The following is a 72,089-nucleotide window of genomic DNA, read 5'->3' as shown; positions in this document are numbered from 1 at the left end:
GTTTGTTGTTCGACTCGAATTTCTTCGAGGTCTACTTTTCTCCCACTTGTCATTTTGGAAATGTCATCTCTTTCCAAAAAGATACCATCTCGAGCAACAAACACCTTGTTCTCAGATGTATTGTAGAAGTAATACCCCTTTGTTTCCTTTGGATAGCCCACAAGGATACATTTGTCAGATTTTGGTTGAAGTTTGTCTGAAATTAATCGTTTGACGTATACTTCACAACCCCAAATCTTAAGAAAAGACACTTTTGGAGGCTTTCCAAACCATAACTCATATGGAGTCTTTTCAACAGCTTTTGTCGGAGCTCTATTTATAGTGAGTGCAACTGTGTTTAGTGCATGTCCCCAAAATTCTATTAGAAGTTTGGCCTGACCCATCATTGATCTAACCATGTCTAGAAAGGTTCTATTCCTCCGTTCCGACACACCGTTCCATAGAGGTGTTCCAGAAGGAGTCAATTCTGATAGAATTCCACATTCTTTCAAATGGTCATCAAATTCATAGCTCAGATATTCACCGCCTTTATCAGACCGCAGTGCCTTAATCTTCTTGCCTAATTGATTCTCTACTTCACTCTGAAATTCCTTGAATTTGTCAAAGGATTCAGACTTATGCTTCATTAGGTAGACATAACCATATCTACTGAAGTTATCAGTGAAAGTGATAAAGTAGCTGAAACCACCTCTAGCATTTGTACTCATTGGTCCACATACATCTGTATGGATTAAACCCAATAGATTAGTTGCTCTTTCTCCAACTTTAGAGAAAGGTTGCTTTGTCAGTTTTCCAAGTAAACATGATTCGCACTTACCATAATCCTCTAAGTCAAATGGTTCTAGAATTCCTTCCTTTTGAAGTCTTTCTATGCGCTTTATGTTTATATGGCCTAATCGACAATGCCACAGATAGGTGAGATCTGAATCATTCTTTTTGGCCTTTTTGGTATTTATGTTATAAACTTGTTTGTCATGATCTAATAAATAAATTCCATTGACTAATCTAGCAGATCCATAAAACATCTCTTTAAAATAAAACGAGAAACTATTGTCTTTTATTAAAAAAAAGAAAAATCCCTTAGCATCCAAGCAAGAAACAGAAATGATGTTTTTAGTAAGACTTGGAACATGGAAACATTCTTCCAGTTCAAAAACAAGCCCAGAGGGCAACGACAAATAATAAGTTCCTACAGCTAATGCAGCAATCCGTGCTCCATTTCCCACTCGTAGGTCGACTTCACCCTTGCTTAACCTTCTATTTCTTCTTAGTCCCTGCAAATTGGAACATATGTGTGAGCCACAACCTGTATCTAATACCCAAGAAGTTGAATTAGCAAGTATACAGTCTATAACGAAAATACCTGAAGATGGAACGACTGTTCCGTTCTTCTGATCTTCCTTAAGCTTTGGACATTCTCTGTTGCAATGGCCAATTCCATCACAATAAAGACAGCTTGATGTGGACTTGTCCTGCTTTGTCTTCTCTCTTGACTCAGCATTGCCCTTGGACTTTCCACCTTTCTTGAAGGGTCTCCCTTTTGCCTTGAGTAAATCCTTGGCTTCATAGTCGAGTATTATCTCAGCCTTTTTGACTAGGTGAACAAACTCTGCAACTGTTTCTTCTCTTGGTTCACTTAGTTATAGTTGCTTAAAGCGACCAAACCCATTGTGCAGTGAATTGAGCAAGATAGAGACTACCATCCTTTCGCTTATTGGTGTTCCTAGAAGACTTAATCGATCAAACAATGAAAGCATATGGTCTACATGGAACCTTAGTGGAACGCCCACCCTTTGTTTAGTGCGAAGGACCTGAACATGTGTTTCTTGGACTTCCATCCTAAAACATCTGTTATGAGAACTAACCTTCAGGCCTGACATTGATTCAATCAACTCATGGACATTTAGGTCCCTGTCCTCCGTGTTTCCACGACAGATATCCCTCAGATTCTTGATGAGCATAAAAGGTTCGTAAGCTACAAACCTCCTAGCCCATTCATCAGGGATATTGTTCAGCATGAAACTCATAACCTTTTTGAGATCCGCATCCCAGGCGGCATGTCTTTCAGGGGTCATGTCTCTGGCATAGTAGCTTGGCATTGGATTGAACAGTACATACTCAAATCCATTGAGTCTGAGTACTTCAACTAGCTTAGCTTCCCATTCAAGAAAATTTGTTAGGTTCAGCTTGACCATAATCTCAGAACCCATGATGATGTTTTGACTGTTGTTTGCCATAGTAAAAACTACAATTGAAAAAGAATAAACAAATAAATAACCATTCAGAATTTCTCTTAATAAACTTAAATTCTTGCATACATGCATAATTTATCATTTATTAAGCATTTTATTCAAGTTATGTGTTCCGGCAGGTGTGAATAAAATGATTCCGAGATCCTTAAATCATTGAAGAATTAAGCACATTATGTATTTAGACTCAATTCTAAAATATTTTAGGTAAGCAATGCCTTTGATAATAGTCTAGAAACTACTCTTGGTTGATAGGTACGTCTAAGAACTTATTAGGTAAACCTATCTCATTTGCCACGACATAAAAGGACTCCTTACTTATATCGTTGAGTTTCACCAAAACTAACATGTACTCACAATTATTTGTGTACCTTACCCCTTTAGGATCAATAAGTAACACCTCTCTTAGGCAGAAAACTATTACTAAGATTGATGTAAAGGTTATCCAAGTAAGTGTTATTTTGGCATGACACCTTTTAACTCAATTTTTAAAGTTTGGAACTTAAGGCTCTTACTATGTTGGCTAGATTTTAAGTGAACTAAAATCCTTAATCATGCAACATAATCAAGCCACAATCTCATGCATAATTAAGACATATTTAAAGCAATAAATAACTTAAAGCATGCATAAGATATAAATGTGATCTAGTATGGCCCGACTTCATCTTGAAGCTTCAACTTCAAACTCCGCCTTGAAAATGGATTGGAAACTCCGTCTTGAATTTCACCATGGGAGGCGCCATTTTCTTCAAATAGGATAAGATATAATTTAAACTAATTACAACTATTTGATGGTACGCATACCATATTTAAATTAAAAACTTTGGTGCATTTGACCAATTTTACATTCAAATTAATGGTACGCAGACCATATTTTCTATCCTAGTTGGGTCATACTAGTCACTTTCCATAACCTGCAAAACAGTATTATTTACAATATACCAAATGAATGGCCCACATAGTTGGTTAGTAGAGCATATTATGCATCACATAAATATTTGCAGCAATTAATTAAGGGTTCCAATAATCTACCAATTATTCAATCCTTTATTAATTCTAATCAAGTTGTTTTAACCTTAAAGGAATGTAGACCTAATCAAGAGTTTATGACTAATATGCTCCCACTTAAACTAATAAATTTACAGGCTTTACTAATTTTAAACATAAAATTGTATTTCCTAGTCTAACAGGAAACATGCAAATTTAATATAAATTTAAAGCTTATATAAATTATTATTTGAATCCTTTAATTTATTTTCAATTTATTAAATTAATTAATTTAAATTTAATCAAGGTTTTAATTTTAGTAAAATAATTAGTATAAATAAAATTTATAATAATTAAATTATTCAAAATTAAATTTCGAGAAAAAATTAAATTACGAATTTTAAATTTAATTAAAAAACGTTTTCCAACTGAAAAATTAAAATTAAATTCAAAGCGCATCAATCGGGTCAAGACGAGGCCATGGGCTTGCGCCCATGCCCCGTCGAGTCACGAGGCAGCAGCGCCCCTCGACTGATCGCACAGCAAGGCACGAGCAGGCCACACACACACGCAGCCAGCCTAGCAAGCCATGCATGCGCGCAGCCTGCTTGCTCGCTGTGTTCTGGCTTGCTCGCTGCTCGCGCGCCTCGTCTCGCTTGTGCCTTGCCCCTTCGCCCCATCCGCCCATGCTCGCAGCACACAGCGCCTAGGCAGGCCCACTGCCTTACGCGCATGCCACGCTCCTTTGCTCGCTGCATTCGTGCCGCATGGGCGACGAGCTCCCTTGCTCATCGTCGCATGCCCGCACTATACAACACCCCTTACGGGTAACACGTAGCGTCCATTGCTTTGTTCGTGCAAGATTCATGAACGGATTATATAAAAATCAAAACTTTTTAATTCGAATTTATAGACAAATTAATAAATCATATTAATTTCATAAATTTAGGGCGAAAAATCAAAAGTTTATTATTCAAATTAATTTCCGATTATCATGAATTCAAGTCTAGGTCATAAAAATTTAAAATTTACCAAATTTAACAATTTTTATGGTGGTTTTTAATCATGGATACCTAATTAAATTGTCAATTAATTATGAAAAACAAATCAAATTCTAAATTATTCGAATTTCAACAAATTAATTACAATTACAAATTAGGTTGTATAATTAACAAGCTTAGGCATTTAAATTTGTTAAACATATACAGTAGGTCAATCAAAAAATTCAAGATTTACAAACATGAATCGCAAATATTTAATTTAACATCTTAAAAGTTACAAATTTTGCGTTCGAAAAACTAAAACCTCCTAAAAGTCATAGTTACGCTTCGAATTTGGGAATTCTGGGTTCGGCATCAAATCTTTGATTTTAGTCAAAATTTTAAAACGTCGTTTATATGCGAAATTCACTATAAAATTATACGATTCCGACCATTATTGACTAAACTGCCAAAAATTCTGCGAACATATAATTAAATAATCGCACGAATTTGCAATTAATTACAAAAAATCGAAATTAATCACCCCTTTAATTCATTGCAAATTTATAAAATTTAAGCATGTTAACTAATGATTATGGAATTAATTAGAGGCTCGTGATACCACTGTTAGGTTATGATACATATAAATCATATATATTTCATGTGGAAAAACCATAAAGCCAGGAATCCAAATTAATTGCCACATAACAATTAGCATAATTTAGGATGCATACTCTTTGTAGCGTGCCCTCCCTAGCTGCTCCCGAACCGAACAAGATCAAGTTTAGGACTCCAAATGTCATCCCTCCGTAGATAGTCCACAGCACGTTCGGATCCGCCTTAGATTTAATTAACTAGAATTGTACCTAAGGTATTATGTTTTATTCGAATATTTGAAGCAATATTAACGTTAGTTTTAATCCTTAAAACTATGTGAATACTTGAAATTATGTGTTAATAAATTGTGAATGCCATCACATATTGATAGGGTAGGAATAATGGAATTAGAAGTCTACTAGGTTTCAAGTAATCTAATTCTATTAGAATTAGACTTTAATTAAAACTAGTAACTTTAGGAAATTAATCTTTTAATCTAATCCTAGTTGATTAAGGATTTGATGCATGCACGAACTTCAACACACACACGCGCACGGCCCACAAGGGGCGCAAGCCATGCGCGTGCGCGGGGAAGCCCACACGCTGCTCGCAGCCCACGACTTGCTCGCAGCCCATGACTTGCTCTGGGACTGGCCTTGCGCTGGGCCTTGCGTGCCTTGGTTGCTGCCGCGTTTTGCGTTGTGCGCTGGGCTTGCTAGGCGTGGGCCTGGCTTCGTGCTGGGCCTTGCGTCTAGCAAGCTCGTCCGATGTTTATTTCATACGACGCGCTTCCGACTAATTTTACGATTCCGGAATTTATTTCGGATTCGAACAATATTTAATATTTCCGATTCCGGAATTAATTTCCGTTTCGAACAAATATTTAATATTTCCGATTCCGGAATTATTTTCCGATTCCGATAATATTTCCGATTCTTACAATATTTCCGATTCCGGCTATATTTCCATTTCCAATAATATTTTCCGATATGTACCATGTTTCCGTTTCCGACAACATCTACGAATTGGATAATATTTACATTTCCGACACGATCCATATTTCCGTTTCTTGCAATATCATCGTTTCCGGAGTATTCATAATTTGCCTTTGAGATTTCAGCTCCCACTGGAACCGAGATCTGTCGATTCTGAATATCCATAAATGGATTATTTAATTTCTTTAAATACTTGATCCGTTCACGTGCTATTTGTGTGACCCTACGGGTTTAGTCAAGAGTAAGTTGTGGATTAATATTATTAATTCCACTTGAACTGAAGCGGCCTCTAGCTAGGCATACAGTTTACTTGATCTCACTGAATTATTAAATTGTATAATTAATACTGAACCGCATTTATTAGACTTACCATTAAATGCATACTTGAACCAAGGGCATTATTTCCTTCAAAAACACCTACATTGCATTCCAATACCAATTCGTAGGCACACTTGGGGGCTAATTTTGAACAAGCTCAAAATTACCCAAAATCAACATACTTGCAAAAATCAACATGCTTAGGCACTCATACATGTTATAAACATCACATGCAAGCAAACAATTGCAACAAATTTGGGCAAAAATAAAAAAAACCCCAATTTAATTTGGGCATGAATTATCATACGAATTTTGACTCATAATTAAGCCAAAATGCAAGTTAAACTAGAAATTACTTACATATATGTAATTTAGATCAACTTGGGGGAAATTTTGGTGAAGAAATCATGCAAAACCGAGCAGAAATGATGAAGAACGAGTGAGAGAGAGTGAGTAAATCGCGAACAAGCAGCAGCAGAAATGGTGAACTGCCACAGCGCTGTTCATATTTAAAGAGAACCTACGCTGGAATTTTCCAGCGCTCAAATTCAAGCGCTGGAAAATTTCAGCACTCAAACTCAAGCGCTGGAATATTCCAGCGCACAATTGTTCCACTCCGACTAAATGTTGGGCCACCTAGCCCATTTCTTATCAAAGAAACCGCCTAATCTTGTTCCGTTTTGCTCCCCGCGGAAAAGTAACGGTAGTTCGAAAAAACTTCTATACATTATTCTGGCGGCCCACTGACAGGCCACTGTGTTCCGGGATTACCGTAACCCATTTAGGTAACAGTTGTTTTAAAAAATAATTCGAAACTTATTTTAAAAAAGTCTGCACTCTGGAAAAAAAATATGTATTCTGAAAAATAAGGCATTTAAAAAAAATTCGTATTCTGTTTCGAGGTTTGTCTATTCCTTGCTTAAAAATGTCACTATTTCGTATTCTGTTTCGAGGTTTATTCATTCCTTGCTTAAAAATGTCACTATTCCGTATTCTGTATTCCGTTTCGAGGTTTATTCATTCCTAGCCTAAAAATGTCACTATTCCATATTCCGTATTCTTTTTCGAGGTTTATTCATTCTTTGCCTAAAAATGTCACTATTCTGAATTCCGTATTCCGTTTCGAGGTTTGTTCATTACTTGCTTAAAAATGTCACTTTTCTGTATTCCAAATTCCGTATTCCGTTTCGAGGTTTATTCATTCCTGCTTAAAAATGTCACTATTTCGTATTCCGTATTCTGTATTCCGTATTCTATCATTCCGTATTCTGTATTCTGTCATTCCGTATTTCGTGTTCTGTGGTCTATATTACATTCCGTATCTATTATTCTATTCTCAAAAAAGTCAAGTTAAGTGTGTGTTTTAGAAAAACTCTGTTCTACCAGTTGAACGTCTTCAATGACTCTGTGAGAAGTCAGTTCAAGTCAATAGATACCCAATGACTCATGAGAGAGTTGTTGACATTCCCAGTGATGACCCTTCAGTCAAATGTTATCACTCGGGGGCTCGCGAGAACCTCGTTCGGACTTGGTTTTAACGAGGCTAGGTCCCAGACGCATTACGTCTACCAATACTTTGATTGTCATCTTGTTGAGACTCAATGAAAGTGGGGGTTAACTGTACACGCCTACATTTGTCCCTAGGCCTGACACGGTGTGTTCGATGATGAAACCAAACACCGCTTGACTAAGATTTCCTAAATATGCCGCAAATGATCCATGACTGACTGATATCCCGTAAACCATATTTCCATTTTTAGAAACTACTATTTATAGTAACTGCTATACCTGAACGCTGCCCAGAATAGTAACCGTATAAGATAAAATATCTGAGTGTTTAAATCGCATTACGATTTGTCATTTGATAAGGGCCAAGAGTTGCATCCCAACTCATATTCCTAAGGATAGATAACGTGAGTAAGATTCGGTAAAGAACCTATAAGACTGGAAAAGTGAACTAAAACACCAACGCTGGAAAATTCCAGCGCTTGCATTCCAAGCGTCATTATTTTCCAGCGCTTAAATCCTCAGCGCTATTATATTCCAACGCTGCAGTTTGTTCCTTACACAATCACGCAAAGATAGAATTGATCCAGTAGTCACCAGAATAATTCTGGCGCACAATTTTCAAGTGCTAGAAATAACCAGCTCTCCTGATCCAAGTGCTAGAATTTTCTAGCGCTGCACAAATCTCAGTTGGAAAATTCCCATTTCGAAAGATTTATCTTATTCTGGCCTATTTTACTATAAAAAGGGCCTCTGAAAACCGGCAAATAACACCCATTCCTAACCCTAAACCCTTAAGCTTGAGTATTGACCCAAGCTTTTCTCTGTCCCGTATTCGTGTGTCAGCCGCATTTAACACACTGTTAAGCAGACTCTGCCCGCACGACCGTCTGATACCCTGAATACTGTCGTAGTGCCGCTGAAACCTAAACATAATACCTAGGCCTAAAATACTCAAAACTCTGGAAGAATCCCGTCCCATAGTTAGTTAGTCATCGGAAAGTTCTAAAGCCAAACAGAAAGCTAGCAAAGTCAAGTGGTAGGTGTTCCTGAGAACCGCAGTAAAGCCTACGCTTTGCTGTAATCTAAATCTATATTTTATTACTTTCCTCGCCATATAAATCTACTAAATTTAATCTGTTATATTGCCCATGCCTAAGTCAGATAATACTCGGACAAACCGGTTTATTGTTAAGCACCTTAAATCAATCTAAATAAGTGTTTTGACAGTAATATATGAGCATTAAAATCAATCAAGAGTAGTAATGTATCATAACGCATGTCCCATCATCGTCACAATTGAACTAGTAAGGACCGCGCCACGTGGGCTAATGTTGGGCACTCCCCGTATTAGTAAACGTCCCCTGGACATCAATGTCTACTCCGCTGGATGTACGTTGAGCGATCTCCACATCAGGGATCACAAGGGAACCTATGGCCGTTGTGAGTCAAATATGTTTTCACTTCAGGCATATCACGATAACCGGGTTTTGTCAGTTTTCTAAAACTGAATGGCGACTCCTACAAACTAGTAAAAAGAGGTTAACGCCCACAGTTAGTTCCTATTTACTTAATATGCTTGCCACATCCAGAGGGGAAAAGTCGTGCGAGCCGTACACTCTTTCCGGAGGCGCCCCGTCGTGTTTTTCGACCCCCTCACAGTGGCGACTCCACTGGGGACAATATTGAAATAATATGTGCAAGTAGTGCCTCGGTGAGGAAGCCGTATAGCAGAAATAGAATGCTTCGCCACAATTATTTCCTTCTTAAGTTGGGACGACCTGAATATTCAATGTGACTAATGATCGCGACAGAACTGCAAAATCGAATCTCGGCTTCCTTGGCATGTTTTATCTCGGAAGTCCAGACTAAGGACACCTATCAGCCCGGGGTTTCACGCGCTTTGGATGTTATCCACTCGTTGCATTTGCAATGTAGCACATCCACCAAAATCGAGCAGCTTATCTCATAGGTCCATTTACGGTATTTGCCACTCCAGCACGTACCGGATAGGCCTCGAAAAAATTCGTCATGAACCTGGCTACTCTAACAAGGGCCTGTTAAGGGTTGATGATAGGTTTAGTACCCTTTGAAAACCAAGCCTATTGAACTTTAGAGACTAGCATAAACTAAATGCGCTTCGTACTTGAAATCATGCTCGTTGTTGGTTTGATGTAGATTTTTATCTACTATGTGAAACTAATTAACCAGACGCTCATTTTAAGGTCAACAATGCTTTCAAAATTCCAAAAACGTCTTTAAAACGTCCAAATAATAATAAAGCTACGAATCAGATTAAAATTTTTGCAACCAGGAGCCCAGGGCCAGAATAAAACAGCGCTACCCTGACCTGCGCTAGAAAATTCCGGCGCGCAAAATCTAAGCGCCAGAAAATTTTAGCGCTCGCGACGAGGAAAAGGAAAAACTCACAATGGCCAGCGCCTTAAATTCTCACGCTGTCCAGGCCAGCGCTGGAAAATTCCAGCGCTGCCCTCTTGTGTGCTGGAATTTTCCAGTGCACGCCTACCTTTCCTCGCATTTGAATCACGAACCAGAACTTGAAAATTCAGAATCTAGTCCATCATGCTGAAGGAAATAATGCCCTTAGTCCAAGTATGCATTTAATGCTAAGTCTAATAAATGCGGTTCATTATTAATTAACAAGTTAATAATTTAGTGAGATCAAGTGAACTGAATGCCCAGCTAGAGGCCGCTTCAGTTCAAGTGGAATTAATAATATTAATCCACAACTTACTCTTGACTGAACCAGTAGGGTCACACAAATAGTACGTGAACGGATCAAGTATTTAAGTGAATATATTATTCATTAAAGTACTCCATTTATGAACATTCGGAAACGACGGATCTCGGTTCCAGTGGGAGCTGAAATCGTCAAAAGGCAAAATAAAGAATATATACTCCGGAAATTATGATATTGCCGGAAACGGAAATATGATTCATAATTAACCGAAATATAAATATTATCCAAGTCGTAGATGTTGCCGGAAACGGAAACATGGCTCGTACCGGAAAATATTATCGAAAATAGAACCGGAATCGGAAATATTGTCGGAAAAGGAAATTATTTCCGGAATCAGAAATATTCACGGAAACATAAATATTTGTTCGAAGCGGAAATGAATTCTGGAATCGAAAAACGAATCGAAAGCTCGACGAGCGACAAGCCGGCAAGCGAGCCAGCCGCTCGAAAAGCAAGGCAAATGCCATGGGTCGCGCCAAGCTACAAGAAAGGCAGCAGCCTCATGGGCCGCGCCAAGCTGTAAGCAAGGCAGCAGCTCATGCGTCGCGCCAAGCCTGCGGCAAGGCAGCAGCGCATGGGCTGCGCCCAGCCAGAGAGCAGCGTGTGCAAGGCCTGCCAAGGCGTGAGCCGTAGCGCACTAGGCCGAGGCAGCACGCACACCATTGTGGCCCTTGTGGCTGCATTGGGTTGTTTCATCTTGGGATCCAAGAAATATCTGATTGCTTAATTCCCAAGTAACCTTGGATTAAGTATTCCTAGTTTTGCTAGAATTCAAATAATTAAGAGTTTAATTAATGTTGCAATTCTAATTGAATAAGAATTTCAATCCTAGTAGGTTTGGTATTTCTATTCCTAGTAAAACTCAAATTCCTTATTTCCTACACTATAAATATAAGGCTAGGGCCTCATATTTATACACATTAATTGATTTGAATACATATTCTTTATTCCCATTGTGTTCAAGGGAGAACATAATACAAGCCTATCCGAATACATAAAACCTTAAGTAAAATCCTAGTTGGTTGAACCTATGGCGCATCCGAACGTGCTGTGGAATTTCTACAGAGGGGCAACGTTTAGGGCTCTAAAGACTTGTTCTTGTTCGGTTCGGGAGAAGCTAGGGAAGGCACGCATCACATTGTATGTCACCTAAATTATGCTAATTGACTATGTGGCAATTAATTTGGATTCTGGCTTTATGGTTTTTCCGCATGAATTATATTGTTCAAAATACAAAAATGCAAACTTTCAAGATTCAAGGATGTTCAAAGTTGTTTGTAATCACTTCTTTGAACTAGAATCATTTTCGGAAGACCAAAATAACCTAACACGTGCAACCAATTCGGAATACCAAAATACGCATCTTCCCTAAGCATTACGTAGGTCTAGGATGAAAATACCCATTCCAGAACGCATATTCAAAATCGCGCCAAAGGTATTTTCACTGAATAAAAGCCGCATTAAGTCAGAATTAACAAAATTCCGCATTAGCTTTTACCAATCAAACCCAAAGTCCAGTACGTGCAAATTACTTGTCATTTGCGTCGGAATGCTGAACGTTTGAGCGCAACAACGCTCAAACGAAGGGTGTATTTTGGTAAATTTCAAGCCACGGAATAGGACTGACTAAAAGAGGTAAACTACACAAATCCGTTTTGTCAAAATCCGTTTTTGTGTTTTGAGTCAAACCCATGCCCAACCTTTGTGTCCGAGTGGTCCAAAATATCGTGCTAACATGTCCCAAATAATTATTACGTTTATTATAGATGGAATTCACCATCTAAAAGGATTATAAAAGTCAGTCCATGCCTCGAAGTTAATAAATTAACATTCTTAAGTTATAAGCGATTACTGCATTCCGTTCAAATCACTTAGATCTTAAAAGTATAGACATGAGAGCACTATTACTCTCACTTGACATATACTCAATTTGTCATTTTAATCGAATCTTAAGATGATCATGACAATCTAAGTACTTAGTTTTCCATTCAGATTGATCAAGCATTCCTTATCATCTGAAATTTCTGGTAGTGTTAAGCTGCCAACGTTAATCAAGAACTAAGTGATCATATCCAACTTTCAAAAATCAGTTTTCTTCTTTCTAGTATCAAAAGAAATTCATCTACTCTTCCCTAAGGGTCCTGGCTAATTTAAGCATAATTCAAGGAACAGTCACTGTGCAACATAAAGTCCAATCTTTCAAGAAAGTCTTTATCAAATCTGCTCTCTTCCACTTCCAGTCCAAATAGGGAAAAGGCCATTCCCTCCAAAAATTGTTGAAACCTAATTAAGGAACTCAGTACATGATCTAATTGAGGACAGGATTTTGACCCCCCCGTGCAAAGATATGAAGTAATGAGCACTACACTCCAATTTAGATTAAACATATACTTTTAATGTTTAAAACTTAATTAACTTCTCAAAACATTCCTTTCGTACAGAGCAGCATTTGGGACAACCATGGAACACCTGCCCTATGTTGCATTGAACGTTCCACACTAGAATGTTCAAAGTTCGTAAAATTATGACCCTCAGTCTTAGCTAAACATTCCACCACCAGAATGTTTCGAATAACGGACTCATGAACGAACCTCTCCCGGATTGGAAACATAAAGCTACAAACTAGACTATTGGTTGCACTGAAGATTAAAGATTATTCAATGCTCAAAGATGCAGACTCAAAGTTCAATGAAGCTCAGGCTTAGAATCTAGAACTACAGACTAATTCTATGTCATTATCGCTTCCATTTCGTTCCTAAAATAGAATAAAAGGCTAACACTACAAAAAATTGTACCATTAACGACGGGAAATTCCGTTGCTAAAGGCCAGTAATCATTGATTAATGACGGGGTTTCTTGTCGCGAAACCGTCATAAAAGGGGACCGTCGTTAATGGAAAATCCCGTCGTTAATCCGTCGTAAAAGACATTTGCGACGGTTGTTCCCGTCTTTGTTTGGTTGTTAACCCCGTCGCAAAAGGCTTTTGCGACGGAATTTTTGACCCGTCGTAATTAGGTTGTCGTTAAAGATACAAATTCTTGTAGTGTAAATTGTTGTCAAAGCCTTCTTATCATGTACTTTCATCCAAAATCAATAAAATTTCTTTTAAAGTACATCATCGATTGTCTTACCATAACAGTTTTAAAAGCAATGAACAAACAAAAGGCAAAATTATTCGATGCACGAGACAAATGGCAAGACTTATTCTGCACTTTACATAAAAGAGTTAGCAAATAATCACTCACCTGGGCCCAACATAGCCCATTAACTTTAAAAAAAAGGGACCCATCTCAGGACCAACAACTGGGGGCTCATTCAGTCCACCTTAACGATTTCTGAAAGATATGATTCACCAACACAAGAGGCAACTTGCAACCTTTAAAATGTCCTTAATTTCCCTTAGTCAAGAAGAAATGCACCACTTTATTGTTAGCCATTTTCAACCTCGTCTGAAGGAGCCTTTTTTATTCAACCGGCACTAATCCGAACCTAGGGATGGTGTAGGCGGGTATTTTTCGTATGCGTTGATTTCCCTTCCTACGGGGCGGTGTTAGGACCTTTGTATTTTTGTACATTGAAGGAGTCGCCACCAAACATTGTTTAGGGTCTCATTTGGAAAGACCAAAAAGATGACTCTATTAGGATAAGGCTTTGAATTTTCGAAACGGATGGGTGAGATCTGGGCAAGGGAACGAGATGCTTATTCCGCGAGCTTTAGAAATAATTCAAGTGCGTGACACAACATTTTCGAAAATACCCTAGTTTAGACTATGTGGGTTTGAATTTAGAACAAATAGAATTTCTACTTTGTATTGTGGCCACTTTGCTTTAAAGTTAATTTAAGGGAACCTAAGATCGGTTTGTCCAAGAAATTATCTTTGTTAAGCGTGGTGTAGCCTTGTATTTTGTTGAATTTAGTATGTGAGGTGATGAAAGCGATATGCAAGTAAAGCAACATCACAATTGAAAATAAGTGCAGAATTAGTAAAGTACAAGACCCCCTAGAAATGGACTAGGAAGTAGAACCACATTGCCTAGAAGGACTAGGAAAGTAAAGTTGCATAATCGAAAGTGCGGAATTGAAATGCGGAATTGAAATTGCGGAATTGAAAGGTGCGGAATTGAAAGGTGCGGAATTGAAAAGTGCATAATTGAAATTGCGGAATTGAAATTGCAATATTAAAATTGAACTTAAGCACATGAGATCCGAACGCCAAACGGCTATTTAAAAATAAGTGCGTCCGGCACGGATTCAAAGCTAAAAAATTTCAACTTAAGGATGGATTGTTCACCCAAAGTATCCTAGATTTTGCACATAGAACTTCAACTTGAAAGGTTTGAAACTTGAAATATTGAACTTGAAATATTGAACTTGAACTTGAAACTTTGAATTTGAACTTGAAACGTTGAACTTAAGAGTTTTGAATCTTAAAGATCGGACCTTTTAATGTTGAAAAGTCTTAATCTTTGATGTGCTCTTACTTTGAAAGGATCCTAGTTTAGGGAAGTAGTCATGAGCAACCCTAAACATTGTTGGATCTTGAAATTTGAAAACTTGAACTTGTATATTGAAAAATGGAGTCTTGAATCTCAAAGACTAAACCTTTAAAAGTTAGAAAGGCATCATCTTTGATTACTCCACATTTTGAAAATGATTCTAGTTCAAAGAAGTGATTACAAACAACTTTGAACATCCTTGAATCTTGAAAGTTTGCATTTTTGTATTTTGAAAATTTTGTATTTTTTTTTGCCTCCCCATAATGTTCAGAATTAGGGGTTTTTATAGAAGGATTTGCTGCTAAACGCCAGCCAATGCCAGCATCCAGCACAGCACCAACGCCAGGCGCTGCTGATGCGGCGCAGATGCTGCCAAAACAAGGACACGGGCTCCGTCCTTGCTTTGTCGTGTATTGATGTACCTTCGTACTATTTGTACGAAGTTGGAACATAGTGATTGCTTGGGGATTAAGGCTTGGTTTGCGTCTAAAAACAAGCCGTTTCGGGTTTTTGAATTTTGGTTTTACGGGACGAGGCCCGGCTTGCTCGGTTTTGTGGGTCGGCGCCCGAATTTGGATTGCTTAATGTCATTTTGAATGGAAAAGGCCTTGTAAAACTAATGGGATAGTCCATTGGGTGAGATTGTACTTGGATTTTGAAATTGATTTTTGGAAATTTTATTTTGTACCGAGTTTCGAAATGGGAACGACCTTGGGGATTGGATTTTGGCTCTTGGATTTGGGATATGTTCTTAGCAATTGGGATTTCCGCATGGAGTTTCTCCAACCGCCTAACAAGAATAATGGTATCGTCATCATCCCAGTGGGGAGACACAAATTAGGTGTCTACAGATGGGAATGCACCATGACAATAATATGGACAATAATAAGGAACTAATCAAGTAAAAAGGACTACACATCAAGGACCATTCCGAAAAGAAAGAATTCAAGAATGTTGCGAAGTAACCGGTCAAGTCAAATGTCAAAAAAAAAATCCAAGAATGTTGCGAAGTAACCAGTCAAGTCCAAAGTCCTTTAAATAAAATGTGAGGAATAAACACTGATGGAGTTCTACGAAGACTAAACAAGGTCAAAGCACTGAGTCTAGTTGTCAATTTAACTAAGGTACAATGGGGAATTTTTTAGCCTTAACTTTTTTCCACCCGAAACCTAACCACGTTACAACCACGGAAAAGCCCTCCTTGAGGTGAAGTAATATACATAAGTCTTTCTTAGATCGCAAAAAGAAAAGAAAAGAATTCCCCACTCGGGAATACCTGAAAACCGAGCACCAATTACTCGGTAGTAAGAAGATAATCAACTTTGCAAATTAATTAGAAAAAGTGAAAATAAGCTGAATTATGTGAAAAACACGCGTACCAACCGTCCGACGCTAGAAATTATCAGCGCTTACCATGTAAGCGCTAATAAATTATAGCGCATGCAAGCTGTGCGCTGGATCTTTTCCAACGCCTATGCTTAAGTGTTCGGAATTTTTCTTGCACTTTTACAGAAAAAAAAAATCCAAACACTTGGGGGGTACATCCATGCAAAATCCGATTATTTTTATGCAATTTCGCGCAAATCAAGCTGAATTTATAATATAAAGAATGCTCAGAATAAAAAAAAAAGAACTATGTAAGGCCTGATTCCAACCTGGATACGTATGAAACCCCCAAAGGCGCGACCAATTTAGTCCAAATTCATTATGGACATATATTCTGAACAAAACGAACTCAGCCCACTCCGGCAAAAAGTGACTAAAATATGGATCCATAACATTCAACTTAATTCATTAATTGCAAAAGTACTAAAAGTCTTGTTAATTAGGCACACGATTCTATTATCAACCCAATTACTTTTCCAAAAATTGAAGCAACTCGCCGCTTTAGGCATAACTTCCAAAAGGAGGCGTTCACTTCCTAAAAATAACTTGTTTCCTGCAATTCGAATACGTAATTAATTTCCTTAAATAAAAGACGCTTCTACGTCTTCTTAAACATTGCCAACAAACAAAGTAAGAAAATCAAGCATTCTTTATAAACAGCAAAGGGTAGAACTTACTATCTTTATCATCTCTCGACATCTCTTCATGCAAGAATATTCTTCATCTTCTTGAACTTTGAGCATCAAAACTTCATCCTGAATCGAGCAACTAATATTTTTTACAAGTAATCTGCATTCACTACAGCCAACTACCCAAGTGAAAGCTTCCGAATCCGATACAATGAAAAAGAGACTGATTGATTTCAGAATATGCTAAACCATGTGACGCACCGTCAAAGGACTTCCTTGAACATTCTCAAATGTGTTTTTAAATAAGGACCCTACCTCTTCCCTTCTGTTTTCAAAATCTCCTGTTTTCGAAAACTAGTTGGATATGTCTTCTATCTCAGTCAGTCTGTTCATTCCCTTGTTAAGCAATCGAGTATGGATGCACCTTCCCATGCCTAGTTCAAAAGAGACAAAAAAGTTACTCTGCCTTATATTGGGGGCTAGCTTAGCCAACACGTCCAGTCTCATCCTTAACAAGTGATGGAACATACAAGACTTTCCCATTGCGAATAATTTGGCATTAAATCCGCAAGTTTGATTCGAACCTTGGTCCGGGCAAACTTCGACTTATTGACCACCTTGACCATGGCTCTGTCGCCTAACATGACAACTACAAAGAAAAATGACTAGTAGAAATTTCTACTCGTTCTTTGAACATACCTTGCATTAAGCGAGTATGCTTCAAACTGTTCATGCACTATTAATAGCCAGACGATTTATGTTCATCCTGGACATTACGATCATGCAAAACATATGCCAAGCATCATAGCACAAATCCAATCCCGTAGCTACGCTTGGGGGCTTGGGGAACGCACCTCAAAACTGCCCCAAATGTCGATTTTATCGCAATTCTCGATGCTAATGCTATACATATGTCATAGGGAGAAAATTCTAGTGTACAATTGTAAAACAAGCCTTAATTTTCTAATCCCTTGTCTCAGCTCTAAGCAAGGTTAACCACTTAGAACTTGAAGTTGCTCCAAACTAACAGGGCAATAAACATCGCGAGTTCATGAGAACTCCGATCATCCAGCTGCATCGAACATGCAAGATAATCACTATGCACATATTCGTTCATACAGTTCAACCGTTGGTGCAGAAGACTTTGAAAAGCCATAAGAAAAATTTACCACAAAAGAAAAAAGCAAAGGTAAACACTCGGGGGCTGAAACCCCCGAATTCTTCTACCAAAATAGGGCACCTGCGGCAAGTCCTTTCCGCTAACCCCAAGTACCATGAGGCATACCCCTCGTGACGTTGCATATTACAGACACTCTTCGCATCTACAACATGAACAAAAGATAAAACGAACAGTTAAATTCTCGCATAAAACGAGACGACGCAAACAAGAAAATGCTTATACTTACCCGAGTATGACCCCTAGTCCCAAACATCTCCTGCAACACAACCAGCTTAGGCTGTCGCTTTAGTTGCCTCGCGGGATCCCCAACAAGTAGTGAGGAGATATTTCTGGCTCTCCCTCCCCAACCAAGAGGTGAGAAAAGGCGAACACTCAAAGGCCCGCAACTAAGGCCGGAAAGAACAATCTATAGATTAGCATTTCTAAAAGTAGAGAGGCATCATACCTCAACCCAACGATTAGCATATACAATTTCTAAGTTCCAAGTATTCAAATTCATAACAAGTTTATCTTCTTGGAGGTGTCAAACAATTTTGTTCTCTGAGTACGAACATGCTTCTAAGTTCAAGTCGGTAGAAAAACAAGTACCCGCAAAGTGATCAAAACAACTCCCAAGTGATAATTCATGCATAGACCATGTAAACCGCAAGCAACAAGCAAAGAACACCACATTGTGTCACCACCTCAATTCATAGGTACATTTGGGGGCTAATTTTGAGCAAGCCCAAAATTACCCAAAATCAATAAACTTGTGAAGATCAACATGCAAGATACTTATGCAAGCAAACAATTGCAAGAAATTGGGGCAAAATAAAGAAACCCCAAATCAATTTTAGCATAAACTTATACACGAATTTCACTCGAAATTAAACCAAAGACAAGAAGAATCTGAATTACTTACATACTAGCGATCCAGTTACTTGGGAATGAAGGACACCGGAACAATCCGAGAAAGATGGGCAGCAAGAGTTAAGAGAAAATGCGAAATCACGAAGAACAAATGACTGACGAGAACCCAAAACCTGTATTTCCATTTTTAGTAACTACCATCTATAGTAGTTGCCATGCTTAAACAACTACCAGAAATAGTAACCGTACAAGACAATTATTCAAAGTGATTACATTGCATTACAATTAATCCTTGAGGAAAGATAAAGGTTGCACTCCAACCGATATCCTTAAAAGAGATAAAACCGTGAATGAGATGCAAGAGTTGGAATAAAACCGAATGAGTCTGCAAAAGTGGAATCAAACACCAGCGCTAGATTTATCTAGCACTAGGCACACATACACAACTAATGTTCCAGCACACTAAAGCCAGCGCCAAAAGTTCTGGCACTACAGTTTGGTTCTCACCTAATCACGGCAAAGATACGGTTTTAAACAGCTCAACGTGAATAATGTCTGGAACCCATCTAGCTAGCGCCGGAAAATAATAAGCGCTCCTGATCAGAGCGTTATAATATTCTGGCGCTGCTGGTTGTCTCACAGAAAGCTCAATCTCTTCAAACGTCACTCTTATTCGGTCGGTTACACCTCAATCCTTATATATATGGAAAAAAAAAATTCATTGCTGCCTGTATATAAAAAACGCACGCGCTGGAAAATTCAAATGCAACGAATGCACGGGCCAGAAAATTCTAGCGCGTAAATATTCTCAATCAGAAAACTGTCGAGCCACCTCGCCCTTCGTATACTTCGAATAACCGTCAGCTTTACTCTATTTTCCTCCCGCAGATAGAGTAACGGTTTTTCAAATTATTATTTCCTATAATAATGAGTTATTCCGTTGGCCCACCGACAGGCAACGACACTTCGGAAAATAGCCGTGACCCATTTTAGGTAACGGTTTTCTAAAAAAATACTCCTCATTTTCTAGTTCAAGTTAAAAGTCCTGATATTCTCCAAAAATTAAAGGTCCTGATCCTCAAAAATTAAAGGACCCGATCCTCAGAAATTAGAAATCCTGATTTTCTCCACACTTAAGGATGACCAGAAGTCCCAGGCCGAGGTTACCAGACGCCTCACTTAAGGATGACTAGAAGTCCCAGATCGAGGTATTAGACACCTCATTTTCACTTAAGGATGACCAGAAGTCCTAGACTGAGGTTATCAGATGCCTCATTTTCATTTAAGGATGACCAGAAGTCCCTGACCGAGGTTACCAGACGCCTCATTTTCACTTAAGGATGACCAGAAGTCCTAGGCTGAGGTTACTAGACGCCTCATTTTCATTTAAGGATGACCAGAAGTCCTAGATCAAGGTTATCAGACACCTTATTTGTTGGAAATAATGCAAAGAAAGAATTTTACCATTTGTGAAAATGTCCCACATTGATAGAAATTAAATGTATGGTTTTCAAGGGAAGTATTTAAAGTAAAGGGGATTGTCCAACATGGGAAGAAAATGAACTCTTCCTTTTGTTTAAATATAGGGAAGGAATGTTTATACTTTGAAGTGCTTCCCCTAGTGGTTTAGGCTAGAAAGGGAATCCCCACACGCGCGCCGCCGCCGTCCGTCCGGTCGGTTCGTGTTCGTGGCACGTGCGCGGTGGGGTGGGGCCTCCTTTTTGGGCCATGTCTTAACTGACGATCCAGTTATTATGAGACCGTTCAGTTACATAGCCCATTCCGTAACGGTCGCATTAATTCCGTTCCTTGATTTTCGCTTCAGTTTTAATTCCCAAATCAATTCTGATTTTCAGTTTAATTGGAAGTTAATTGCATGATCAATTCTGATTGGCAGTTACAAGTTTTTAATTGCCCAATTTAATTCTAATTTCGGTTACAAACCCTTGCTTGCTTTATAATCAGTTTTGGGGGATCAATTTTGAGAACACCGAAAAATTCCAACTCTCTTCTCCTATTCTTCTGAGCATATTATGAGTTCCTAGTTCGTTTTATTCGAGTGCACATTAAAACGAATTGTTGTGTAAAATCTTGGGGGGCAACGCCTATTACGATTGCACCATAGTCGAGGCGAATTTTGCTTCTAAGACAGTGTTTGCATAACACGTCACAGCTTTATATACATCAAATATTCGGCCCACATTTCATTTACATTTTCGGATTTTACAATATTCTTTCCTACAATTGAGAAGCAAAATTTTCTACTGTGAAATCTGATTATGGATTCATCTCTCATCAAGACTCTTCCTGATCTCTCCAAATTGGAACCTCTCGATGGTACCAATTACAAACGTTGGTCTCCAAAATTACTGATTTTTTTTTGAGCAGTTGGAGGTTGATTACGTCCTTCTTCAAGACTGTCCTCAACAATTCGATGCTGCTACTGCCACACCAAATGTTGATGAACGGATCGCTAAGTATGAGAAGCACAACAAGTTCGTTAGAGGTCACCTTCTCAGTCATATGGGTAACTCTCTTTTTGATCTTTTCATCAATAACAAATCTGCTAAATCTGTTTGGGAGACCTTGGAAAAGAAATATGGTACAGATGATGCTGGCAAAAAGAAGTATGCTACGGGAAAGTGGCTACAGTTCAAGATCGTTGATGACAAGCCAATCATGGATCAAGTCCATGAGTACGAGAATCTGGTTGCTGACATTCTGGCAGAAGGTATGAAGATGTGTGAGGTGCTGCAAGCCAATGTTCTGATCGAGAAGCTTCCTGATTCATGGTCCAATTACCGCAATCATCTCAAGCACAAGAAGAAAGATATGTCCCTTGAAGAACTGGTCAACCACATGAAGATCGAAGAAGCCAACCGATTGAAGGATAAGGACTCTTCTCCTTATGAACTTTCTGTTAAAGCTAACATTGTGGAATCTTCTTTCCCAAAATCTGACAAGTTTAATAAACAAAACAAGAATTCTGGAAACTTCAAGAAGAAGAATCAGAATTCAAAACAACTTGGTGTTCAAAGCAAGAAAGGTGGAGACTTCAAGAAAAATGGGAAGTCAGAGGAAGGATCTGGTGGCTGTTATGTTTGTGGTAAGTCAGGCCATAAGGCTTGACAATGCTACAACCGCAAGGATGTTGCAGGCAATGGCCAGAAACCGGATCAAACCAAGAATCAAGCTCATGTTGCAGAAGATACTAATGAAATTATTGCTGCTATAATTTCTGAAATTAATTTAGTTGATAATAAAACTGAATGGATTGTTGATACAGGTGCAACTAAGCACTTCTGTTCAGATAAGGAACTGCTTGCATAATTCAAAGAAGTTACGGGAGGTGAACAGGCCTTTATGGGAAATTCAAGCAGTTCTGAGGTGCTTGGCAAAGGGAAAATTCTCCTAAAGCTGAATTCTGGAAAATCTTTATCTTTGCAAAATGTACTGTATGTCCCTTCTCTTCGCAGGAACTTAATTTCTGGTGCTCTCCTAAACAAAGCTGGTATGAAACTTGTTTTTGAGGGTGACAATCTTGTTTTATCTCGTAATGGGGAATTTGTGGGGAAGGGATATTTGTCTGGTGGTTTGTTTATTTTAGAGACTGTATCTGTTATTGATGTTATGAATAAGACTACTTCTTCTGCTTACTTGCTTGAGTCTGTTGATCTTTGGCATGGTAGATTAGGACATGTTAATTATGGCTCTTTAAAACGTTTGCAAACAATGTCTCTAATTCCTAATCTGAATAGCAATGGTCATAATAAGTGTGAAATTTGTGTTGAAGCTAAGCATTCTAGAACTCACTTTAGACCAGTTACTTCTAGACAAACTGAATTGCTTGAATTAATTCACTCATACTTAGCTGATTTTAAGAATACCGAAAGCAGAGGCGGCAAACGGTATTATATCACCTTTGTAGATGACCATTCTAGATATACCAAAGTGTACCTTTTAAGGACCAAAGATGAGGCAGAACAAAAGTTTTTAATTTATAAGGCAGAAGTTGAAAATCAATTAGACCGTAAGATTAAAAGGTTTAGGTCTGATAGAGGTGAGTATGGTACAACCTTTTTAAAGGAACTTTGTGAGCAAAATGGAATCATTCATGAATTGAGTGCTCCCTATACTCCTCAACAAAACGGCATTGCTGAAAGGAAAAATAGAACCCTTAAGGAAATGATGAATGCAATGTTGATTAGTTCTGGCTTGCCTGATAACATGTGGGGGGAGGTCGTACTTGTTTTATCTCGTAATGGGGAATTTGTGGGGAAGGGATATTTGTCTGGTGGTTTGTTTATTTTAGAGACTGTATCTGTTATTGATGTTATGAATAAGACTACTTCTTCTGCTTACTTGCTTGAGTCTGTTGATCTTTGGCATGGTAGATTAGGACATGTTAATTATGGCTCTTTAAAACGTTTGCAAACAATGTCTCTAATTCCTAATCTGAATAGCAATGGTCATAATAAGTGTGAAATTTGTGTTGAAGCTAAGCATTCTAGAACTCACTTTAGACCAGTTACTTCTAGACAAACTGAATTGCTTGAATTAATTCACTCATACTTAGCTGATTTTAAGAATACCGAAAGCAGAGGCGGCAAACGGTATTATATCACCTTTGTAGATGACCATTCTAGATATACCAAAGTGTACCTTTTAAGGACCAAAGATGAGGCAGAACAAAAGTTTTTAATTTATAAGGCAGAAGTTGAAAATCAATTAGACCGTAAGATTAAAAGGTTTAGGTCTGATAGAGGTGAGTATGGTACAACCTTTTTAAAGGAACTTTGTGAGCAAAATGGAATTATTCATGAATTGAGTGCTCCCTATACTCCTCAACAAAACGGCATTGCTGAAAGGAAAAATAGAACCCTTAAGGAAATGATGAATGCAATGTTGATTAGTTCTGGCTTGCCTGATAACATGTGGGGGGAGGCCGTACTTTCTGCTAATTATGTGTTGAACAAAGTACCCCATAAGAAGTTAGACAAAACCCCTTATGAATTGTGGAAAGGTCATGGACCCAACCTAAAATACTTGAAAGTGTGGGGGTGTTTAGCTAAAGTTGGTTTACCTTCCTTTAAACGGGAAAACATTGGTCCAAAAACTTTTGATGCAGTGTTTGTTGGTTATGCTGAAAATAGTGCAGCTTATAGGTTCATGTGTTTGAGTGATAGGTCAATGTGTGAATATAGAGATGCTGAATTTTTTGAGCATATTTTCCCTTTAAAGAATAATGTTGTTTCACATAACAATTCCCATGATGCTTCACATGATGTTTCTACTTCTGTTCCCTCTTCTTCTTCTATACCTTCATCTTCTCCTATTGTTCAAACTGATGTTGTAGAACCTAGGAAAAGTAAAAGGCGTCGAACTAAAACTAGCTATGGTCCTGATTTTTTGACTGTGTTTTTGTCTGAACTCAATAATGTGGATGAAATAGATGAGTTAGTTGTATTTCTTCACTTGTTTGACGATGAGCCTAAAACTTTTGATGAGGCCATGAGTTCAATTGATGCTAGTTTTTGGAAAGAGGCGGTTAATAGTGAAATAGAGTCCATTATGTCTAATCATACATGGGAATTAGTTGAATTACCTAAAGGTAGTAAAGCCATTGGTTGTAAATGGATTTTTAAAAGGAAAAGAAAAACTGATGGTGCAGTTGACAGGTACAAAGCAAGACTTGTAATTAAAGGTTTCACACAAAAATTTAGTGTTGATTTCTTTTATACTTACTCACCAGTAACTAAGATCGCCACTATTCGTGCTTTACTTGCTTTAGCTTCAAGTTATAAGTTAATTGTGCATCAAATGGATGTAAAAACTGCTTTCTTGAATGGCGACTTAGAAGAAGAAATTTATATGGTTCAACCTCCTGGTTTTGTAGTTCCGGGACAGGAACATAAAGTTTGTAAGTTAAAGAAGTCTTTATATGGTTTGAAACAAGCTCCAAAACAATGGTACGAAAAGTTTCATAAAACTATTTTAAGTTTTGGATTTATTGTGAACCGTGTTGATCCTTGTGTGTACTCAAAAATGTTTGGTTCTGATTGTGTTATTGTCTGCTTATATGTAGATGATATGTTGATTTTTGGTACACATATTGATGTTATTAATGAAACCAAAAGGTTTCTATCCTCTCAATTTGAAATGAAAGACATGGGTGAAACTGATGTGATCTTGGGTGTTAAAGTCACCAAAACTAGTAATGGTTTCTCTTTGTCTCAATCTCACTATGTGGAAAAAGTGTTAAAGAAATTTAACAGTTTTGATGTTGTGCCTGTTAAAACTCCTTATGATGCTAGCATACACTTGAAAAAGAATAAAGGCAATAGTGTGTCTCAATCTGAATATGCTAAAATAATTGGGAGTTTGATGTTTCTCATGAATTACACTCGGCCTGACATAGCCTATGCAGTTAGTAGACTTAGTCGGTATACCCATAACCCCGGTAGAGACCATTGGAATGCTCTTAGGAGGTTATTAAAGTACCTTAGGGGCACGATGGATTGGGGTTTGCATTATGTTGGATTTCCTGCTGTTTTAGAAGGTTATTGTGATGCAAACTGGGTATCTGATAATGATGAGGTAAGTTCCACTAGTGGATATGTTTTTACTTTATGTGGAGCAGCTATCTCTTGGAAGTCTTCTAAACAGACTTGTATTTCCCGGTCAACTATGGAGTCCGAATTTATTGCATTGGACTTGGCCGGGCAAGAGGCGGAGTGGTTGAGAAATTTATTGGCCGATATTCCATTGTGGGGGCGTCCTGATCCACCTGTATCTCTACATTGTGATTCTCAAGCTGCTATTTGTGTTGCTAAAAACAGCGCTTATAATGGCAAAAAGAGACATATTCATGTGAGGCATGAATCTGTGAGAACACTAATAGAGAGTGGTGTAATTACTATGGAATTTGTGAGATCTGAGAGGAATATAGCAGATCCTTTAACCAAGGGACTAAATAGAAGATTACTCCTTGATACGTCGAGGGGAATGGGGCTTAAGCATGTTAGTTGAGAAATTCATGGTGGACACCCGACCTTGTTCACACAAGGTTTCTTGTGGTCTAACAAAGCCATGGAAAGACTCATTTGTGTACACTTCCCATTTCTATGACTTGTACATTTTATGTGAGGTTAAGCTTCTTAGCTTTTAATGAAGTTCATATCCCAGGGTCTGGGTGGTCCTAATGAGAAGGACTTGATGAATTCACCGCATGTATATTGAGAGGTTGAGGAATAACTCTTAATGGTTTCATATCCCAGGATATGGGTGGTCTATGTGATAGACTTGATGAAATCACCTACTTGAGTGTGAAGGTTTGGCCACCTTCTATGGAAAACTTGGGCAAGTTTTTCTAGAGCACTCATGAGCATCCCAAGTATAATGGCCGTTGTTGCTTGGCTATAGCGGAACTCATAATAATCTAAGGTATGGTATGTGTTATTGGGTTTTATTTCTTGATTGGGATAGTTCCAGATTTGTTCATTTTCTCAATAAAGAAATTGCCTAATCTTCACTATGTGTTGGTTCAATCGAAAGACACCAACATTTAAGTATCAAACCTTCATAAAAAGTGCTCAGAATTATTTTTCTTCTTTTCTTTTAAATAAAATGGGTCTTTGCATTTGTGGGGGATTGTTGGAAATAATGCAAAGAAAGAATTTTACCATTTGTGAAAATGTCCCACAATGATAGAAATTAAATGTATGGTTTTCAAGGGAAGTATTTAAAGTAAAGGGGATTGCCCCACATGGGAAGAAATAAACTCTTCCTTTTGTTTAAATATAGGGAAGGAATGTTTATACTTTGAAGTGCTTCCCCTAGTGGTTTGGGCTAGAAAGGGAATCCCCACACGCGCGCGGCTGCCGTCCGTCCGGACGGTTCGTGTTCGTGGCACGTGGCACGTGTGGTGGGGCCTCCTTTTTGGGCCATGTCGTAACTGACGGTCCAGTTATTATGAGACCGTTCAGTTACGTAGCCCATTCCGTAACGGTCGCATTAATTCCGTTCCTTGATTTTCGCTTCCGTTTTAATTCCCAAAACAATTCTGATTTTCAGTTTAATTGGCAGTTAATTGCATGATCAATTCTGATTGGCAGTTACAAGTGTTTAATTGCTCAATTTAATTGTAATTTCGGTTACAAACCCTTGCTTGCTTTATAATCAGTTTTGGGGGATCAGTTTTGAGAACACCGAAAAATTCCAACTCTCTTCTCCTATTCTTCTGAGCATATTATGAGTTCCTAGTTCGTTTTATTCGAGTGCACGTTAAAACGAATTGCTGTGTAAAATCTTGGGGGGCAAAGCCTATTACGATTGCACCATAGTCGGGGCGAATTTTGCTTCTAAGACAGTGTTTGCATAACACGTCACAGCTTTATATACATCAAATATTCGGCCCATATTTCATTTACATTTTTGGATTTTACAGTATTCTTTCCTACATTATTTTCATTTAAGGATGACCAGAAGTCCTAGACCGAGGTTACCAGACGCCTCACTTTCATTTAAGGATAACTAGAGTCCTAGTTACAGGTCACCAGATTCCTCATTTCCAGTTTTTTAAAAAAAGGTTTACCCGTTACCCATCTTCATTTTGATGTTTAACTTTATATCCCATCATCCCAAGTCAAAGTTAAGTATATGTTTTGGAAAAGCTCCATTCACCATTTGAACGTCTTCAATGACTCTGTGAGAAGTCGATTCAAGCCAATGGATTCCCGATGACTCATGAGGGAGCTATTGGCATTTCCAAGTGATGACCTTTCAATCAAATGTTATCACTCAGAGGCTCGTGAGACTCTCGTTCGGACTTGGTTTTATCCAGGCTAGGTCTTAGACGCACTCCGTCTACCAATACTTTGATTGTCGTCTTGCTCAGACTCAAAAAAAGTGGGGGCTAACTGTAGACGCCTACATTTGTCCCTAGGCCCAAAGAGGTGTGTTCGATGATGAAACTATAACCCACTTGTCAGCAATGCACTCTAATTAGCTGAAGAACGACCCTCAACATACTGAAGAGACCATCCGGAGCAGAACCTGTTAAATATAGTTACTTCCATAAATAGAAAGCTTCCTGAAATAGACTGGACACATGTTTAGTCGCATTCGCATCCCGATACGGCTTAATATATGTGTCCGCATTACAGCCCACTTGTACGCGCCACAATGTTCTAGTGCTTTCCTTTAGGCTCTAGAATAACGTAGCTCGAACAATAACACTTCTCAAACTCATACTTACTGGGCACAATACATGTAAATGTTAACCCAAGTTACTTAAAATGCTTACGGATGCTTAGAATACGCTCGTTAGCCCGTTTAGCAAATGATACGTCCTTATGAAGTCAAAGTCTGTCTTATAAATTATGATTTGGATCATGTACATCACATGATTTTATAGACCTTGGAATAAGCTTTCCATAGACTTATCATAAGCCCATATCTGATTTAAAACGAATAAGTTATAAGGCTTGGGCTTCACTGAAACGGACAGACCTCCACTCTTTGGTCCATAACTCAAGATTAAAAAACCCATTGATGAGATACCAGCGGCATTGGAAAGTTGGACTCCGTAGCTTTCCAACAAGATATTATTTGTAAGAATCCGAGTTTGTATGAAGAAGTTATGAGCTGTTAAAGATCGAGTTTCTGAAATTCCGCAGATCTGCCTACGCTGGAATTTTCTAGCGCTTGCACAGCGTGCGATGGGAAATTCCAGCGCTCACAATTCAAGCACCACTTTTTTCCAGCGTTGCAATTTGATTCTGACTAAAACTCAAACTCTTAAAATCCTATTTTACGAGCGCTAGAAATTTCCAGCGCTACATTTTCAAGCGTTGGAAATTTCCAGCGCTTACAAAGTGAGCGCTACTTTTTTCTGGCGCTCGAACTCTTCAAATATCTATCTTATTTAGACTACCTACACTATAAATACAACCCTTCTGCACCCCGTTTTGAATCACAATTCAGTCTCACTCCTCTGATATTTTGAGTTCTCTCTTCCCTCTCTGGTATACTAAGTTTCCGTTGAAGTCCCGCCCCGTATTCATAATAGTTATGCCGTATTAACTCTTGTTAAGCAGAACTCTGTCCGTACAAGCATTCAAACCTTCCCAATTACTACCGAAGTTCTAGCCAGTTCATAAGCCAAAACCAAGGAATCTAAGAGGGAACTCTGTCGGAATTAAAGGGAAGATCAGGATCTGAAAAGTCAGTATAAAGGTTGTTCTAAAAGCTAAAAGGAGGCTCTGCTAAGGCGAGTGGTAAGTGTTCCTGATAACCGCAGTATAGCCTACGGTATACTGTAACCTGAAATCTACGTACATTTTTATTGCTTTCGTCACCATAAAAATCTGTTCACCTAATCTATTTATTTAATCACGCCTAATAAGATAATCTCTGGACAAATCTGATTATTGTTAAGCACCTTTAATTAACCTAAATCACTATTTTGACGACTGTTTAGTTAATATATGTGCATTAAAATCAACTCAGATTAGTAATGTAGCATAACACATGTCCCTTCCTCGTCACAATTGAACTAGTAAGGACCGCGCCGCGTGGGCTAATGCTGGACACTCCCCGTATTAGTAAACGTCCCCCAAACTCTCAATCTCTGCTCCGCTGGATGTACGTTGAGGGATCTCTACACCAGGGATCAGAAGGGAACCTATGGTCGTTGTGAGTCAAATATGTTTGCACTCCAGGCATATCACGATAACCGGGTTTTGTCAGTTTTCTTAAACTGAATGGCGACTCTTACGGACTAGTAAAAAGAGGTTAACGCCCACAGTTAGTTCCTATTTACTTAATATGCTTGCCACATCCAGATGGGAAAAGTCGTGCGGACCGTATACTCTTTTAGAGGCGCCCCGTCGTGTTTTTCGACCCTCTCACAATTCCTTATTCACAAGAAAACAAAATAGTGCCAAGTGTTGTGAGCCAAAAGTATTTAAGGAATACAAGTGTCAACTCATTAATCCATCCAAAGTTAAACTAACTAATGATATTACTATGTCTTTTATTGATAAACCAATAAAATTACAAGGGTAAAAAGGTAAGAAAAGAACTGGAAAAGAAAACGGGAAAACATTTAGAGTCGGAAGGAGTATTAGTTTTGTAATATCCGATCCTATATCCTTACCCACATAAAAAGGCCGAATACAACATAAGTTTGCGTAGTTTTTTATTTCAATTTTACCCCTGTCCTAACGCTTATTAAAATTTCTAATATCAAAATAATTATCCACAAAATCTTTTTCTTCTAATAAATCTTGAAATTTATAGAATCGTTATTCTAAAGATAGATATGATTGAGGTAGCACCGTGGAAAGCCATTTTTGCTGGCTATGGTGTTTACAAGTTACATGTATATGACCTTTGACAACGGCGTTTGTTTGAAGATGTTGAAGGTGAAGATGGCGAGAAGTTTACGGTGGCCAATCAACTGTTACAGAGTCTGAGATATGAACGGAAATGGAGGAGATTGAACACTTGATAAAAAAAAAAAGTGTAGCAGCCTATATGACATACGGATATACGACTATATCATTAGGTAGAGATGTCAATGGGATAAAATTTCCATAATGGCTTTCCACGGTGCTACCTCTATAATACAATTCCACTTGCATGGACCTGATCCACCATAAGATTACCATGGACCAGGGTAATTAGGTAATTTTAACAGTGAGTAAATTATAGAAACTGTAGGTTCCGTAAAGTAACTATATCTCCAGAATAATAACTATGAACATAATAATGATAAGAATAACTATTCTATCCAAAGAGTAACTATATCATATAGAAAAGTAATTTTAACGGTAAAACAATTAATACTATATATTCATTCTTGCAGACAAAAAGAGTAAATTATAGAAACTATAGATTCTGTAAAGTAACTATATGTTCAGAATAGTAACTATGAAATAAATAATAATAATATAGTAATTTCGATGAGAACAATTATTCTATCCAAAGATTAACTACATTATATAGAAAAATAACTTTAGCTGTAAAACAATTACTATATTATAAAAATAAACAATATGATATAGATGGTTTAGAGGTCATATAGTACTTTTTTCTATTATATATCACATAATTACTGAAATATAAAAGAGTAACAGTAATTATAACTCTTGAACAATAATAAAGAAAACATTAACTACTTGGTTAGTTGTTTTAGCTACGACATTTTCTAATTCTTTGCATCTATTAAATAAACCATGTTAAACTCAAATGTTTTTTGAACTAAAAAATACTAATCGACACGTCCACGTGGACCACGTCTCTTTTTTCCACCAACACATCATGTCCTTCCTCTACCACGTTCTTGGTTTCCATTGTTGTCGGGATTTTCTTCTTCTCCTCCTGCTTTTGTTTTCCTTGTAGAATTTATTCTTTGCACGATTTCATTTCTGGGTGCATCATCTTTGTATTTCTGAATCAATAATATTTAAACTAAGTTAATAATTTAACATTTAAATATGAAAAAATAACATAGTAACTATGTAAAACGTGTAGTTTCTATTATGCATCATATAGTAACTCTTACAATTAACGATGGTAAAATACTTGCAGAATTGCATATATAGTTATTGTTATTGTCATATAGTTACTGTCAAAATAATATAGTCACTTTTATTAATAATAACATGGAGTACAAAGAAAGATCATAAAAAGAACATAATGATAAGATAAATACTATTAAAAATATATAGTTACTATTATACATGATATAGTAACTCTTAATATTAATGATAGTCATATACGAGCAAGGTTGTAGATATAGTTATTGTTATGATCATATAGTTGTTGTGATCATAACATAGTAACTCTTATTACTAATAACATAGAAGACAACAAAGAACATGAAAAGAACATTATAATATACATAAAAAACTATATCAAACATATAGTTACTATAATACAAGATATAATACCTATAAATATTATTGATGATCATTTAGTCACAGAGTTGCAGACATAGTTGATGTGATAATAATATAGTAACTCTATCCATAATACAATAACTATATCATTAAAAATATAGAATAACATAAAAACATGCACATAACATAATAAACTAACATAGTACCTATTTCAAAAATATAGTAACTATATAAAACGTACAATAACTATTAAAGAAAATAAACATATGGTAACAAGTCATGATAAAATAAACATAATATCTATTTCAAACATATAGTAACTATATAAATAATATAGTAACTATATAAATAATATAGTAACTATTGAAAAAAATAAACATATGGTAACACATCATGATAAAATAAACATAGTACCTATTTCAAACATATAGTAACTAATATAATAATATAGTAACTATTGTACACATATAGTAACCATTATAATCACACAACAACTAGCTTAACATATAGTGACTATTATTATAATATAGTAACTATTGTACAAATATAGTAACCATTATAATCATATAGTCACTATCTAAGAAGCAGACAAAAATATACTCGAAATAACATATTACATAATGTAATCGTATAGTAACTATTATTTATAAAAAAGTCACTATAAATTGTTCTTAACATAGTAACTATCTTAAACACATAGTTATTGTTTTAAATTTATAATAACTTTCTAAAAAATATAGTAACTATTTTAAACACATAGTTACTGTTTTAAAGTTATAGTAACTTTAAAAAAAATATAGTTACTCTAAAAACTACTACTATCATAAACACAATGAATATTCCAATGACTATTAAAAACATTATTTCGCAACATAAATTAAAGGTAACTATATCATTTATATACTAACTATATGAAACACTAACCCTAATTTCACCCAAACAACAAACACTATTTCTACCTCTTGTACTTTGCTGCATCAATTCTTAAAGTTCACAGCCTTTGTCTATTTTTTCTAAATTTAAGGCATTATTTCTTCTTATACAAATGATATTGTAAAGTATTTTTGGAGATTCGTCACTAGATAGTGCAACTTTAGGACCTGGAATAACATGTGATTGATACTTCGTATTATTTTCTTATACAAATATCAAATATAAAGTAACTATATAAACCATATAGTAACTATATAAAACATATAGTGACTATTATTAAAATATAGTAACTATTGAACACATATAGTAACCATTATAATCATATAGTCACTATCTAAGAAGCGGACAAATACATACTCTAAATAACATAGTACATAATGTAATCGTATAGTAACTATTATTTATCAAAAAGTCACTATAAACTGTTCATAACATAATAACTATCTTAAACACATAGTTACTGTTTTAGACTTATAATAACTTTCTAAAAAATATAGTGACTATTTTAAACACATAGTTACTGTTTTAAAGTTATAGTAACTTTTCAAAAAAGTATAGTTACTCTAAAAACTACTACTAACATAAACACAACGAACACTCCAGTGACTATTAAAAACACTAATTCGCAACATAAATTAAAGGTGACTATATCATTTATATACTAACTATGTGAAACACTAACCCTAATTTCAACAAAACAACAAACATTTCGAATCACTCAACAAAATAATAACTATTGTACACATATAATAACCGTTGTACACATATAGTAACCATTAAAATAATATAGTAACTATTGTACACATATAGTAACCATTAAAATTACATAGTACCTCTTTAAACCATATAGTTACTGTATTACCCATATAGTTACTATTTAAAATCGTGAAGTCACTGATCGAATTCGCGAATTGAAAACGATACTTCGGTAAAACACAAACATTAATATCTTCAAAACAACAAATATTTTCAATTTTAAATAAAAATATACTTAAAATTCTTTAAAAAACAACAAACCGAGATGTGATCTCTAAAAATTCTTGCGAATATTTGTAGGCGAGCGCAAATTCTTCGATTCAATTTCGGCAACAACGAACCTCCTTCTTGATCTACTATTTCCTCCAATTTTTCCTCATCAAATAGATCCAAACATAAGAATTATAAGATAATTACGAAAAAAATCGAACAAAACCTAAAAATTTGGGCTAAATTTTGAAAAGCATAGAGAGAAAATGAAGAGAGAGAAAATGAAAGAGAATGAACATAATGTAGATCTGAAAATTTGAAAAATAAAAAAGTTTAAAACGTATATAAAGTGGGCTAGACACAAATTGCATTAAAACTCTTCAAAACACATAGTAACTCTTTAAAACACATAGTTACTGTAATACGCATATAGTTACTATTTAAAATTACAAAATAACTGTCACGTGACAGTTACATATGTTACCCACAAAAATTACTCCGTTGCCCTGGTCCACGCTAAGTTAGCATGGACCAGGTTTATATTAGTGTAAATATCAATAATATATACATACGGATAAAATTTTCATCCCCATTCCCGCCCCATCATCCATGGCGAGTGCAAAATTCATCCTCATCCCAAGCCCCAACGGGTAGAAAACTAAAATTCATCCCCGACCCACCATCCATGGCGAGTGCAAAATTCATCCTCATCCCAAGCCCCAACGGGTAGAAAACTAAAATTCATCCCCGACCCACCACCCGCCTGAGTATCCATCCTCGTCTTATTCCCGTCCAATATCCGCGTTAGTACCAACTTTTTTTTTTCTTATTCCGCGAACATTATGGAAAAAAGTACCTTCCATAACAAAAAAAAATCAAACACATAAAATTAAAATCTTGCGTTAATTCTTAATATCACATACTACAAACCAATCCAAACGCATAAAAAATTTGTTCAACTTTTTATGTTCTTTAAAATTTTCAATTCACATAGGGAATGATACCCGAAAAGGGTTGACAAGTATCAAGCAGGGCGGGTGAGGATGGAGCAGGGCGGGCGGAGATGAAACGGATCCAACACAAAATCCACACCCGCCCCATCACCCGCCAAACCTCCCTCCATCCCCGCCTACTTAGGGCGAATGTCGGGCGAATCTCCAATTAAACCCGCCCCACTAATATCTCTACCATTAGTCATGTAAGACACGTGCAACGCAGGTACCTCATAACCAATAAACACCGAAATACTCGCATGTTAGCATTGCGAATCTCGAGAAGAATTAAGAGTTAATCCGACCAACATTACTACATTTACTAATGCTAATCCTGCTAAAAATACTCACTGCAGTACACACTCCACCAAAAGCACATCGACACCATAAACCCATTTTTATTCTCATTCTTTCCCTAAAAACTCGAATTTCAGACAGAAGTTTGAAGGAAGAAAATCAGAGAAAGATGAAAGAAGGAAGAGGATCGAGCTTAGTGTACCTGCTAGTGGTGGTTCTCTGCTTAGTTGCCTTCACTTTCTCCATCGCCGCCGAACGCCGCCGCAGCCGTGTACTCTCTCTCTCTACCTCTCCTTTAACCTTCTTTATTTAATTAATTATGTATGTATATTTCATATTTGTATAAATCGAAGCATTGTTTGAACAATTAACACTTTCCGAATTCGGAAACTATAGAATGAACACAACATTTTACGCAATAATTGTCGGTGCCATTGTGCCAATATGAAGTTTACACTGTTAATTGCGGAGAATTACTTGAAATTTGGGTGTGATCTTTCTTCCTTTTAAGTTCGATTTCAGCTTTGGTTGAATTTCATGGTCCAATGTGAAATGGCAATTGGATGATTTTGGTATTTGATTGAAAATCATATGCTGTGGCATTTATCTTAGAAAATAGGGAAGGTGAAGATTTTCATCCTCTATTACTGTTATGTATAGAAGGCAGTGATTGTTTATTTAGTACAAGATAAACGCAGATTTCACTCCCACGGAGTCCTACCCCCTCAAGCTGAGAGTGGACACTTGCAGTAATTCTGAGCAAAAAGTAAAAATTAGTTTTATTGCTAGTCTGTGAACTAGGGGTGAGAGAAGGTAGCGCCTGAAACGGAATAAGTTATGACTCGATAAGCTGCTTAGTAAGATTATCAGTTTCAACTTTTGCAAGCAGAACTCATTTGGTATACTGCAAAGAGAATTTGTTATATCATTTCATACGATGAATAGATGTTGATGCTATTTGTACAGCGTAAATGCTAACATAATCGGATTCTTGAAACCGAGCTCGACAATCTAATTGCTTAAAACAAGAAAATTCTGTTAAACAATCCTAAACAGAACTTCCGCCAATAACTGTGTTTAACAACAGTTGAGTTAAAAGTCAACTAATGTTAATTATCTCAATTAACCCTTATCATGTATGAGGATAGTAGGAAGAGTTACAAATGTTGTCTCTAAATGTGGGAGAGTTTAACCAATTGCTCTGGGTCGGCCTAGGACAATAAAGTTTTGGTCTCTTCGGCTGGATGTTAGAATGAGCTTTAGACTATTCTAATATTTTGGACTGTCGAATCCGTAACGTGCTAGAGAGTCAAGCGAAGTTCAATCTTGTGTTCCCTTGCTCGATTCGAGTTCGGGAATTTGAAGCTCGACTAGCTTCGAGCTGAAGTCAATCCTTACAAATCCATGTTCAAGTTGAGCTAAGCTTAATCCATTCTCAAGCTGAGCCAAGCTTACGTATATTGGGGCTCGGCTCGAAGGTTTAGCATGTTGTTACCTGATTCCCTAGTATGAGAACGGGTACTGATTAGCAATTCGCTGCCTAATTTGCTAATTATACAAAAGATGTACCATATTCATGTTGTAATTGTTTTTTTTCAGTTTGCGTTTTGCGGGGTGATTAGGGAATCGGGTAGCACTGGTTTAGCACCCCCTACACATAGCTGACAGTAATAGTGAATTGCTAATTTTAACTTTTTAAGTGACTATTATATGAAATAAGAAAAGTTGGTAAAAGTTACTAAAAGTGGACACTAATTTAAGAATAGATTGAGTGACAAAAAAACCATTTTGTTTGTCATAATATATGTATTGAATGAATTTAGTTGAAGCTTCTCCGGTTGCAATCAAATCTCTCGTGCATAATCAATGAACTATGCAAATGCAAATCGTAGGTGACTTTTCTTATAAGTTTCCTCATAAAAGATAATTCATGATTGATTTTTACACTAGTGTAAAGTCTTAAAAGAGTTTACTAGGCAAACGGTTTTGATTTCCGTTTTACCAATTTTCCTTTAAATGAAGTATTTTAAGGCTATAATGTAGAATGTTATTTAAAGTTTTTTCTTTCTATATAGAGAATGTTTAGTTGGATGAGTCATGCTTGCGTTAAGTAGTTGACACCTTATCTAAAACTTGTTGATTTACTTTTCTATTTGAGTAATGTTAATGTCTATAACTTAGAGAGGTAGTGTTCTCTTCACCTGAATTTCATTTATCTTATCTTATCTTATCTTATCTTATTGGCCCTGAACTTATCTTATTTTTTCTTATCTTATCTTATTGACCCTTATCTTATCTTATCTTATCTGAACTTATTGACCCTTATCTTATCTTATCTGAACTTATTGACCCTTATCTTATCTTATCTTATCTTATTGACCCTTATCTTATCTTATCTTATAGACCCTTATCTTATCTTATCTTATTGAAACTTATAGTATTACCTTATGTAATATTTACCTCACCTTATCTTATCTTATCTTATCTTATCTTATCTTATTGGCCCTGAACTTATCTTATCTTATCTTATTGACCCTGAACTTATTTTATTTTATTTTATCTTATCTTATTGGCCCTGAACTTATCTTATTTTATCTTATCTTATTGACCCTTATTTTATCTTATCTTATTTTATCAGACCTGAAATAAGTGAAAATAAGGTGAAGAGAACAGAGCCAGAGTCTTATTGAATTTGTTGATTGAACATTTAGACATTGTTAAGTGTTAACGTGTAAATGGTGCAGGCATGATTGATTTGACAACTGAGAATAGGACGATAAGAAAACAATGAATATACTACTCCCTCCGTTACTAAATGTTCTTCCTGTTTCCTCTTTTGGCGTTCCTAAAAGTTCTTCCTGTTTCTATTTTTTGACATATTTTTTGTCCAAAATACCCTTATATTTCAACTTAATTACACACAATACCTAAGAATCTTTTTATATTCTACCATTAATTTCCCCACTATCCCTTATTTAATTCATTCACATTTTCCCATTCACCCACCCAACCCCACGTTTATGATTTTTTATTACTTTATTAAAAATATCTCTCTCTCCTTCATTTCTTTATTACTTTCTCTTACACCCAATAATTACAAGATTCAATTTTCTTAATATTCACCCCAAACCTCAAATAGGAGAACTTAATGGAACAAAGGGAGTAGCATATAACACTGTAGTATATCCAGTTCGGTACATATGGTTCTGTAATAATCTTGTATTATTTTGGAACTTGCTTAAATAACTGAAAATTTAGCTCTATCAATTAGTTTAACTCCTTGGTTTTCATCGAGATGAGAGTGCTTGCCTGCCTTTTGTTTAACAAAGCTGTAGATATCTATGATACTGTCAACTCGAATGAGATACGCGATCGCTCAAAAAAAAAATGTACAAGCTTCCTTCATCTGATCCTTAATTCTTTGAGGTGTCTCCTATCTACTGTGCCCAACTGCCCTCTCCTGATTAAGCATCCCAATGCTTAAGTATTAATTTCGAGAAGGCTTCCAGCCAAATGAAGGTTTCCGGTTATGATAGTTGACTTGTTTATGATTGTTGGATTGTGATCAAACAGGTAACCTTGTGTTCTCTATCATTGTTGTTTATGATTGTTGGATTATGAAATAGGCAACCTTGTGTTCTTTATACAACAACAACAACAACAACAACAACAAAGCCTTAGTCCCAAAATGATTTGGGGTCGGCTAACATGAATCGTCATAGGAGATCGTAATTGTGACCAAATCAAACCAAAAATGAGCAGGAAGTTAAAAGAATAAACAAGGAAGAGGAAGAAAGTGGAATTAATGAAAGTAAGATAAGAGAAATATATATATATATATATATATATATATATATATATATATATATATATAACATAAAATATATTATAAGGGAAAATAAAAATAAATAATGTTTAAAATAAACGTTGTGTTCTTTATCATAGTAATTTTACTTGATGATGCTTGACTGTTGAAACATATGATGTTGTTCTTTCATCATCTTAATTACGAAGACATTAGATTCTTTTCACCATTTTAGGTTATCTATTATTGAGGGTCTATAGCTGTTACACGTAAAAGCTTAGTAGTCACTGCAAATTTAGATGGTTTACCTGTTGAAAAGTGAAACTCCTTCGTGTATCTAAGTTCTTTCCATTTAGTTTTTTTACGCAGTTTTAATATATTTTGTGCATCCATATTTTGAATACGTATGATAAAAAATTGATATTTTGAAACTACAAACGAGATGAATTAAACCAGATCTCATATGAATATGGTTTGATTTATATTTTCGATGGAGTATAAACTCCATTTGCATTAGAATCCTATCAAGATTCTAAGCAGAAAGAACTTAAAAGTAAGAGGGAATATTTGTTCTAAAATGCTTTATCATTTCTTGTTTCTACTGTTTCCCTGCTGGGGAGGGAGTAACATTTATTCTAATGAACATTCATGTTTTCTATTAATGCAGAAACCGCCGAAAGCAGTGATGTTTTTTCTATGATGTTAACTTCAGCATTAGTGGATGAGTATATGTTGGCGTAGCCTTGTTTGTTTCTTTGTTAATATGTGAAACTTTTGTTATTGTAAAACTATCTTTTCCAATTTTTCAGTTTAATAATCTTATATGACTCTAGTCATGAGACTCATGACTGTAGTTGTATTAGATAAAAGCATGAAGTAATGAGGCTGTGGCCAACTACTGAATTAGAGTGAGGTGGTGAGCTTTCCCTGTGCACTATTGAGTATCAAAACATATGTCGGACATAGCAAAATGTCTCTTGCACCAAATCAAGACGTTCTGTATTAGGATGCCCATATTAGACCTTGTTATGTTGTGTATTCTCGTAGCTGATGCTTCATATCTGCATGACCATCACTGTTTAGTGTACAATAATTTGGCTCATTTATTTGTATTAACTATGATGGTGGGATGGTGGGATGCTGTAATCTTTCATATTATGAGAGTACAGGATTTTTTTCTAGCAGAACACCTTGAGTTTATTGTTGTTCACTTAAGTTTTGAATAGTTTATGATGGCAGGTTAAAAGCATAAGTGTTTCTAGTTTTATAATTAGGAAAATTTGTGTACTTTGCTCAGTCCTGGATTTCAAATCCCTTTTGACTTCTGCCTATTCTGTCCTTGACAAGAAATACTTTTTCATTAACTTTGGCAGTTTGGTAAACTCCCAATCCGTGTACAGTTACATTTGTTCTGTTCCTAGGATCCTAGCAAACATTGTGAACATTTGGTGCGGACATATAATTCTTTTTTTTAAGAGACGCTTTATGTTTAGTGGTTTTCAGTGTTTTGTTATCCTACCAGTAAGTCGTTACATGACAATTCTGTGTACTGCTTCCATTTGGAGACATGTAGATTGAACACTTTTTCTTTCTGATTCTCATGTTGATAGAACTAAGGTTCAGGCGGAGAGTTTTCTGTTACTGCTTTGAATTTGAGCAGCCTATCCTTGCTTCAGGACAATGCAAACATCAATAGTCCTTGAAAACATTAAAATTAGAGAACTCAAAAGAATGAAAAGTACATGTCAATGTCAAGGGAGGGACAACTTCCTTTATCAGGAGGGTTATGCTTCTAGTCTCTACGCCAGCTAGTTGATGTGGAATGGAAATCTCATTGAATGGATGGTTAATGCTTTCTTATGCCTTCATACTCCTAAAGACAAATAAATGAATTGTCTCCAAGCAGGAATAGCTTAGATATTTTTAATAGTTTGGATAACTAGAAGGATTGAGGTCCTTCAGCTTGAGTAGCACTTTGCTTTAAAATTTCACGTGCCTGTGAAATTAAGCTTTCCATTTTTTAGCAAAATACACGACCAAACCATTATGATGATGCAATTATTTGTTCGTGGAAACAGAGCGATGATATCACTTGATTCCATGTTTTTTTTTCCGTTTGAGATTCCATGTTGTTTAAGGAATGATTTCTATCCCTAATATATTTTCTATGGCAGGGTAATATAATCAAGGATGAAGTGACCAATTCGACGTACTGTACCTACAGTTCAGATGTTGCTACTGGATATGGAGTGGGTGGATTCTTGTTTCTTCTTTCAAGTGAATCACTGCTTATGGGTATGACAAGGTGCATGTGCTTTGGAAGACCTTTGGCACCTGGAAACGAACGAGCATGGACAATCATTTACTTCTTCTCTTCATGGTGAGAACTCTCTGATTTGAGAATTTTGGTGTTGTGCTGCAAGAAACATTATAATACCATCCGCCATTTTTGTGCACAATATTAGAATTGTAAAGTTGTAATTTGCAAAAGACAGGGGATATTTTCTGCCTTCCATCATGAGGAACCAACCCTATCTGCTCACCAGTAGAATTTCTCTGGTTTAATCCCCTGCTATATATATATCAGCTGATAGATTCCTTGGAACCCTAGCTTAATAGTCCTCATCTATGTAACTTGCTAACAATACTGGGAATGAACTTGTTACAAATAACCGCCTTTTAAGACCTCAGCTCTGAAACTGTTGAACTGCTCGCTGCCTCTCTAGGAAGGAGTCTATGTCTGTGTTTTGAAGCTCCTATAAATTCGCTTCCTTGGGTAGGAATATGGTTTGCAATATTATGTTTTATAATACAGTCAAACTAACCTTTTTATGCAACAGATACATTTTTAATCTTTCACTTCCCAATGGATGGCATTCAAACCTGTCCGAAGGATTCTGAGTGGGTTTTATAGACTGAAAACAGTGATGATTTGTTTGTGTGCAGGTTAACATTTCTGGTTGCGGAAGCATGTCTACTTGCAGGTGCAACCAAGAATGCTTACCATACCAGGTACCGCCATGTGCTTTATGCACAGAACTTCTCATGTGAGAGTCTGCGTAAAGGTGTTTTTATTGCTGGAGCTGTATTTGTGGTATTCAACATGATCTTAAATGTGTACTACTACTTGTACTTTTCTAAAGCTACAAGCTCGCAGACAACATCTCACAAAGCAAATCGCTCGAGCTCTACTGTCGGAATGACCGGGTATAAATAGGTTATTGAATATCTTTTTTAGGTTGAAAGTCACTTAGAAGAGTTGTGCATTTTCTCCATTGTTGTGAAAACTATATAGATCATTTATGTGCATCAGATGTACCCCGACGTGTCTATAATATGGTGTAAGCTACAAATATCAGTTTATCATTTAGAAAGCAAAACAAGCTATCGGTAAGTTTGAGCTTTTTTGGCCGAGAAAGAAGTAATTGATCTTTTCTTCTTCCGTCAAAATGGGAAGCGTCAACCATTCGGAGTATATTTTTGCTAAACCTCGAGTTCTCCGTAATTTTAAATTAGTATCACTTTCTTCGTAATGGTCGTTACATTTTTTGTTTTAATTTGTTTCACTAGTCCTATATACACACAATGTGTGCGAATCGTGCGATACTAAATTGAAACGTCACATTGTGTTATGCATCTAATAACCTGAAATAATAAATACAAAAAAAATGTTCATAAAGTTCCTCTAAACAAACATTTCACTATTCTAAGTATTGCAAACATTTCACTATTGTAAGTATTGCGACTGCTTTTTTTATGCTCATATAAGACGAGGCCACTAATTATATAATAAATACACGAAAACATTATGTCTAATTTTTTTGATCTCAATAAACCCCATTCCAAGCTAAATATAATCACGACAATCCACATTCACCTCAACTCATAGCCGCTAATCTCCGATAGATTCCAACATTATGTTTAATAACAAACAGTGGCGGAGCCAGGATTTGTAGGAAAATTTTGTTGATGATGAGAGTCGAACCTTGTATCTTGGGGTTCAAGTATGGTCCTTTGACCACTAGAGTAAAGGAAAATTTATATTTTATACTTACAGTTGTTAATACATATTGCTTATTTTTTTCATCTTGGGGGAGGGACCGCCCCTACCAGCCCCCTGTCTCCGCCTCTGATAACAAACTTGTTGGTCCAAAGTCAAATAGGTGTTATATGTAGACCTGGTTATCGGGCGGGGCGGGTCAGGGTCGGTGCGGGTTAAAAGAGGGTCGGGTATTGAAAGGGTCATTTTTAGCGGGTCGATAATGGGCGGGTCAAAAGCGGGTCGCGGGTCAATAGCGGGTCATTAGTGGGCGGGTCAATAAACGAGCAATGAAAAATGAAAAATAAAATAGCCATGTGCAAGTACAAGTAAATACGAATCTATACACGTAATTTTTTGTATCATTGCTATTTTAATTTTCAAAATAATTGTAGTATAAGTTTGAACCTATAATGACCCTGTCCAATAAAGGCCCTGTCCAATAAGAGCCCTGCCCAATAAAAGCCCTATTAACTTGACCCTAATCCTATATCCATTGGACTACCCTGTCCAATAACCAGGTCTAGTTATATGGTTGTATATGGGTGGAAGGTGATGCTTTGAATGTCTTTTGAAATGGAGACAACACATACGTCGTTCATCTCCTTTATACGAAGTTATATGTAAGTTAGCAAAGGCTTTTGATGTATTCGTAATTTTCATGTTAAGAAACCAAGTAATAGTGTAATACAATAGCTCATCCAATGGGGGATACACGTATCTGATAGTTTGGGTCTAATTTGTATGAGCACTTTTCCAAAGTCTCACCACTTTGACAGAATTTGATTTGAATTAAAACATTTGTAGTCTTTTTTCGAGTTAAGCTGATGTTTGAGGACTTACCTTTTAAGTTTTTCACCCTTTGGGATCTGTACTTTTTTTTTTTTTTTTTACCCTTTGGTACCTCAACTTTACTTTCAGGCAAATTAACTCACCTTTAACTCACCTTTAACCATAGCACAATTAAATTATATATAAAAAAAAGTTAAAGCTTTTAATTAAAATTGGAAAGTTTACATTGATTTCTAATGTCCAAAAAATGAAGTTTGCCTACTGCTTCCTCCGTTAAGTCCAACACACATCATTTTTTGTGTACTAGCTTCACAATCATCAACCTATTTATCCTAAACTAGCTTTGGAGCCCGTTTAAAGAACTGACAGTTGTATAATAGTTATTTAGTCTATCTTTTTAAGTTCTAATTTTATTGAGCTTATGATTTTAGAGATAATATATGATTTAAATAGAGGTAAAATTTGAAGGTTGAAAGAATACATAAATTAAATAGTATATTAATATTGAGTGTTAATCGGTAAGATTGAGTAGAAGATGGTTAATGAATAGATTGGTGAATTGATGTTGTATGAGCAAGATGAAGTGAAAGAGGCGGTTAGAGTTGTATAATATATCAAACAACAAAGAAAAAAAAACCAAAATGATGGAGGAAAAAATGGATTACACGTGTCATCTAATCAAATATGTTGACATGTGTCATCTAATCAAATGTGATTTTGCTTTTTAAATACTATGTATTGTTGTATTGTTAATTTTTATCCTAGACAGAAGGCATAATCAACATATTTTTGTATTGATCCTTGTCAAACAAGATAACTATATCACCATCAACAAAGCCCTTCAGGAGATGATATGCCATGCAATTCTATCTTCCGGACTTCCAATAATTAACGCTCTCACAGCCCCACCCCAACCCCAACAAAACAAAAACAAAAGAGCAGAGGTTGTGAAATTCAGAGATGGAAACAAACATAATGGATTAATGAATGCATATAACCTACAAAAAACAAGAACACTTGCTCATTACACACGATATATTCGTATCCATGACTCCATGAGTGCAAGAACATGTATAAAAGTCATAATTTACTTGTGCCTTGGCATAATAAAATTGCTTACACTCTAGCCTAATGTCCTTAAGAGGTACAATAGACAGTGTCAAGGAAACTTACTGTAACATCTATGACTGCATAACTAACAAATTGCAGAACTGCAATCCAAAGGCACCAACTGAAGGAAATAATGCCCTTGGTCCAAGTATGCATTCAATGATAAGTCTAATAAATACGGTTCAGTATTAATTAATTATACAAGTTCATAATTTAGTGAGATCAAGTGAACTGTATGCCTAGCTAGAGGCCGCTTCAGTTCAAGTGGAATTAATAATATTAATCCACAGCTTACTCTTGACTGAACCCGTAGGGTCACACAAATAGTACGTGAACAGATCAAGTATTTAAGTGAATTAAATACTCCATTTATGGATATTCGGAATCGACGGATCTCGGTTCCAGTGGGAGCTGAATTCGTCAAAAGGCAAATTATGAATACTTCGGAAACGATGATATTGCCGGAAACGGAAATATGGATCGTATCGGAAACGGAAACATGGTACGTATCGGAAAATATTATCGGAAATGGAAATATTGCCGGAATCGGAAATATTGCCGGAAACGGAAATATTGTCGGAATCGGAAATATTATTCGAAACGGAAATTAATTCCGGAATCGGAAATAATAAATATTGTTCGAATCGGAAATGAATTCCGGAATCGAAAAATTAATCGGAAGCGCGTCGTACGAAATAAACATCGGGCGAGCTTGCTAGACGCAAGGCCCAGCACGAAGCCAGGCTTGCGCCTAGCAAGCCCATGCGCGCAAGGCAGCAAGGCAGCCCGCCAGCAATCGCAAGGCCCAGCCAAGCAAAGCGCAAGGCCAGGCCAGGCCCAAGCGAGGCCAGCAGGCTGGCACGCCCACTCGTGGGCTGCAGCGCTGTGGGCCGAGCACTCGGCACGCGCGCGCCCAGCGCCCCTCGTGGGCTGTGCGTGCGTGCGTGTGTGCGTTGAGTTCGTGCATGCATCAAATCCTTAAGCAATTAGGATTAGATTAAAGATTAATTTCCTAAAGCTACTAGAGTTAGTTGTCAAATTAAACATTAACTTAATAGTTTTAATTAATGTCTAATTCTAATAGGATTAGATTAATTGAAACCTAGTAGGCTTCCAGTTCTAATAATCCAACCCTATAAATAGGTGATGGCATTCACAATTTATTATAACCCAATTCAAGTATTCATATATAGTTTTAAGGTTAAAACTAAAGTTAATAATTTGCCACAAATTATATTCGAATAATTTAAAACCTTGGGTTGAATTCTAGTTAATTAAATCTAAGGCGGATCCGAACGTGCTGTGGACTATCTATGGAGGGACTACACTTGGAGTCCTAAAATTGTTCTTGTTCGGTTCGGGAGCAGCTAGGGAGGGCACGCTACAAATGTATGCATCCTAAATTATGCTAATTGTTATGTGGCAATTAATTTGGATTCTGGCTTTATGGTTTTTCCGCATGAAATTGAAATAAATATGCTTTATACAGTGGTATCATGAGCCTCTAATTAATTCCATAATAAATTATAGTTAACATGGTTAAATTTTATAAATTTGTAATGAATTAAAGGTGTGATTAATTTCTTTTTTTGTAATTAATTGCAAATTCGTGCGATTATTTAATTATATGTTCGCAGAATTTTCGGCAGTTTAGTCAATAATGGTCGGAATCGTATAATTTTATAGTGAATTTCGCATGTAAACGGCGTTTTAAAATTTTGACTAAAATCATAGATTTGATGCCGAACCCAGAATTTCCAAATTCGAAGCCTAACTATGACTTTTCGGAGGTTTTAGTTTTTCGAACGCAAAATTTGTAATTTTTAAGATGTTAAATTAAATATTTGCGATTTTTGTTTGTAAATCTTGAATCTATGATTGACCTACTTTATATGTTTAACAATTTTAATGCCTAAGCTTGTTAATTATACAACCTAATTTGTAATTGTAATTAATTTGTTGAAATTCGAATAATTTAGAATTTGATTTGAATTTCATAATTAATTGACAATTTAATTAGGAATCAATGATTAAAAACCACCATAAAATTTGTTAAATTTGAAAATTATAAATTTTTTATGACCTAGATTTGAATCCACGAAAATAAACTTGATCGGAAATTAATTTGAATAATAAATTTTTGATTTTTCGCCCTAAATTTATAAAATTAATATGTTTTATTAATTCGTCTATAAATTTAAATTATAAAGTTTTGATATTTATAAAAACCGCTCACAAATCTTGCACGCACAAAGCAATGGACGCTAAGTGTTACCCTTAAGGGGTGTTGTATAGTGCGGGCATGCGACGACGAGCAAGGGAGCTCGTCGCCCATGCGGTACATATGCAGCGAGCAAGCATGTGGCACGCGAGCACAAGGCAGTAGCTCTGCCTTGCGTCGAGTGCTGCGACGTGCATGGGCGGATGGGGCGAGAGGCGAGGCACAAGCGAGACGAGGCGCGCGCGCGCAGGGAGCGAGAGCTGGCTCGACCAGCGAGCGCTGCCTCGCCCAGCAAGCAATGCTACGACACAGCGAGCAGGCTACTGCGTGCAAGTGTGGCTTGCTTGGCTTGCTGCGTTTGCGCGTGGCTGCTCGTGCCTTGTTGTGCGATCACTCGAGTTGGGCGATGCTGCCTCGTGGACTTGACGGGGCATGGGCGCAAGCCCATGGCCTCGTCTTGACCCGATTGATACGCTTTAATTTAATTTTGATTTTCAGTTGAAAAACGATTTTAATTTAATTTAAAATTCGTAATTTAATTTTTTCTCGGAATTTAATTATTGTAAATTTTATTTATACTAATTATTTTACTAAAATTAAAACCTTGATTAAATTTAAATTAATTAATTTAATAAACTGAAAATAAATTAAAGGATTCAAATAATAATTTATATGAGCTTTAAATTTTAATTAAATTTGTATGTTTCTGATTAGACTGGGAAATACAATTTTATGTTTAAAATTAGTAAAACATGTAAATTTCTTGGTTTAAGTGGGAGCGTTTTAGTCATAAACTCTTGATTAGGTCTACATTCCTTTAAGGTTAAAACAACTTGATTAGAATTAATAAGGATTGAATAATTGGTAGATTATTGGAACCCTTGATTAATTGATGCAAATATTTATGTGATGCATAATATGCTCTACTAACCAGCTATATATTGTAAATGTACTGCTTTGCAAGTTATGGAAAGTGACTAGTATGGCCCAAATAGGATAGAAAATATGGTCTGCGTACCATTAATTAATTTGAATGTAAAATTGGTCTAATGCACCAAAGTTTTTAATTTAAATATGGTCTGCGTACCATCAAATAGTTGTAATTAATTTCAATTATAGTTTATCCTATTTGAAGAAAATGGTGCCTCCCATGGTGAAATTCAAGATGGAGTTTCCAATCCATTTTCAAGACGGAGTTTGAAGTTGAAGCTTCAAGATGAAGTCGGGCCATATTAGATCACAATTATATCTTATGCATGCTTTAAGTTATTTATTGCTTTAAATATGTCTTAATTATGCATGAGATTGTGGCTTGATTATGTTGCATGATTAAGGATTTTAGTTCACTTAAAATCTAGCCAACATAGTAAGAGCCTTAAGTTCCAAACTTTAAAAATTGAGTTAAAAGGTGCCATGCCAAAATAACACTTACTTGGATAACCTTTACATCAATCTTAGTAATAATTTTCTGCCTAAGCGAGGTGTTACTTATTGATCCTAAAGGGGTAAGGTACACAAATAATTGTGAGTACATGTTAGTTTTGGTGAAAATCAACGATATAAGTAAGGAGTCCTTTTATGTCGTGGCAAATGAGATAGGTTTACCTAATAAGTTCTTAGACGTACCTATCAACCAGGAGTAGTTTCTAGACAATTAGCAAAGGCTTTGCTTACCTAAAATATTTTAGAATTGAGTCTAAATACATAATGTGCTTAATTCTTCAATGATTTTAGGATCTTGGAATCATTTTATTCACACCTGCCGGAACACATAATTTGAATAAAATGCTTAATAAATGATAAATTATGCATGTATGCTAGAATTTAAGTTTATTAAGAGAAACTGTGAATGGTTATTTATTTGTTTATTCTTTTTCAATTGTAGTTTTACTATGGAAAACAACAATCAAAACATCATCATGGGTTCTGAGCTTATGGTCAAGCTGAACCTAACAAATTTTCTTGAATGGGAAGCTAAGCTGATTGAAATAGTGAGACTCAATGGATTTGAGTATGTACTGTTCCATCCCATGCCAAGCTACTATTCCAGAGACATGACCCCTGAAAGACATGCCACCCGGGATGCGGATCTCAAAAAGGTTATGAGTCTCATACTGAACAATATCCCTGATGAATGGGCTAAGAGGTTTGTAGCTTACGAACCTTTTACGCTCATGAAGAATCTGAGGGATATCTGTCGTGGAAACACGGAGGACAGGGACCTAAATGTCCATGAGTTGATTGAATCAATGTCTGGCCTAAAAGTTAGTTCTCATAACAAATGTTTTAGGATGGAGGTCCAAGAAACACATGTTCAGCTCCTTCGCACTAAACAAAGGGTTGGTGTTCCACTAAGGTTCCATGTAGACCTTATGCTTTCATATTTTGATCGCCTAAGTCTGCTAGGAACACCAATAAGTGAAAGGATGGCAATCTCTATCTTGCTCAATTCACTCCACAGTGGGTTTGGTCGCTTTAAGCAACAATACATGAGTGAACCAAGAGAAGAAACAGTCGTAGAGTTTGTTCACCTGGTCCAAAAGGCTGAGATAATACTCGACTGTGAAGCCAAGGATTTACTCAAGGCTAAAGGGAGACCCTTCAAGAAAGGAGGAAAGTCCAAGGGCAATGCTGAGTCAAGAAAGAAGACAAAGCAGTACAAGTCCACATCAAGCTGTCTTTATTGTGATGGAATTGGCCATTACAAGAGAGAATGTCCAAAGCTTAAGGAAGATCAGAAGAATGGAACAGTCGTTCCATCTTCAGGTATTTTCATTATAGAATGTATACTTGCTAATTCAACTTCTTGGGTATTAGATACTGGTTGTGGCTCACACTTATGTTCCAATTCGCAGGGACTAAGAAGAAGTAGAAGGTTAAGCAAGGGTGAAGTCGACCTACGAGTGGGAAATGGAGCACGGATTGCTGCATTAGATGTAGGAACTTATTATTTGTCGTTGCCCTCTGGGCTAGTTTTGGAACTGGAAGAATGTTTCCATGTTCCAAGTCTTACTAAAAACATCATTTCTGTTTCTTGCTTAGATGCTAAGGGATTTTCCTTTTTAATAAAAGACAATAGTTGCTCGTTTTATTTTAAAGAGATGTTTTATGGATATGCTATATTAGTCAATGGACTTTATTTATTAGATCACGAAAAACATTTTATAACATAAATACCAAAAGGGCCAAAAAGAATGATTTAGATCTCACCTATCTGTAGCATTGTCGATTAGGCCATATTAACATGAAGCGCATAGAAAGACTTCAAAAAGAAGGAATTCTAGAACCATTTGACTTAGAGGATTATGGTAAGTGCGAATCATGTTTACTTGGTAAAATGACAAAGCAACCTTTCTCTAAAGTTGGAGAAAGAGCAACTGAACTATTGGGTTTAATCCATATATATGTATGTGGACCAATGAGTATAAATGCTAGAGGTGGTTTCAGCTACTTTATCACTTTCACTGATGACTTTTTTTTTTGGCAATTAATATTAGGATTATATTAATACCAAAGATCAAGGGCAAAAAACCCAAGAATTACAGGAAAGCCAGGCCACAAAACCTCAAACTACAAGAAACAATTAATCTTGCAGCAATCTACTTCTTAGTTCATCAGAACTTCTACAAGCCACTCTAAACAAAATTTCTTTAACAAAAGTACTCAGACGATTTCACATGATTCTTGAAAACAACAGAATTCCTCATAAGCCAAATGCTATAGATTGCTTCTGTGAAACACATAACATAAAGCTTAGCAATGCAACCAGTTTTCTTGCTAGCTTTAGCCGCCTCTCCAAGCTCATAAGCAAGACCTGCACTCCTCCTATGAATTCCCAGTTTCTTCAGCACAGCTTGCCAAATTGTAGCAGAAAAAGAACAAGCAAAAAACAGATGTTCTGCTGATTCCTTTCCACCAGAACATAACACACAATCATCAGAACAGTTCAGACCCCAATTTTGCATTCTATCAGTGGTATATAGCCTATTCAGAACTGCCAACCAAGTAATAAAGATGCTTCTAGGAGTAGCTCTATTATAACACAACACCCTCCACCAAGGAACCTTTTGGAAATTTCACTGATGACTTTAGTAGATATGGTTATGTCTACCTAATGAAGCATAAGTCTGAATCCTTTGAAAAATTCAAGGAATTTCAGAGTGAAGTAGAGAATCAATTAGGTTAGAAGATTAAGGCACCGCGGTCTAATAGAGGCGGTGAACATCTAAGCTATGAATTTGATGACCATCTGAAAGAATGTGGAATTCTATCAGAATTGACTCCTCCTGGAACACCTCAATGGAACGGTGTGTCGGAACGGAGGAATAGAACCTTGCTAGACATGGTTAGATCAATGATGGGTCAGGCCGAACTTCCAATAGAAATTTGGGGACATGCACTAAACACAGCTGCACTCACTATAAATAGAGCTTCGTCTAAAGCTGTGGAAAAGACTCCATATGAGTTATGTTTTGGAAAGCCTCCAAATGTGTCTTTTCTTAAGATTTGGGGTTGTGAAGTATACGTCAAACGATTAATTTCAGACAAAATTCAACCAAAATCTGACAAATGTATCCTTGTGGGCTATCCAAAGGAAACAAAGGGGTATTACTTCTACAATACATTTGAGAACAAGGTGTTTGTTGCTCGAGATGGTATCTTTTTGGAAAGAGATCACATTTTCAAAATGACAAGTGGGAGAAAAGTAGACCTCGAAGAAATTCGAGTCGAACAACAAACTCTAGAGAATGCTCAAGACGACATTCAGGATGAAACTCAGAGATCTTTAGAAGTATCTGGTGAGAATCAAGGATCGTCTAGAAATGTAACCCCGCGTAGATCCCAGAGATATAGATCTCAACCGGAAAGGTACTTAGGTATTTTGACGAACGAGAGCTATGAAGTTCTATTACTCGAAAGTGATGAACCTGTGACTTACAAACAAGCTATGACGAGCCCTGGCTCCAAGCAATGGCAAGAAGCCATGCAATCGGAATTAGACTCCATGTCTGAAAACCAAGTTTGGGATTTGGTCGATTTGCCAGATGGCTACCAAGCCATAGGAAGAAAATGGGTTTTTCAAACCGAAAAAGGACAAGGATGGGAAACTAGAAGTTTTCAAAGCTAGATTGGTTGCGAAAGGTTACAGGCAAGTCCATGGTGTGGATTACGATGAAACCTTTTCACCAGTTGCAATGCTAAAGTCTATTCGGATAATGTTAGCAATCTCTGCATATTACGATTACGAAATATGGCAGATGGATGTCAAAACCGCTTTCTTAAACGGCGTTTTAACAGAAACTGTGTTTATGACACAGCCTGAGGGTTTTGAGGATCCAAAGAATGCTAAAAAGGTATGCAAGCTTAAGAAATCAATCTACGGATTGAAGCACGCATCAAGTAGCTGGAATATACGTTTTGATGAATTAGTCAGTGACTTTGGCTCATCAAGAACGCAAACGAATCTTGTGTATACAAGAAGGTCATTGGGAGCAAAATTGCTTTTCTAGTATTATATGTCGACGACATATTACTTATCGGAAATGACATTCCTATGTTGAACTCTGTTAAGATTTGGCTTGGGAAATGTTTTTCGATGAAGGATCTAGAAGAAGCACAATACATACTGGGCATCAAGATTTACAGAGATAGATCTAAAAAGATGATTGGACTCAGTCAAAGAACTTATATCAATAGGGTGCTTGAAAGGTTCAATATGACAGACTCCAAGCGAGGCTACCTACCCATGTCTCATGGAATGACTCTAAGCAAGACTCAGTGCCCAAAAACACTAGATGAGCATAGACGAATGAGTGGGATTCCATATTCATCATTGATTGGTTCAATAATGTATGCTATGATATATACACACCCGGATGTTGCGTATGCACTCAGTGCTACGAGTAGATACCAGTCAGACCTAGGAGAGGCACATTGGACTGCTGCCAAGAATATTCTGAAGTAACTGAAAAGGCACAAAGATGATTTCCTGGTCTATGGTGCAGATGATGAATTAATTTTTAAAAGCTATACGGACGCAAGTTTCCAAACCGACAAGGATGATTTCAGATCACAGTGTGGGCTTGTCTTCTGCCTCAACGAAGGTGCAGTAAGCTGGAAAAGTGCTAAGCAAAGCACCATTGTGGATTCTACAACTGAAGCGGAGTACATTACTGCACATGAAGTAGCAAAGGAAGCTATATGGCTAAGGAAGTTCATAGGTGAACTTGGTGTAGTCCCCTCCATTAAAGGATCTGAGATGTTTAATGGAGGGGACTACACCAAGTTCTCCTATGAACTTACTTAGCCAAATAACTTCCTTTGCTGCTTCATGTGCAGCAATGTACTCCGCTTCAGTTGTAGAATCCGCAATGGTGCTTTGCTTAGCACTTTTCCAGCTTACTGCACCTCCGTTGAGGCAGAAGACAAACCCAGACTGTGATCTGAAATCATCCTTGTCGGTTTGGAAACTTGCGTCCGTATAGCCTTTAACAATTAATTCATCATCTCCACCATAGACCAGAAAATCATCTTTTTGCCTTTTCAGGTACTTCAGAATAATCTTGGCAGTAGTCCAATGTGCCTCTCCTGGGTCTGACTGGTATCTGCTCGTAGCACTGAGTGCGTACGCAACATTCGGGCGTGTACATATTATAGCATACATTATTGAACCAATAAATGATGCATATGGAATCCCACTCATTCGTCTACGCTCATCCAGTGTTTTTGGGCACTGAGTCTTGCTTAGAGTCATTGCATGAGACATGGGTAGGTAGCCTCGCTCGGAGTCTTCCATATTGAACCTTTCAAGCACCTTGTTATAACCAAACGCGTGCCACGAACGATTGAGAACAAACTCACAAATATAATATAGGACAAATAGCAAAGACAATAATAATAGACACAAGTGTTTATGAGGAATTTAGATTTCCTCCCCTCAAATATTATCGTATTATTAAGTTCCTACAAAGTAACACAATAACCCCCACTAGTATAAAAAATGCCATTTGCAGCAACCCATTTGCAACTCACGTGATTACTGATTGCTACGAAAAGCCTATGATCAACGCGGGTCAACTATTTAATGATCTTTGAGCAACCTATATGGGCTCAAAACGCTGCGAATTAATGAAAAAAAAATCAGAAATTTAACTGCAGCGTGGGGGGTCTGTGGTTGTTGCGAATAAGTTGCATACTTGCAACTTAGTCTTGAAGTGGGCTCGCTGTGAATTATCTTTTCATCTCTCTCTCTCTCTCTTTCTCTCTCTCTCTCTCGCCCATTCACAGTCCCGGCCTCAAACCCTAGCATCTCCCCTCTCTCTCTCTCTCTCTCTCTCTCTCTCTCTCTCTCTCTCTCTCTCTCTCTCTCTCTCTCTCTCTCTCTCTCTTCTTCAGATGTAACATTGCTAAGGTTGGAATTCCGCCGTTTTCACTGTTGTTCGAAGGAATTTTGGCGTTATCATATGATATTGAGCGAATTTGGTGCCGATTTACACTCTCATCAAGAATTCCAGAGTAGGAGAAGCAAAGCCACACGAGTTGAACCACGATTCTTCCAGTTTGTTGCATAGTAGGCAAGGTAATATCTCTCTTTTCGAATTTTTCATCGCCGTCTTTTTCTAGGGTTTTGTCTGCATTTGTTTGGGGTTTTTCTAAATCCCTAATTTCTTCAACTTTTTGATGAATTTTGGTTGTTGAATGGTGTTCAGGTAATAATTGGAAACTAGTGTGACACTGAACGGTACTACTTATTCTTTTACCTTCACCTCGTCGATTGCGATAAGAATTCAATCCTTAAACTCTTAGTTTTCTTCCAATTTGTTTGATTAATATTTATCTGATGTGATTATTTTTAGGGTTGATTTGTTGTTCTTCATTTGAGTTGTTAATTTGATGTAAATTTCTGGGTTTCTGTTGGTTGAGAGATTGGTTTAGGTCATTTTAGGTTTGTGTTTAGGACATAATAGGAGTCAACACCTTAATTCGTTCCTCCTGCATCTCAAGTTATTTCGATTCCTCCTCCTCTCAGAAACAGAATATTCTGAGGGAAAATGTGTGAATGGAACTTTCTTCTGGTTCCTTGTGTATTTTCTTGTTGTTGGGAGTATGGATGATATTGTTGGGCTTTGGAATTTCAGATTTTTATGCTTCATTGTCGTTTGGAATAGGACTTTGTTGCATTACTTGATTGTGGCTTAGGGTCTTAGTTTACTAGTTGTTGATATAGATTTTGTATATATTGGTTTCTGATTGTAGCTAAGCTACTGGATTTTGGTCAATTTTTTTGGATCTCTTAGTTAATTGACCTCTCTATAGATGTGATTTTATGGTTGAATAAAGTCAATGGATGTTTATGCTTGTTCATGATAGACTGGTCCTAAGTTGGCTCAGTTGTTATAAGAGGTTGCTTGAGTGTATCCTAGGAAATGGCATGAGAGGTTGAACCCTCTGATCTTAATGTGGTGGATCGCCTAACAATTGGGCTTAAATGTGTTGGCATAGACGTTAAACACCTAGGACAATGTCGCAGGACTACAATTAAGTTAGAATTTCTGTAGCCTCTCATTTTTCTCTACATAGTGAGCATGGTTGTTGTGATCCAAGTGTCAAAACCTGGATATGATCCTTTGGCAAGAGTTTATGCATTGCTCTGCAACTTGCAAAAATATGATGTTTACATTCATTTTCTTCTTATTTTATCATTTCGTGGCTAACTTTTAGCTGTTATTACTGTACTTATTAGTGTTGTGAACACTCAAATGCGTGTATATATTGTTTTTTATCCAGGAGTTTCTACTGCTTTTGCGTCAAAAGACATCCTTGGTAATGTTCTTGGTGGATTGCCTATGCAATTCTCAAAGCCCTTTTCATTTGGAGATACAATCAAGGTATGATGTTAGCCTCTATTCCAGTGTTCTACTCCATATTTAAATAGATAATTACTCCTTGTCCGAATATTACCTTCCTTATGGTGTAAACTGATTATAGCAATGTCCTTTGTGTTCAAGATACTAAGTCATTACAGCTTGTTTATGGTTTTTCTTTTTCTCTCATTAGTGTTTTTTTGTGGTTTATTTTTGTGCCCTTAATTTTTTGTTTCTTATTCTTTGTAGGCTGGATCAATAGAAGGTCAAGTGACGGAGATGGGTTTAACTACAACTTCGTTATTGAATGCTGAAAAGTTTCCAGTAACAGTTCCAAACTCTATGTTTTCTAATCAGGTGAAATCTTCTTTTCTCCATTTGTTCACTTTTGTTTTTGACTTTGCGATTTTGCATTAGTAAATAATATTCCCTCAGTATTCTGTCATTATCTTTAAGGATACATTGATACCTGTACATAAATAGCTTATAAACATAATCATGGTTGGAGTTGTACACATATTTTATGTTTATTTTTAAGTCGTTGTCACATTTGCAGGTCATCGTTAACAAGTCTCGAGCTGGGTGACGTGCTTATATCAGGAAAATTCCATTGCAGTTCGACAATTTGGAGAAAGTTCCTCAGATTTCAACTGACATAAAGTCAATGCTAGAGTCATATCCCAAAGTTTTTTTGGGACGTGAGGCTCCTTACTGTTATCTCTCTCAAATTGATAGTTCATATGCTGAACTGACTCTTGGATGCAATCTCAAACAACTGGTACTTTCCTTTCACTCTAATCTGAATGTACCTTATTAGTATTATTATCATTTAGCCAATACAGAATCAGGTGCATGCATTGGCGGATCTTGACTAAATATATTCCGAGGGCCAAGAAAATTTAAACATATGATTATCATAGAAAATTACATTGATCTTAATTAATAATTAAAAAAAACATAACTATTGAAAATGGGGTATTATTTATGAAATTGATTGCTATAAAAACAAAATAAGTGAGCTCCTGATAAATTGAGTGTACACTTGAAATATCTGAAATGTCCTCACATTTTATATACTCGTTTGAAATGATGGTCGTATAGGTTAGTTTTGAAATTTAAGACACTCGTTTTTTGCATCTAGTATTAAATAATACAACTCTTTTTGACATTACTAGTAATATACGAAGTACAATAGTAGTAATATACATTTCAATTTTTTTCGCACGAATAGTGACATGTATTCGTGTGAAATTGTGAATGCATGTTTGGTGTTGATTGCCACAAGAAATTGTAGAAAAGGGAAAGAGATGGTAGGAGAGACAATATGTCATTTCCTATAATAGTTGAAATTGTAGAAAAGGGAAAGAAATATCAGTAGTAGTCTCTGAACTTTAAGTTTTAGCCTGCTATTTCTTTTTATTATTAAATGTTATTTGTTCTTAGACTCTTAGTCACCCTATTCAAAGCTTCACTAGTAGAAAAAACCTCATTAGCAACCCTTCATTCGCAGCCTTCACTAATTGAGATCGGTGCAATAACTTACGGTCAACGCGGGTCAATGAATAAATGAGGAAATCGCAACCTTGTTTTATCATTAAACGCTGCGAATGTTTGTTATTAAAATTAAAACTAATTATCACAACGCGGTTTACCAGGATTTGCTGCGAATAATCCTCGAGATCTAAATCTAATTCCCTCAATCTCTCGCATCCCTCACTGCCTCTCTTTCTCTCTCCTCTCTGAGCTTAGATCTAACGCTCATACTCTTCTCCATTACATATTCATTCTGAATCAAATTTCATTCCTAGATTTCCTTCTACTTTGTTTGGTGATTTTGGTTATCAATTTTACTCTACTAGATTTTCTTGAATTTACAGAAAAAATCTCTAATGAAGGAGAACAAAAATTACGGAGAAGGAGAACTCGCTGCTCTCTACCACGGCGAGTTTCCGAATGCCGATGCTTCCGATGCCGCTGCTATCAAGGATTCTAAATCTCAGGTTTGTTCCTCTTTCTCTCTCCTAAACCTTATTCCCTTTTCATATCATCTTTCCGCTAATTCATTGTTTGTTTTGAATAAATTGAAATAAATTCTTGAAAAGTACCCGGAAGAGGTTGGATGAACTTGTAGATGAAGCTGGTGTGCCTCGTTAAATGCAGGGGAAATTCGAGCACGAGATGGGGATGCCTAAAGGTGTGTAGTTTTTGGAATAATTTGTTTCCATTTAATTGGTGTTTCGTTGTTTGTCTGGTTCGTTAGGTAATTTAATAATGAAAGAGCATTTTGAAACTAGCTAAGCTTTGAGTGAGTGAGCCCACACTCATAAATGACATGATAAGAGTTTTTTTCTCAACTTTTTAAGGGGGGGAAAGGGGATATGCGCGAAGTTTATCTATCACTGTGTATAAGCTGCTCACAGGGGAGCTCGTTCTTGCTTTAAGCTATTGATAGAAGTCCAGAATGCACAAGGATTCAAGGATTGTATTCCATTATATTGTCTTCTATATTTGCAACTAAAAGCTTCTTGCTGGCTTTGTAATACTGAATAATAGGAAGTCTGGTTGTGTATGATGTGTGTGTTGTTCATGTGAAGTGAGACTAAGATCGTGACTCTTTATCCTTCACTTGTGAGAGAATTCTGAAGCTAGCTAAGCTTTGGCAAGAAAATCGAGTATTTGTTATCTATTCATTTAGGGTGGGTGTGTTGGGGGGGGGGGGGGGATGCGTGGAATTAAGCTAATCACATGGGAGTTGGTTCCTACTTTATGCTATTGGTAGAACTCTAAGATGACGAGTAGTGGAGGATTTTGCTCAATTTGATTGTCTTCTACATTTGCAACTGAAAGCTTCTTGTTTTTCTAATGCTGAATAATAGGAAGTCTGAAGTCTGCTTATGTATGATGTGTGTGTTCATGTGAGGTGATACAAAGGTTATGACTCATTACTCGAACTCGATGTATGATACGTCAGTTTTTCACTTGTGTCCAGGCGGCACTTTTGCCTTGTACTCATTGCTATGCCGGCATGCAAACCTTGGTGTTCTTCATACTGATGAGAAGTTATCTGCAATATATCTATTGAGGGATCTGAGCAGACAGCAAGGAATTCTGCTTTCAAGCTACCATTTGAAAAGCATGAAAGATTTCATAAAGCGTTGCTGATCTTTGTTTTTCTGGCAACATGTATGACTATTGGTGATGGTGTTCTCACACCAGCAATATCAGGTAACAGTTTCTTTATTTTTGTTGGAACCTATTGTTGCCCACCCAGTCCCGTCGCCTGTCGGCTTATCACAATTTTTCTTAAAGCTTCGTATCAAATTTTCTAACAGTCTAATTATGACAAGTGATTACAGATGTTAATCAAAGTGTAATCTCATTAATTCTTTTTATAGGATGTTCATTATGACATTATACCACCAATCACTGAGCAACAGTTTTCAGTCTATCTACTAAAGTAATTTACTATCTGCTAATCTTACATATCACAGTCTGAAAAGGCCCGAACAAAGGCAACAATAGTGAGACCTGTTTCTTTGTCCATTTTTTGTGATCGTTCTGCATTATGTTAACTCATTTGATGATCATATAAGCATATCATATATTCTTCCAGTTCTTTCGGCAGTGTCTGGAGTTCGTCTAAAATTCACGGGACTTCATGAAATTAAGTTCTACTTCGTCCACAAATCGAAGGGGAAAAAAGGAAGAAAGAGAGGCATTACTAAAGTGTTTCAGAAACATGCAACAGCTGCAATGAAATTTACAATGATTTTGACAAATAATATCTTAATTTGCAGATTATGTCGTTGTGGTTTCCTGCATCATTTTGGTAGTCCTTCTTTCTCTCCAACATCATGGAACACATAGGGTTTCTTTCATGTTTGCACCAATTGTTTTAGCATGGCTCCTTTGTATCAGCATCATCGGTGTTTATAATATTATAAGGTGGTCATTTTGTGTTTATTGATTTAGTCAGGTACTGAGTATTGTTCATCTGATTGTTTTAATTAGGATAGAAATGTTGATGTAATATCTAGATTGATTGAATATCAATTGTTGGTTTGGCTTAGAATGTGATGGTGGCTTGGTGTTTATTGCTATAATCAGACGGTGGGTGATTTTTTTTTGTAAAATAAATGTACTATTTGCAGCGCGCATCGTTGAGTGAATGTTGCGAATAGTGTTAGAAATGTAGCTTTGAAACCTCTTTTTGTAGCGCCTGTGTACTGCAAGGGCTGTGAAAAATGGACAATTTGCAACGCATGTGAAACACCATGCGCTGCAATTAATGGTTTTTTGCAGCATTTTAGTTCGCTGAGAATAAAAGTCTACTATTTGCAGCCATCACAATTGCAGCGCTAAAAAACGCTGCAAAAAGCCCCTTTTATGCGCGCTGCAAATGATATTTTTTCTACTAGTGCCCTCAATTGATGATTCCTCTCTCCAATGTATTTTCCCCTCTTATTTTCTAGCTAGGCCTAAACCACCTTTTATAGGCTAAACTAGAAACCCACGTCTACTAGAATTATACTTGCTCCCCAAGTCTAAATAATTCTAGAGATTGTTACATACCAAAATATATCTACTTTCCTAATTACAATTCTAATTAAACTAGGAAACAATATATTAAATCAAACAAGTCTGTTTCGTATTTCTGTCAACTTAACTAAGTTGTGTTTATTTCCTAATAAACCTTCCCTTAAACTCAACTTAGTCTCTTCGTGAACTAACGAACAACTTTCGGAGCTTGCCTTCCCTTGAGCCAAAATTTGTCCCTCATTACCTCCTTCAAGTATGAAGAGATTTTGTTTGTTATGTCGTCCGTTCAAGATCACACTCCTAGCCTTGGTGACCTCCAAACGACCTCCCTCAATATGAATAGCATAACCCAAGCCATCCAAACGACCCAAAGATATAAGATTGCGATCAAGTCTCGAAATGTACCTCACCTCTTGTAATTTTCGAGTCTTCCCATCATGTGTCTTGATCTCAACCTCACCTGTACCCTCAACCTTAGCCTCTTCCTCGTCAGGCAAGGTAACACACAATCCACCACTTTGTTTATAAGAAGTAAACCACTGCTTCCTACAACAAATATGTTGTGAGCATCCCGAATCTAAAATTCAACCCTCTTTTGGATCTTTACTCTCCTCCACCATTAGAGCCATATCCTCATCAATAGCAATAGTAGAAGCACCTCTAACCCTTCCGTTCCTCAACGCCATCAAGTCTTCCTTGTACCTAGGACACTTTGATTGTATATGTCCTACCTCGTCACAGTACCAACACTTGATATTAGGGTTTGTATTGCTCGCCTTCTTCTTGCCTTTCCAGTTATTGCTACTACCCTCCGCTACCAATCCTGCTCCTCCATGGATTGATGATGATCCCCCTTGATTCATGAACCTCTCCGCCTCGAATAACACCACCACAATATCGTCCAAAGCAATTGTTGTCTTCCCTACAAGTAAACTAGTTATCACAGAGTTATACCTTTTAGGGAGAGATGTCAACAATAAAATTGCTTTGTCCTCCTCCTCGATTTTCACATCTAAACTTGCCAATTGGGTGATTAATCCATTAAACTTATTCAGATGATCTTGTAGTGCGCTGTCTTCCTCCATCTCGAGTGAATAAAGGTCTTTTTTCAAGAACAACTTGTTGGCCAATGACTTAGATGCGTACATCTTAATCAATTTCTCCCACAACTCTTTTGGATTATTATCCTCTAAGACGTTGTACTTGATCTCCGGTGCAAGAGCCAATCTGATCGTACTAGTAGCCCGTAGTTGCATATCCTCCCACTTGTCCTTGTCCACCGAATCGGGTTTCTTATCCTCCAAAGTCTTGTGAAGACCTTGATGTATAAGAATATCCTTAATTGTACTTTGCCATAATGAGAAATTCGTCTTCCCATTAAAACGTTCTACCTTATACTTGTTCCTGAAATCATCCATGGCTAATACCCAGCTCTTGATACCAGTTTGTTATAACCGAACGCGTGCCACGAACGATTGAGAACAAACCCACAAATATAATATAGGGCAAATAGCAAAGAAAATAATAATAGACACAAGTGTTTATGAGGAAATTTAGATTTCATCCCCTCAAATATTATCGTATTATTAAGTTCCTACAAAATAACACAATAACCCCTCAATTGATGATTCCTCTCACCAATGTATTTTTCCCTCTTATTTTCTAGCTAGGCCTAAACAACCTTTTATAGGCTAAACTAGAAACCCACGTCTACTAGAACTATACTTGCTCCCCAAGTCTAAATAATTCTAGAGATTGTTACATACCAAAACATATCTACTTTCCTAATTACAATTCTAATTAAACTAGGAAACAATATATTAAATCAAACAAGTCCGTTTTTGTCAACTTAACTAAGTTGTGTTTATTTCCTAACAAACCTTATTGATATAAGTGCTTTGACTAAGTCCAATCATCTTTTTAGATCTATCTCTGTAAATCTTGATGCCCAATATGTACTGTGCTTCTCCTAGATCCTTCATCGAAAAACATTTCCCAAGCCAAATCTTGATAGAGTTCAACATAGGAATGTCATTTCCGATAAGTAATATGTCGCCGATATATAATACCAGAAAAGCAATTTTTTTCCCACTGACCATCTTGTATACAAAAGATTCGTCTGCGTTCTTGATGAAGCCAAAGTCACTGACTGCTTCATCAAAATGTATATTACAGCTCCTTGATGCTTGCTTTAATCCGTAAATGGATTTCTTAAGCTTGCATACCTTTTTAGCATTCTTTGGATCCTCAAAACCCTCAGGCTGTGTCATAAACACAGTTTCTGTTAAAACGCCTTTTAAGAAAGCGGTTTTGACATCCATCTGCCATATTTCGTAATCGTAATATGCAGCGATTGCTAACATTATCCGAATAGACTTCAGCATTGCAACTGGTGAAAAGGTTTCATCGTAATCCACACCGTGGACTTGCTTGTAACCTTTTGCAACCAATCTAGCTTTTAAAGCTTCTAGTTTTCCATCCTTATCCTTTTTCAGTTTGAAAACCCATTTGCTTCCTATGGCTTGGTAGCCATCTGGAAAATCGACCAAATACCAAACTTGGTTTTCAGACATTGAGTCTAATTCAGACTGCATGGCTTCTTGCCATTGCTTGGAGCTAGGGTCCGTCATAGCTTGTTTGTAAGTCGCAGGTTCATCGCTTTCCAGCAATAGAACTTCATGGCTCTCGTTCGTCAAAATACCTAAGCACCTTTCCGGTTGAGACCTATATCTCTGCGATCTACGCGGGGTTACATTTCTAGATGGTTCCTGATTCTCACCAGATACTTCTAAAGATCTCTGAGTTTCAACCTGAATGTCTTCCTGAGCATTCTCTAGAGTTTGTTGTTTGACTCGAATTTCTTCGAGGTCTACTTTTCTCCCACTTGTCATATTGTAAATGTGATCTCTTTCTAAAAAGATACCATCTCGAGCAACAAACACCTTGTTCTCAGATGTATTGTAGAAGTATTACCCCTTTGTTTCCTTTGGATAGCCCACAAGGATACATTTGTCAGATTTTGGTTGAAGTTTGTCTGAAATTAATCGTTTGACGTATACTTCACAACCCCAAATCTTAAGAAAAGACACATTTGGAGGCTTTCCAAACCATAACTCATATGGAGTCTTTTCGACAGCTTTAGACGGAGCTCTACTTAGTGTGAGTGCAGCTGTGTTTAGTGCATGTCCCCAAAATTCTATTGGAAGTTCGGCCTGACCCATCATTGATCTAACCATGTCTAACAAGGTTTTGTACCTCTGTTTTGACACACCGTTCCATTGAGGTGTTCCTGGAGGAGTCAATTTTGAAAGAATTCCACATTCTTTCAGATGGTCATCAAATTCATAGATCAGATATTCAACGCCTCTATCAGATCGCAGTGCCTTAATCTTCTTGCCTAACTGATTCTCTACTTCACTATGAAATTCCTTGAATTTGTCAAAGGATTCAGACTTATGCTTCATTAGGTAGACATAACCATATCTACTGAAGTCATCAGTGAAAGTGATAAAGTAGCTGAAACCACCTCTAGCATTTGTACTCATTGGTCCACATACATCTGTATGGATTAAACCCAATAGTTCAATTGCTCTTTCTCCAACTTTAGAGAAAGGTTGCTTTGTCATTTTGCGAAGTAAACATGATTCGCACTTACCATAATCCTCTAAGTCAAATGGTTCTAGAATTCCTTCCTTTTGAAGTCTTTCTATGCGCTTCATGTTAATATTGCCTAAACGACAATGCCAAAGATAAGTGAGATCTGAATCATTCTTTTTGGCCTTTTTGGTATTTATGTTATAAACTTGTTTGTGGTGATCTAATAAATAAAGTCCATTGACTAATCTAGCATATCCATACACTACTACAAAACTTGGAATAAGAAACGCTGAATAGAGAACTGTTAAGTTTGTTAAACGTTTTCTAGAAGTATAGAGTACGCATTTCACTTATAACAGTTGTGTGAAGGGAAGAATAGAGAACGGTTAACTTACCTAACCGTCTTATATTATTTACAATAACAAAAATAATTACTTAATTTAAAATAATCGATAAAATACAAAGCTGTGTTTACGATAACGGTTGTGTATTCTGGATTTTAGAAAAAGATTTTCTAATAATAAAAAACTTATTAATAATATAATCTACATTATTAGCGGCTGCAATACTCCATCAAAGAAACCCAAAAGCAAGAGAACTAATTTTTTCAATTGAAACACAAAGTAATTAGGCGGCAATCCCCAATATACTACCCAAAAGAAAAAGCAAACTCCAAAAAAAGAAAAGAAAAAAAAAACTAAGAGCAAACTGAAGGCGAGATTGAAACCCCACAAAAGCAAAGCATCGTCGCGCCTTAACCACCGCCTTCCACCTATCTCCTCAATTTACTGCCGACGCCTTTCCCACCGCCTCTAGGCTTCCGGTGAATGTCGTGTGTCCCGTCGCTTCCGTCAATTCCGAGGTTAGTATTCTCAAATTTGTTTTTCATACTATTTATTCAACTAATAGCCTAGGATTACGAATATTTTTAATTATCTAATTGTATGTATGACTAAGGAATTCTAGACTTGTTAATTCCCAATATAAAAAAGAGTAAGGAATTCTTGATATATTAGGTAGAATTATTTTAGGTCAAATTAATTTAATTGAAGCATTGCCGCTTGATAAATGCACAGAATGAGAAACAATTAAATCAAACTACACTACATTATGTAGAATTATTTTTGATGGAATTTGCAAATAAAGGATTAATTATACTTATTTTCTTTGAATTAACAGATTTAGATCGAAAAAAATTTAAATTCTCAGTTAGAGAAATGAAGAGGGGGTTAAATTGATGTCTTAGTGTGGGTAGATCTTAAAGAAATACACAAGAAGCCAGAAATCTTCCAGATCCTGAAATAATCCATTCTAAATGTTTCTGACCTTACTCAATGCAGGGAATACCACCGCCGCCATAAGGTATACGAGAGGCACTCTAAGACGTTGTTGTTATTATTGTTGCTTGGAAGGATTCGTCGTTCTGCCAGAAGTGTAGCAGGTAAAAGAATGATACTCCTTCTGTCTCAAAAGAAATGTCATTATTACCCTCTACAGGCTCTAAGCCGGCCTAATTAGGTGAAATTATGAAATTATTATCTTATAACTAAACTAATTGATATGCTATTGACCTCGTTTAAGGTATTGTGCGCCTTGTGACCTGACGTTTTCATTGAGCTGATAAGAAACCATTTTATATATTAACTTAGTGGTGTTGATTGTAGAAAAGGTTGTCCATATGAAAATGTAGGTACATGGAGTAATGATTTACAGTGTTGATTGTAAAAAAGATTATCCATATGAAAATGTAGGTACATAGAGTAATGATTTTACATTGATTGTAGAAAAGTTGGTCCATATGAAAATATAGGTACATAGAGTAATGATTTTATAGTGCTGCTGCATTGATTCTACTGCATAACCTATGATTTGCTATATCTTTGGTTTGTTGTTCCTGTCATAGTATATACTGCAATCCCTTAGGTTTCGGTCCCTTGAAGAGCTTGACGAGGTTAAGAGAAGCTGCAGAAAACCGTTGGATGGACATAATTGACGTAGGAGGAAGAGACAGCCTGAAGCATTTTACATGCCTAGTTTTGCTGCTGGCTTTTTGTCATATCATACAGGTGATATAATCAATTCTCAGCTAAATTTCTTTACATATTCCCTACATATATATCATCTTAGGACTTGTTTCATGATAATTTATAAACTTTTCAAAATGCAGCAGATGGAATGCTCCATCAGTTTTGCTGCCCACAAACTCAAACTGTAAATTGGCCTACAATGTCACAGCCTCCTGATCTGTACTTCAGAATTAATCAAGAAACAATTTATGAGCCACTTCTAAATGGGATTTCCGTTGGTCAAACCGTAAGCAGGACACTGATAGTTTCAGCTGACGACTCGGGATTTGCTCTCTCTCTTCTGTCAAAGTATTCATCAGATATCTGTGTGGAACCTGCTATGCAACCAACACCTATAAGTTCATCAACAGGTCAAGGTCAAGGTAGTTGCACCTCCCTGCATCTAAATAATAGTTTTTTCCAACTTTCATGCTCTCAGGGCTATTTTGTACCTTTTGTTTTGCATCATCTTGAATAGCAAAAATACATTCTGCAACAGTTATGCTCGTTATAACCTTGTTTTACAACCATCATTTCATATAATCTGTGATGACTGATAAGGATACTGTTATAAAATAACCAAGTATCAGATATTCAGATCAACCTAACTGAACAAAAGATATTTCGATCAGCCTTTCATATGTTTGTGATCTATACTTTCTTGTGTTATTTAATGATGTTTCCTTTGAAATTACTAGGTATTGCTGTTGATGAAAAATCTTTCGGTCCATTTGCTAAGCCCTGAATTTAAGGAATATGTAAGTGCATTTTGTCAAACATTAGTTAATGTTTATTGTGGTACTTTATCGCGGTGTGTATGGTCTTTGAGATATTCAATTCTGGTGTTGTCAGCCTACATTGAACATTTAGTATGACATTTGCTTGGGAGTGTCCTGCTGCTTCCAACCAACCTTTGCTTACTGTGAGTTATACGACTTTGATGTGTCTGACCTTTTGTGGTCATGTATTTTGGTTGATTAACCATGTGGCAGGTGGATGAAGATGCTACCGTTGGACTGGAAGCCTTTTCTCGAATACCACATGTTGTGCCGGTAATTGCAAATGCGGGGTTTTCCCGAGTTTATCCTTGTGATTTAAACGTTATCTTAGCGCAGTTTCAAAGAGGAAAAGTAATCAAGAGCTTGTGTATGAAATTACAAGATACAACTGAATTTACCGTATCAGGTTATCTATGACTCATATGAGATATTCAAGTGTGATTGAAGTTCTCTTTGAACTGTTGTAGATCATTGAAACCTATATTCTACTAACAATTCATATTTTAGTAGCTTCAATTATTGTCCTAAGCTTGGACTAGTGCCCAGTACATTTTATTGATTGAGCATCTATTCTATTTGTGGATGTAGCAGATGCTATCCGTGAACTTAAAAGTACTCCAGGATTTGATAGCAGAGGATGCTAATAGTATTCAAGTGGTCATTGATGGTCTCCGTCAAAAGCACTCGGAGCATGCTAATAAAATCCAGAGTTATATACAAAACCAGTCAGTTGATGAAACCGAGATTAAATATTTGCAGGTTAGTTTTACACTTCTCTGCAATACTGGCCTTTGATTGAATGGCCTGATATATTGAAGCTAGATATTATATGCATTATTATTGGTTTAAGTGCTTTATATGCATATGATGTTGAATTCGAGACAGTTCTGAACTTGCAGGAAGGGGTAAGAGTGCTTCAATTGTTTTTAAAAGAGGTGATCGTGTAGGCGAATTAACTACCTAACACCTGTTAACTGGAATCTGTAAAGCTGAAGCTTCGGTTGTAATGAAGGTGTCCAACTAAGAGGGTGAAGGAGGCACGTGAGAGGATGAAATTGCTGATTGTTTTTAATATTTATAAATAAAACCTGTTTTTAGTTATAATTGAGTAAGTTTCAGGCTGTAACCTAATTTAGTTGGTTCTGTGGCATGCGTAACTGGAATTTTTATTCATGGGTATAGTAGCTCTCTGAATCCTGCAATCCTACATAATTATGATCAAGTCATGTTAGTATTGTATCTAACTAACTGAATGGTTTCAGGCTGGCCTGTCTAAGAAGTCTGGAGGTTGTGTTTTTGCGCTTCAAGATGAACAGCTGCAGGCCACCCAACAGTGCACGCAAAGCACCAGAACCACAATCTTGATGGTCGTTCAATCCATGAACATGAAGCAGCTAATACATGAGAGCTCGCCCCTTCTCCTGTGAGTGAGCAAACTAGCAGCCGGTGGAAGGCCCCGCTAACTACTCCACACAAGCTGAACACAGACGATGCTACATCGGTGAGAATGACATGGTTGGGTATGGTGGTCTGAGACAATGTAGGTGACGTGCTAATGGCTGCAGGCATGAGGATTGATGCTGCTCTACCAGCTCTTCAAGCTGAAGCCGAAGCAGTACGGTTTGGCATGAGTATGCTTATGAAGCAGGCTACCGCTCCGTTGAGGTTGAAACTGATTCCCTTGCGTTACTGAAGCTGCTGCAGAGGGACAACAGTGAGAGATCGTCTGTCCAAGTTCTTGTTGATGGTATTCTCAGCTATGTTCAGAAGTTTATGCGTTGTAGGTTTCTTTTGCCGGTAGAATTTGTAATAAGGTTGCCGATTGCATGGCCAAATCAGCTCTTTCTTTCGAAGAGATTAAGATTTGTATGGAAGAAAGCCCCACTTTTGCTACCCCTTAATTCTGATGGACAAGGAGGGATTGATTGATATATATACTCTATTTTCTCGTCCAAGTATATATATTTCCATTTTCTCGTCCAATTTATTTATTTATTTATTTAATGTTCGTTTATGCAAATATATATATATATATATATATATATATATATATATATATATATATATATATATATATATATATATATATATATATATATATATATATATATATATATATATATATATATATATATATATATATATATAGTTTTTATATAAAAAAAAGGGGGAATAGAGGACGGTTATCTAAAAAAACCGTCCTCTATCTTTATGTAAAAAAAGAAGAAGTACGCCTATCTAAGCCAGATGTCCTCTATTTTAATTAATACATAAAATTTAAGTGTCTCAACCGTTCTCTATTCCTTCTGTATTTTCTGATTTAATGAAGGGAATAGAGGACGATTAACTAATACCACCATACTCTATTTATATGTATATAGAACGCCTATCCCAACCGTCCTCTAAACTATAGAGATCTCTTAGCAGGAGAACGGTCCTCAGGCGTCCTCTAAAGCCTATTTCAACAGTTCTCTATTCCCTTTTTTGTAGTAGTGATAAAACATCTCTTTAAAATAAAACGAGCAACTATTGTCTTTTATTAAAAAGGAAAATCCCTTAGCATCTAAGCAAGAAACAGAAATGATGTTTTTAGTAAGACTTGGAACATGGAAACATTCTTCCAGTTCCAAAACTAGCTCAGAGAGCAACGAAAAATAATAAGTTCCTACAGCTAATGCATCAATTCGTGCTCCATTTCCCACTCGTAGGTCGACTTCACCCTTGCTTAATCTTCTACTTCTTCTTAGTCCATGTGAACTGGAACATAAGTGTAAGCCATAACCTGTATCTAATACCCAAGAAGTTAAATTTGTAAGTATACAGCCTAGAACGAAAATACTTGAAGATGGAACGACCGTTCCGTTCTTCTGATCTTCCTTAAGCTTCAAGCAATCTCTCTTCCAAAGCCCGATTTTCTTGCAGTAGAAGGATTTAGATTCAGAAGTGGGTTGGCTCACCTTCTTCTTTTCAGACTTGGTGCCTCCAGCTTGCTTAGTTGGGCTGGCCTTCTTGCCACCTTTCTTAGCATTCCTCTTCTTACCAGATTTCTTGAACTTGCTGTAGACACCTACTTTTGTCCCCATTCCCGAAAGGGAAGGTTCGATGATGAGAACATAAATCTCCACTTGGCAACGCATCTCCTATAAAATAACGAATCTCAATCACCATTTTCATTTCACCCGAAACCTGCTATTTATAGAAACATGCTATTTATGGAAACCTGCTAAAAATAGTAACTTCCGTAATGGGTAGCTGTTAAAAGTGGTAAGTCATAAAAGATAGAAACCTGTCAGAATTAGGTGTTGCACTCCAACATAAATCCTAAATGAGATAGAAATTGCGAGAGAATCCTATTCCTAATATGATTCGAAAATAAGAGTTACGTATTAATTAAAATCCTAACGAGCCTAGAGTTCGTAACGGGCCCAGACGCATCTCGTCATAAAATTAATACGCACTAAAAGACTCGATTAAGTCTCATACACTCCGGATTCTAAGAGTCCGAATCTGACAAAGAAACGACCCAGACCCTATTTTCAACGCCTGGCTCTGGGCGCCGAAATCTTCGGCGCCCAGCCCTGGGCGCTGAAATTACCTGGGACGTGTTCTTTCCTAATTCCTCGTGGGTTAGAGTTCTACAAATCTATCTTTCCACGAACTCTTTTCTATAAATATAGCCCCAAGTTCGACATGAAAAGAACACACACACAATTCATATTCTGAGTATTGACTCCAACCCCTAAGCCTAAGCCTCACGCTGCGAAATTGATCCCGCGTTCTGTCGCAATCGATCCAAAAATTGAACAGAACGTATCCTGTCCCTTGTAGCTGAAGAATTAAGCCCGGAAACTTGAGATTCGTTAAATAAAAGGAGAAATAGCAAAGCGAAAGTGGTTAGTTTTCTGAGAACCGTGACACACCTCTCAAGGGTGCGTCGTAATGTGTCCCTTCGCATGATTTAATCGCTTTCCTCGCCCTTTTATGAACTGTTAAACTAATCAAATCTGATTGTTCTATCACGCCTAATAAAGATAATATGTTGGGAAATTGGTTTATCATGCTAGGTCCCTTAAAACAATCTAAACCAGATAATCGCGCTCGATCTAGTATTATATGTTGCATATTGTTAAAATCAACTCAGATTAGTTTAATAGTTAACGCATGTCCCTTCAATTTTTTGTGCTGAGCTAGTAAGGATATCCTGCCTCTGGAGTTATCAAAGAGCGAGTACTCCTCTCGGTAGTTACAGTCCCCCGAACCCTCAATCTTTACCCTGCGGGTGTACGTTGAGAGATCCCCACACCAGGGATCACAAGGGAACCTACGGCCGTCGTGGTCAAACATAATTGCACTCCCTTTATGTCACGATAACCGGGTTTTGTCAGTTTTTCTCATTGTCGTTAAAAACTGAATGGCGACTCCTATATTACTAGTCAATTGGGTGTAAACTCACAGGAAATCCAGTTACACTTGATTTGACAAAAAGAAGCGTCACACCCACGAGGGACGAGGTCACGCATTAGCCTCGTGCTTTTTCGACCCCCTCACAGTGGCGACTCCACTAGGGACAGTGAAGGAAATACTCGTTCTTGTAGGTAATCAAAATAGCCGAAGGGTGAAACGATCCTACCCCGCGTTTATTTCCCCATCAAGTTGGGACGACCTGAAAATCAGCATATTAATGTGAACGGGCAGAACCGCATAACGAATCTTGGCTCCCTCAGGGAGTTTGGACTAAGGATACCCATCGCCAACCGGGGGGTGCATACGCTTCGAATGTTGTCCACTCGGCACTTTCGCTAGTAGTACACCCGTCCCAAACCCAATCGCTCGCCCATTAGGTCCCTTTCATTGGTGCATGCCCCCTTGGCTTACATCGTGATTGGCCTCTTGGGCGAAATTCGTCTGTTGAAGGAACTACCTCGACCGGGGCATGTGTTGGATCTGCGATAGAAGCGGTACCAAGCCAAGCGCAAATACTACCCATAGACGCCTATCATAAAACTACATGACATGTTATTATTGCCTCATGATGTAATGTTAATTATGTGTAGCGAAATATATGATTGTGTGTGACAAACCATCCTAGAAAACCAACGACCTTAAAAAATTGCCCAAACATTCATAAACCAATTGGCCAAAGAGTTATACCAAGATACGTCTTCCGCAAACCTGAACGATCGCCACAAAAATAAGCGACGCTCGGGATGGCCTGTAACGAATCCCACAAACGCTGCACAAAGCGTAAAG

General features: G+C 36.9%; 3 protein-coding genes and 1 long non-coding RNA gene across 14 annotated transcripts; 3 read left to right on the top strand and 1 right to left on the bottom strand.

Moving 5' to 3' along the window:
- The first annotated feature begins 35,042 nt into the window (after window positions 1-35,042).
- LOC110798511 (uncharacterized) lies at window positions 35,043-42,307 on the top strand. The gene is made up of 3 exons (XM_022003694.2): window positions 35,043-35,298; window positions 41,007-41,212; window positions 41,779-42,307. Exons 1-3 carry the CDS (start codon window positions 35,056-35,058, stop codon window positions 42,047-42,049), a joined length of 720 nt encoding a protein of 239 aa, XP_021859386.1. The 5' UTR covers window positions 35,043-35,055; the 3' UTR covers window positions 42,050-42,307.
- Window positions 42,308-50,644: 8,337 nt separating this feature from the next.
- LOC110798379 (uncharacterized) lies at window positions 50,645-50,959 on the bottom strand. Its single transcript, XM_022003560.1, has one exon. It carries the CDS (start codon window positions 50,957-50,959, stop codon window positions 50,645-50,647), a length of 315 nt encoding a protein of 104 aa, XP_021859252.1.
- Window positions 50,960-54,315: 3,356 nt separating this feature from the next.
- LOC110798296 (uncharacterized) lies at window positions 54,316-59,961 on the top strand. 3 transcript variants are annotated; one of them, XR_008929597.1, is made up of 9 exons: window positions 54,316-54,573; window positions 54,704-54,735; window positions 55,782-55,882; window positions 56,108-56,215; window positions 56,415-56,636; window positions 57,736-57,858; window positions 57,961-58,052; window positions 58,848-59,083; window positions 59,656-59,961. It is a non-coding gene; the product is annotated as an uncharacterized lncRNA (long non-coding RNA). The 3 variants fall into 3 exon arrangements; XR_008929596.1 differs by having other exon boundaries at window positions 59,484-59,961; XR_008929595.1 differs by having other exon boundaries at window positions 59,472-59,961.
- Window positions 59,962-64,399: 4,438 nt separating this feature from the next.
- On the top strand, window positions 64,400-68,822 carry LOC110798388 (E3 ubiquitin-protein ligase BRE1-like 2). Of its 9 annotated transcripts, XR_008929593.1 has the most exons (9): window positions 64,404-64,856; window positions 65,335-65,435; window positions 65,898-66,060; window positions 66,162-66,443; window positions 66,759-66,818; window positions 67,053-67,112; window positions 67,431-67,598; window positions 67,725-68,015; window positions 68,102-68,822. XR_008929593.1 is itself a non-coding variant. In XM_056838154.1 (8 exons), the coding sequence occupies exons 5-8, from the start codon at window positions 66,771-66,773 to the stop codon at window positions 68,264-68,266; spliced, it is 444 nt and encodes a 147-aa protein (XP_056694132.1). In that variant the 5' UTR covers window positions 64,400-64,856; window positions 65,335-65,435; window positions 65,898-66,060; window positions 66,165-66,443; window positions 66,759-66,770; the 3' UTR covers window positions 68,267-68,822. The 9 variants fall into 9 exon arrangements, 5 of the variants coding, with proteins under 5 accessions (XP_056694132.1, XP_056694129.1, XP_056694131.1 ...); XM_056838154.1 differs by lacking the exon at window positions 67,725-68,015 and having other exon boundaries at window positions 64,400-64,856; window positions 66,165-66,443; window positions 67,428-67,598; XR_008929594.1 differs by having other exon boundaries at window positions 64,401-64,856; window positions 67,053-67,245; window positions 67,725-68,822.
- The last annotated feature ends 3,267 nt before the right edge of the window (window positions 68,823-72,089 follow it).

This window comes from Spinacia oleracea, chromosome 3, assembly GCF_020520425.1.
Source record: "Spinacia oleracea cultivar Varoflay chromosome 3, BTI_SOV_V1, whole genome shotgun sequence".
Classification (NCBI taxonomy): Eukaryota; Viridiplantae; Streptophyta; class Magnoliopsida; order Caryophyllales; family Amaranthaceae; genus Spinacia; species Spinacia oleracea.
This window is presented reverse-complemented; position numbering and strand designations above follow the sequence as displayed.

Excerpts from the sequence above, each read along its gene's own strand:
- LOC110798511 (XM_022003694.2), top strand. The coding sequence starts at position 35,056 with ATGCTAATCCTGCTAAAAATACTCACTGCAGTACACACTCCACCAAAA. Across the intron at positions 35,299-41,006 it reads CCGAACGCCGCCGCAGCCGT|GGTAATATAATCAAGGATGA; the intron begins GTACTCTCTCTC and ends TTTCTATGGCAG. Across the intron at positions 41,213-41,778 it reads ATTTACTTCTTCTCTTCATG|GTTAACATTTCTGGTTGCGG; the intron begins GTGAGAACTCTC and ends GTTTGTGTGCAG.
- LOC110798379 (XM_022003560.1), bottom strand. The coding sequence starts at position 50,959 with ATGCAAAATTGGGGTCTGAACTGTTCTGATGATTGTGTGTTATGTTCT.
- LOC110798388 (XM_056838154.1), top strand. The coding sequence starts at position 66,771 with ATGAAAAATCTTTCGGTCCATTTGCTAAGCCCTGAATTTAAGGAATAT. Across the intron at positions 67,113-67,427 it reads GAATACCACATGTTGTGCCG|CAGATGCTATCCGTGAACTT; the intron begins GTAATTGCAAAT and ends TTGTGGATGTAG. Across the intron at positions 67,599-68,101 it reads CCGAGATTAAATATTTGCAG|GCTGGCCTGTCTAAGAAGTC; the intron begins GTTAGTTTTACA and ends GAATGGTTTCAG.